This window comes from Cyclopterus lumpus, chromosome 22, assembly GCF_009769545.1.
Source record: "Cyclopterus lumpus isolate fCycLum1 chromosome 22, fCycLum1.pri, whole genome shotgun sequence".
Taxonomy (NCBI): Eukaryota; Metazoa; Chordata; class Actinopteri; order Perciformes; family Cyclopteridae; genus Cyclopterus; species Cyclopterus lumpus.
This window is the reverse complement of record NC_046987.1, coordinates 10701237-10761470: the sequence shown is the minus strand read 5'-3', so window position 1 is coordinate 10761470 and position 60234 is coordinate 10701237. Positions and strand designations below refer to the sequence as shown.

Sequence of the window (60234 nt, the reverse complement as noted above, 5' to 3'; positions counted from 1 at the left end):
GCCCTAAGGGATGGAATATTCTGCTTTTATATCCATAATTCCTTCAGTTTTGTCTCATCTAATGTCGCTATGTTCAGATGAGGTTCCAATGAGACTGAGATGAATCAAAGTGGGTCAAAGACAGAACTGTAAGGAGGAAGTGGAGCAGAAGTCTGACTGAGTGAATCCCCATCAGGAACTATGGTTGGAAGTGTGCCAGGGTGCACGCTGCTAAACAAATTTAAATATGATAAGCAAAGATTGTATTCAGAAACACACAGGGGGATCTGATTCGCCAACAAGAGTCCAAACACAGGTAACAACAACATAAAACTGCCGTTGAGTTTCAATTTGAGTTTTGTTATCTCCACCAGGAGATTACGCATTCGGTCATATGTGTATGCATGAGTGTGTGCGTCTGTCCTCAGCTAATCTTACATACTGGACCCACAAGCTTCATATTTTTGTGCTCATTTATACTCAACGACCTCTCGTAGTTGCAGTGATTCACACTTTTATTGACTGTTTTATATCGTCATTGACTGCTGACTCCTCACTACTCTTAACTGACCAGACAGATAACGAATTGCAATTGCATGTATGTATGAATGTATGTATGTATGTATATATGTATGTATATATAACTACAACGGATTGTGTCTTCTCATGTTGGTAGGAGGTGAGCAAGTTAGCTGTCAGCGGAGATCTGCACTTAATTGAGTACACTTTTCTAGTTTTTTCACTGTTACGTTGCTACAACTTTAGTTTCACTTAAGGAACGTATTAATGTCTTTGTTAAGGTCTGTTAAAGAGATACTTTGGCGATTTAATGTTGCTCTTCTATTGATCTAGGGGACTTGTGAGAGACAGATCCGTGAAAATTGAAGCAACACAGGTTGTGATATTTCATAATTCAATGGACTCAATGGAGTAAATGTCTTTTAAACTCCTCAGCCCTAGTTTGTCACACAGGCATCCCGTTGAAAATGTGACTTATCAAGCTGAGCGGAGACTTTTTTCTTCAACTTCCAAAACTCCACTCACTTCCATTGAATGGGGTGGAGGAAGATATCTCAGAGATGGATGTCACAAAACATTTTAATTTGGGTGAAAATACCCTTTAGATTAAATCTGTTCTCCACTGACAGGTAGATATATTATTAACACATTTTAGAGTTGACCTCAGATGTGTTCATTGTGCAAGGCTTGTTGTTTTCAGCAATAATCTTATGATCAAGATGTAACAAATGTTTATTAGGGAGACAAAAAAGTAGTGTTAAACTACAGCTGTGACATGTCAGCTGCATAAACTTTGCCACAGAGTAAGCTCTCCCTTTCCTTCTCCCGTAAGGAATTTGTAATGTGCCGTTGGTGATGTAATGCGGTTCATAATAAGCCCATTAAAGCCTTTCTCTGTGCTGATGGAAAACGCAGTGGCAATATGGACACCTCCGCTATTTATACCTCTCAAATCCTCATGCATATTCACACAGTGCAGAGACGGGGAAAGAGCAGGCAGACACCCTGACAAATAAGTGCCTGGATCTCATTTCTTTTGGGGCCTATAAGCTATTTCAGCACACTGGGGCCTCCTCCCCTCCTCACACTATGGCCACAGCCTCATCCATTCTCTGGGTCTGCCTGCTTTCATTTTCTCTCGGTCAACACGAGTGAGGGATGTGTGTGTGAGACGGTTTACTTGTGTATGTGCTTGTGTGTAGAGAGTGAACTGAAGACAGAAAATTAGGTAGAGAGAGAGAGAGAGAAGGATAGTAATACGTATAACGAGGCCTGGCTGTTTTAGGTGAGGCACAACTCACTCTACACTCATCCATCTTTCAAGTACACCAAGCTGTAGTCCTCAAGGGACTGTATCCCTTTTTGGTCACACTGAACATTGCTGACTATTAAAGCTTTTGTCTTGCACCAACCATTCTTCAAGCTGATTGTACCACATTGTTCTTGATATATTTTCATGATGAGTGTAACTTCATGAAAACACTGTTATACATAGTGTTTATACATGTCTAATAAGAGCTGTAATAATCATGATATTCCAACAGGGACTTTTACCCTGTGTGTCTTGCTCAATACGTTGAATGTGTTTTTAGTGACAAATGTGTTGGCGTCTAATGAGTGAAAAGCTGTTTGTTCACTACACTAATAGAAATGATCACCCTGGAGAGTGTTTGTTCCTAAAACAGTACTGTGGTGGCATGGGGTGTGGTTAGGCTCACCTGCAGGGGGGGGAGCGGGGGAATGGCTCAGGGAACAGGTGCCGGGAAGAGGCTTAATTAGCCTCAGCTGCTTTGGATCAGGGGTAATGTGTCTTGCCCCTATATCAGGTGTGTTGCGGAGGAAGCACGGGACCGGCAGAGCAGGATCAAAATAAAGAACATTGCCAAACGTCATACAACGTGTCCTCATTCCTTGCTGCTGGGGGGTGGAAACCAGGGGGTTGTGACAGGACGTGTTACAAGTACTAAATTAAAGGACCACTACAAGACATTCAGAGCATTAATACAGCAGCAAATAACTTTGATATGTGTGAAGATATAGGGGAGAAATGTCTACCTGAGCACAGCATGAAGTCGCTCACCCTTTGTGTGTGTTGTAATCAAAGCTTCTTCTTGCTTTGTTGACGAAGCCGGGCCGGCCCACGTTCATACATGTGATCGTGCCCCACTGGTGAGCTCACTGCTGCTCTGCACTAAGCTCATACAGCGGTCACAGCTGATACTGACACCCCGACCGACAGCCTCGGCACCTTCTGGTTCACCTTCAGGTAAACACTGTTAGCTCTGTCAGCAGGTTTGCCGTAGTTTGCACTGTTTGCGCTGTTAGCACCGTTACCTACAAGTCACCGGCTCAGACAATTCTCCCAATCTCGTATTATGCACCTTTAAGAGTGTGTTGAATGTTGATTTTGACAGTACTATGTCTTACAGACACCAGATAAGTGAGTGTATTTTCAAAGAATTTGAATAAGATTGACACAGATGTACTAGTTGTTTTAAGTCAATGTACAGAACTAATTTGACATACTTCTTTGAAAAATAAAATGTTTGATAATTGCAGCTAGATATTTCTACTCAAACTGACCTCATTGAGATGGATGCGTCACTATCTATTGATTGGTCCGGGCAAAGCAAACACAAATGTCCCTCCTCCCATCTAGAGAGGGACTAACACGATGGCAGGTTGAATAAAGAAAATGAAGCACATTGGCGGTTCAGTCTGATTATCGGGCGAGGTTTCAGAGACTTTGAGAATCTTTGCCAAAGTGCATTCAAGCTGTTCTGGCAGCTCGTGGGGGCCCAACACCTTCTCTAAACACTTAATGTTGTTTTTTCCTTTAATTTGTCACCCATCTGTAGTCACTGGCAGTCCCTGTGTGCTAACAGAGGGCCACCTCACAACGGTGCTACATCTCTTACTGCTGGACTGATAGTCTGGCTGACCACACTCAGCTATTGTCACATGAGCTGTAGTCTGAAGACACCGGTGCTCCCCCCCTCTGTCCCCCTACCCACACTCCTTAATCCTGCTTAATTTGAGTGCAAAGAAATTCACATGTGCCAGTAAGAACATTTACAGAGTACACTGCCTCCATTTTCCTCCCTAAAATAAAACAGAGCTTAAGCACTAAGCTTTATTGATCTTACAACTTGATAGCGTGATTAAGGGGTAAGATGGTGCCTCTAAAAAACACTTTTAGGTTTACAGGCCATGCTACACCGCTTTTAATTGGGAATCATTAGCATAGCTGCAGATTCTGCAGCCAGGACCCCTCTGTGCTTGATTCCTGTGTGTTAATGTGTGTTTGCAGTGTCATATACTTTTAGTGTAGGTAAAAAGCAGAGAACTCTGAGGTAAAGAGTTGCATGCCACTTTGGTTACCCCCCCCCAAAACAGTTTGAAGCCTCTTAAAAGTATAATTGCACTAACTCTGGCTGCCATCACCACCATTTACCAGTGAAGAAGTGGATCTTTGTGTGTGTTTATGTGTGTGTGTTAGGGAGAAAGGACACAAAGAGAGGGAGCCGTGGGCCAGAAAGATGCAGATTTGTCCCAATGGAGATTTGAACACCTCCATACTGTGGGTGGGCAGACTCATGGAGAGACACAGAGCTAAGGGGCTGCACGGCCACCCGGTAGGAGAAACTCTACACCCTGGCGATGGTAGGCATTAGTTCAGCACCAGCTCTTCGGCTCACACACTCACACACTAAAAAACCCAAAGGCTGCAGAAGTAGCAGCTTTGATCACTGAATCACTGGCAGTGACGACATAAACACATCTACCAGTTCCATTTAACCCACTTCCACTAAATCACAAACACTCAAATTCATTTCTCTCTCTCTCAACATCAAAGTATAACAGCACAAGGCTGTTTCCTCCAGTGAGTTTCCATCTCTATTTAAAAAAGACAAAGCGCCATTCAGTGTCTGTCTATAAATGTCATTTTGGAACTAAAATTTCATCTATTAGATATACTGACAAATCGAACAAAACCAAAAACCCACACCAAGAAGCCGAGCAAAAACTGTGCCATATTTTTCTAAGATTTTGTTCACATTAAGCAAAGGTTAAGAAAAATGAAACTTAAAATCCTCAGTTGACAATGGCACTTTCTCATTGTTTGCAATACTGAATGTAATGTCTCAGATCTCATTTGGCATCTTCCTCTGGCAGCCTCACTCGCTTTCCTTTTTGTATTTTCATTGTGGATTGTTGTTTACTGGCTTCAGCGTTTTATATCAGTGCCTCTCTTTCCTCAAAACACCTACTCATTTGAGGACTGATTCATTCCAGGCTAAGTCATATTCCCGGGGGATTAGAGACATCTAATTTGGTTGATATTTCTGTCATGCACACTGGATGTAGTATTCAAACAGTCTTCCCCTCCCCCTTTGCCACAAGCACAAAAACAAAATACACATCGAGTAGTTATTTCGCTTGCCAAGCTAAATATCTTATGTTTTTGAAAGAATCTCATGTTCACTGCTTTATTTGACATCTATGTTATGGTGTGATGGGCAGATAAGAGTTCAAGATAGGGACAGGAAGAGAAACAGTCTCAGCAACATGGAGATAAGTATTTCCAAAATGAAATCATGGCGGAGAGGCACATTGGAGCCAATAGTTCCAGAAAAGAGAGAGAAAGTGAAAGTCTGGACAAGGCCCTGAACTGCAACACACAGATTGAACCAGATGATTGCAATTTCTTTGTGCTGGAAGAATAGTCTTGATCAACTGGTGAAAATCGATAAAATAAAAAGGCATGTTGGGTCTCATAATATATGTGATCTTATTGTTTTACCCAAATATTCCCCAACCTTTTTTCAAATTTTTACTGCCATTTGTGCATCACCTTATATTATCTTGAGTAGGTAAACTAGCCATTTCAAAGCAATATACATTTGATAAATCACAAAGTTGTTTTATCCATGTGTTATTGAAAACATGTTAAATATTTTATAAACAAGACCAAATAAATGCATTTCGACTAACTCATTATTTGTTTTCATTTCCCCATCATCAGTTAAACAATATGCATTTAGGCGTAGTTAACAAGCCTTCGTTTATTCCCTCTCATCGGTTAAACAAACGCTTTCCATAATAGATTGAATATTATATGCTAAAATTGTCAGAACTATACACACTTTCAGGTTCCCTCATGTGGCTCAAAGGTGTACCGCAGGTAAAATGTTCAATAAAAGACTACATCTTCTGTGACCCACCTGTAGGTCCCGGCAGTCTTTGGAAATGACTTGTTTAACCATTAAATACCCATTAATACAGTGTTGGTGTGTGTTTTTTTTCCTTGCAATGATTTGGTATAAAGGGTTCAAAGACTTATTTCACCAATTCACCAATTTTAAAAGAATAGTTTACTAATTAGTAAATACACTTATTTAGAGTTATAGATAAGTAGATCGAAACCCCGCTCATGTCTGCATGCTAAACACAAAGCTACAGTCAGACACTGGCTAACCTAGCTTAGCTTATTGAATGGAAACAGTGGGAAAAAGGTTTGCCTGGCTCTGTCCAAAAGTAACCAAAGTAACCAAATCTCCCCACTACTACCTACAAGACTATAGTTACTGTGTCTCACCATTACTGTGTCTCACCAACCCCCCATACAATAACATGTCCTGTCGATATATCATGGTAAATGGGGAATTTTAGAGGTACTGGTTGGAAGATGTGGTTACTTTTAAAGCCATGCAGGCTAGCTGTTCTCCCTATGTTTCCAGTCTTTTTGCTAAGCTAGGCTAAACATCTGCTAACGATATCTTCATAGCATACAGATGGTGGTATCAATCTTCTCATTTAACACCCAGCAAGAAAGCGAATAAGAATATTTGAAAGAATGTTTAACTATACCGTTAAGGTTTCAGCATTGCGCATTATACGTTGATTCTTTTATGGCAGGAAATTATTTTTGACAATAAACAACAATCACCAAAAAGACAAAAGTTTAATGCTACATGTTAATACTTGTTAATACGGCAGTAAAGGCACTAAAAAGGTTCACTAATTTTTTGTTTGGGTGATGTGATGCCAGGTTATTTTACAACTGGTTAAGTTTATCGAACACATGTGGAACAAGAAACAATAATTTCCTTTTCCTCCTAATCTGTAAAGTTGCTGTTGCAGTACTGAGAAAGGTTTTATTGGAGTATGAGTACATTTTCTGGTTCAAACTTTGCAGCCCTTAGGGCGTTAAAACTAAAACAAACATTTAATGTATCAACAAATTCACTTTTCGTTCTGTCAATGGAGCAGCTCCAGGCTATGCATCAAATTAACAAAACAGCCATATTTTTCTCACTCAGAGGGAATTGTTTACTTTCACAATTCCCAGCAAACTCTCTGCAGGCACAGGAAAAAGTTTATGTAGAGTGTTCAGGTGTAAAGCACCCACCCTGCAGACAGTGACTTCTAGATTCCTGAAGCCACAAGTGTTGATCCAGTTTCTCCCCAGTGTGCCCTGGTTTCCAGAGAGTGGCGTGACAGTGATGGATAGCTGTAAGCTTGGTACCAATAAGAGCCTCCAAGTGGTCGATTTGGGGCCCAAGGCTCTAGTATATGGGCCCTCCAGGAGACCCACTAAATTAAATCCTCTGAGGCTGCCAGACTACTGTGACGCTTTCCCTGTGCCCCGCGCCCGTTCTCAACCACTGCCTCCAGCCAGCCTCACTTTTGTTCCCCAAGAACAAGTTTTTCCTCCTTAATTAATTCAACAAAAAGTAATTAAACCTTTGCGTTTGCCGACATGCCTCGTCTGCCCCCACCCTCACGACACACAAAGAAAAGGTAGGATGGAGAGAGGGGGCGCAAGAAATTAAGAACACTCAGTGCCAAATGACCGTCGGAAGCAAAACAATATTAGCCCCCTGAGTCAGTGGCAAGGACTCATAATAAAGGAATAACAAGACCAGGCATAGAGTTGAGATGAATGCTCTGCGGTGGTAGTGCAGGTTGTATTGTTCGGCAGGGAGGTGGAGGCTGCTGAGGTGGACGGCCCCATCCACACGGAGTCTGCTCTTAATTTGCTGAGTGATGTAAGTCCCCAGGGGTGCGTGTTGTTTGGCCCTGAGGGGTAATAATGTACTTGGCAGCTTCTCTTCATCTCCCCTGAATTCAGCACTTTATGTGAAAAAAAGAAAAAAAAAGCTGTTTCCTTAGTACTCAAACTGCTCTTATATATATTTTTTTCACGTTTTAAAAAAACATCAAAAGGTTTCTTTAGCGTCTCCAGTGTTACAGTTTTGGACTGAGACAAAAACTATTTGTTTTAGCTTAAGAACAGTAATTATCTAGAAATATAACTTTTGTTGATGGAAATGGATCAGAAATTACTTTGAAATAAAATGTATTCTCTTTTTTGTTTGTCTTTGGTATCTTTGGAATGATTATGTCACATTGGGCTTTAGGAATCTGTTATGTGCACTTTATTTCTGTTTTCTGACATTTTGAAGATTAAATAATTAATCAAGAAAGTAATCTGCAAATTAATCAAGAATGAAAATCATTGTTCAACCTTGTAAGACACTAAGACACATTGTATGAAGAGACTAAACAAACGAGACCATGATAGATTGTAGATAATATTGCTACATTGCTATATTGTTCTGTTGTTTTTTTATTTAAATAATTCATCATGATAATAACAACAAAAACAATAATAATTATAATAATGATAATAATCTCAATAAAATAACATATTTCAAAACATTTAATATTTTTACTCGAGACTCAAATTGATTATAGAAGTGAAACCGCCGAAAATACAATATAATATAATTAAATATAGTATATACTGTTCAATTAAATTAAATTCAGGTCATTTTGTACAGCCCAATATCACAAATTACAAATTTGCCTCAGAGGGCTTTACAATCCGTACACATACGACATCCCTGTCCCAGAACCTCACATCGGATCAGGAAAACCTCCCCAAAAATAACCTTTCACAGGGAAAAAAAGGGAAGAAACCTTCAGGAGAGCAACAGAGGAGGATCCCTCTCCCCGGATGGACAGATGCAATAGATGTCATGAGTACAGAATGAACAGCATTACAGAGTTAGCCGGCCTCTCGCGTCTGCAGGGCCAACGCAAGAGGCCGGCTCACCAGGCATCAGACACCGCCAGGTCCAATGGACCCTATGAGATGTGAAGTCACAACGACTCCGGGGAGGAAGCAGAGTTAGTAAGGTGCAATGGAGTGATGTAAATTCATCCTTAAGTAGAGAGAGAAGAGGAGATAGGTGCTCAGTGTATCCTATAACATCCCCCAGCAGCCTATAAGCCTATAGCAGCATATCAAGGGGCTGGACCAGGGCAAACCTGATTCAGCCCTAACTATAAGCACTATCAAACAGGAAAGTCTTAAGTTTATTCTTAAATGAGATGACTGTGTCTGCCCCCCGGACTGAAAGTGGAAGCTGGTTCCATAAAAGAGGAGCTTGATAACTGAAGGCTCTTGCTCCCATCCTACTTTTTAGGACTCTGGGAACCACGAGTAGCCCCACATTTAGTGAGCGCAGCTCTCTAGTGGGGCAATATGGTACTACAAGCTCCTTAAGATATGATGGTGCATCACCAATCAAGGCTTTGTAGGTGAGGAGAAGAATTTTAACTGTGATTCTTGATTTTACAGGGAGCCAGTGCAGAGCAGTTAATACTGGAGTAATGTGATATCTTTTCTTAGTTTTTGTGAGTACACGAGCTGCAGCATTCTGGATTAACTGGAGGGACTTAAGAGACTTATTAGAGCAGCCTGATAATAAGGAGTTACATTACATTACATTTTGTTGCAGTAATCCAGTCTAGAAGTAACAAACATGTGAACCAGCTTTTCTGCATCTTCTTGAGACAAGATGTGCCTGATTTTTTAAATGTTACGTAGATGAAAAAATGCAGTCCTTGAGATTTGCTTCACGTGGGAGTTAAAGTCCCTATCAAAGATAACGCCGAGATTCTTTACAGTGGTGTTGTATGCCAGGGCAATGCCATCTACAGAAACCACATCACCAGATAATCGATCTCTGAGGTGTTCTGGGCAGAGTAAAATAACTTCAGTTTTGTCTGCTTTTAGCTCGTTCATTTCGCTCGGCTTCTGCCAATCGGCTTGTAGCTCCTTCACTTCGAGCTAAACACTCAACAAAATCACGACTGTTTGCTGTGCTGGCTCCTCATTGGTGGAACGAGCTCCCCATTGACATCAGGACAGCAGAAAGTCTCTACATCTTCCGTCGCAAACTAAAAACACATCTTTTTCGACTATACCTTGAATAGGGAAGGTAGTAGCACTCTAGTAGCACTTCAATGTCCCTTACCGATAGCACTTTGTAGTTTGGCACTTTAGTAGCACTTAAATGGCTCTTACGGATAGTACTCTGTAGTTTAACGTTATTGAAGAAATTGTACTTGCTTGATTCTTGTTGTTCTGAGTTTGGACTCATGGTTTAATGCACTTATTGTAAGTCACTTTGGATAAAAGCGTCAGCTAAATGACATGTAATGTAATGTAATGTCTGAGTTTAACATCAGGAAGTTGCAGGTCATCCATGTTTTTATGTCTTTAAGACATGCTTGAAGTTTACCGAGCTGGTTGGTCTCCTCTGGTTTGATCGATTGATATAATTGAGTATCATCTGCATAACAATGAAAGTTTATGCAGTGTTTCCTGATAATATTGCCCAAAGGAAGCATATATAAGGTAAATAAAATTGGTCCAATCACAGCACCTCGTGGAACTCCGTGATTAACGTTGGTTGTCATTGAGGCTTCATCGTTTACAAATACAAATTGAGATCGATCGGATAGGATTTAAACCAACTTAGTTTGGTACCTGAAATGCTAATCGACTGATCCAGTCTCTCTAATAGGATGTCATGATCAATGGTGTCAAACGCAGCACTAAGGTCTAACAAAACAAGTACAGAGATGAGTCCTTTATCTGATGCAATTGAGAAGTCATTTGTAATTTTCACCAGTGCGGTGTTTTTTCAATCCTGACTGAAACTCCTCAAATAAACTATTATGATGTAGAAAGTCACACAACTGATTTGCGACTACTTTCTCAAGGATCTTAGAGAGGAAGGGAAGATTAGAGATTGGTCTGTAATTAGCCAACAGCTCTGGATCAAGAGTGGGCTTCTTCAGGAGAGGTTTAATTACAGCTACTTTGAAGGAATGTGGTACATGGCCTGTTAGCAAAGACACATTAACAATATCCAACAGAGAGGTGCCAATTAAAGGCAAGACGTCTTTAAGCAGCCTCGTTGGGATGGGGTCTAAGAGACAGGTAGACGGTTTAGAAGTAGAAACCGTTGAAGACAATTGGTCATGGTTGATGGGAGAAAAGCCATCCAAATATACACCAGGGCATACAGCCGTTTCCAAGGCCACTCCTCTTGAGGACAGATCGGCACTAGTTGAGGGCAAGAGATCATCAATCTTGCCTCTAATAGTTAGAATATTTTTTTTAAAAAGTCATTACTACTGAGGTCTATAGGAATACACGGCTCCACAGAGCTGGAACTCTCTGTCAGCCTGGCTACAGTGCTAAAGAGAAACCTGGGGTTGTTCTTATTTTTCTCTATTACTGATGAGTAATAGGCTGCTCTGGCATTACGGAGAGCCTTTTTTATATGTTTTAAGACTATCTCGCCAAACTAAGCTAAGATTCTTCCAGATTGGTGGAACGCCATATGCTTTCGAGCTTTCGTGAAGTTTGCTTTAGTTTGTGGGTCTGAGGGTTATACCAGGGAGCAAACCTCCTTTGCCTAACCGTCTTCTTCTTCAGAGGGGCTATCGAGTTTAGTGTCATTCTCACTGAGCCTGTAGCACTATCGACAAGATGATCAATCTGTGACGGACTAAAGTTAGCACAGGAGTCCTCGTCACATTGAGACGTGGTATTGAATCAAATGCAGAAGGAATCACTTCTTTAAATTTAGCTACAGCACTGTCAGTTAGACATCTGGTGTAGAAACTTTTGACTAACGGAGTACACTCCGGGAGTATAAACCCAAAAGTTATGAGGTAATGGTCTGACAGAAGAGGGTTCTGTGGGAAGACCTCCAAATGCTCAATGTCAATGCCATATGCAAGAACAAGGTCGAGGGTGTGGCCAAAGCAGTTGCATATGGTTTCTGTACTCTCTGACAGAAGCCAATCCAACTATGAGATAAATGCAGCACTAAGGCAATCATTATCAACATCCACATGAATATTAAAATCTCCTACAATAATAACCTTATCAGTTTTAAAGACTAAACTTGATAGAAACTCTGAAAATTCAGATAGAAATTCTGAATATGGTCCTGGTGTTGTAGTTTAATTTAAGTTTAGGATTTATTAATAGGCTTGAGTCAAAGATGGCTGCTACTCCACCTCCTTGGCCGGTGTCTCGAGGAATGTGACTTGGAGGAACTGATTCATTTAGGCTGACATATTCTTCATGACTCCAGGTTTCTGTAAGACAGAATAAATAAATGTGATTGTCTGATATTAAATCATTTACTAATACAGCTTTAGATGACAGAGATCTATTATTTAGGAGTCCACATTTAATTCACCTGTTTTGTTGCACTGTTGCAATAGTGTTGTTAACCTTTATGAGGTTATTTTGTATGACTCCTCTTCTGGTTACTTTTGATTTAATTAATTTAAGTGGCCATGGGAGAGACACAGTCTCTATAGAGTTACTAGTAGTAGTCGAAGAAGAAGCTCTTTCTACAAATAAAGGGCACAAACAATTATACACATTTTGTTCTGTCTAAATTCTGTAATTTTGTTTTTAATACTTTAAGTACATTTAGCTTAAAATGTTCTTTTGCCAAAGTAACATTTCAAATGCAGGGATTTGATTTGTTTTACATTGTGGCATTTATTTTTACTCAAGTAAAGAACCTGATTCTTTCATAACTGCATACGGTTTGTGTTTTTCAGCAGCCAGTGTGTGTACTAATCCACAGTATACATTAAGTTCTTTAGAGCCCTTTGGTAATTAACTCAGTTTCAAAAGACCACATGACCCATCGACTCTTGACTTGCATTCTCAGCATTTCAGCCCCATATGTAGCATGAGATCAGATGATTTACTGTTGCAAAGCTTTACACAAGATTTTTATTCTCGCTGGAGGTTATAAATGATTCATGCTCTGTGTACTGGGTGTGGTCTGGGGATGTCTTGATGGTTTGTCAAGTAAAGAGAAAAGTTGGTTAAGCCCATGTCTTTGAACTGTGATGTTGGGTCAGACAGCCAAGGCAGATATTTGCCCAGCAAATTGAACTGTGATGTTGGGTCAGACAGCCAAGGCAGATATTTGCCCAGAAAATATTTTAATCCCCAACTAATCACTTGCTGAGTCCAGTGGGTGGGGTTTGGGGTTGGGGGGGGCGGGTTGAGGGGGGCTTCTGCGGTGGCCTGGCACATTCTTCCTGTCAAGTGACGCCCTTTTTTCCAAGGGGATTGTGGGAAGCGTCAAACAGGGCGACCTCCGGAGTGAGTCGCTGCATGGCGGGAGGCGTTGACTCAGGCCCTGCAGAAAGGCCACGTGGGTGCGTGCATGGGGCACCCACATCCATGCTAGCACTTACAAATCCACCTAACCCCACCTGAACAATTGGCTGTAATCAACAAAGATTTGAGTCCATTTGTCATTGATCTAAATGTGAAATCTGAGATATCAATGAATATTGTGAGTGGCGTCTCTTTCATCTTCAGCATAAAGAATCTGCCCTCTAGAATCCACACTCTTTCTGCGCGTTGGATTACATTACCTTTGAATGAAAATGCTGTGCATGCACCGCTCACTCTAAACATTTTTTCCACTGATGCAGAGGAACACACTCTCTCTCGCTGTGGCACTCCAGAGTCCTCAGCCGTTCGGCGACTCTTGGCATTTGCTTATTATCAGAATATTCTTAATCATAGTGGAGACAGTGCCAGTGGAGAGAGCGAGTCGAGAGAGACACGTCAAAACATCTTCCACCGTAAAGGACCAGACAGCAAGCGTGATGGGCAAATTAGTCAGAGGCGCAGCCTAAATGGATGGTGAGGGCACAGGGGAGAGATAGGGAGTAAAAGTGTGTGTGGAAATCACCGAGGGAGCAGAAAACAGAAAGAGAGGAACCTTCTCCATTTCCATTCAGCATTGCCTCCTATTCCCGAAGCACTTCGCCAGATCACAACCCACTAACTGATAGAGAAATAAATTAAGGAAAGGCTGCTCAAAAAGATATGATTCTGAAGGAGATTTAAGGAGTGGAACTGATTGTGCATGTCTGATTTTCCTGCGCTTCAGAGTCCTCACCCGGGGGGCTTGGCTTTCAAAGCTGAGTGACTTGCACAGAGAAACACTCCATTAACAAAGTTCAGCTCTCCTCTGAGCCCCCCCCCCACCACCACAGAAGACCTCTCCCAAGCAGCACAGCTTTTTTTCCTAATAATGTTAGAGGGTACCCTGCCTTAATAAACAGGAATAATGTAAATAACAGCAAATAGCTGACTAAGGGAGCTCCAGGCCTGGTTAGAGTTTGAAAAGATAATTGCAGTTAATTACAACTTTTGTCGTATATTCCGAGTTTTGAACATTGTTTTTTTATCGTAATGATAAAACTGTACTCACCATGTTAGTTGTTGGGAACATCAACATCATGTTCATCATACTACGTAAGACACACAAGTTGTGAGATGATTAGGCGGGTGGTTGAAAATCCAATAATTTAGCAGTTATGGACATCTGTACAGATACTACTGACGTGACAAGTCCACATTAACAACAATTTGTTCATCAATGTTCTTATAAAATTCCGTTTTCAGTTTAATGCCACAGCAATCCCTGGCCTTAATTTGGAGGTTCTAATGAGTGCTCCTGAAATACTAATCCCCACACAATAAAACATGTGTAATTCTTCCTAATTGTTTACTCTTTGTTTGCCTAAAATTGTTGTCCGTATTGTGTTTTACTATTTCTTACTTCTGTTTGATCGTATTTAGACAGAGCCGGGCTAAACGGTTTCCCCCTGAATTCAGTCTTTATGCTAAGCTAAGCTAACTGGCTGCTGCACTAGCTTCTTCTACAAGTGTGCTTATGTATGTCAATGGTATTGAGCTTTCAGCAAAAAAGTTAAAAGGCATATCTCCCCAAATTTTGAAAATAAATTATCCGAACACTCGGAAAATAAGACCAATGGTGTCACTGCCTTCTCATTTAATTTAATTACATGTTTTGTTTTAGTCCTGTCCACTGTGTTAATGGTAAACAATGAATAAATGTACAGAATAGTGCTAAAGGGTTAACTTTAGCTGAGGTATTTCAGAGAGACAGAGGGGCCTTGAGCGGGCAGCATAGAGGAGAGCAGTAGCTTGGGTCCCGAGTCCCAGGATTAGAGTCATGGGACTAGGCAGAGGCAGGACCATTACCTCTGAGTGGAAGGGCTCAAACCCAGTGACTCCTTCTCAGATCTGATGGAGAGAAAAGACTCAAAAGAGAAAAGAGAGAAAGAAGTAGAGCGGGATAGAAGGGGGGCATCGTCTGAAAAGAGGATTGCACAAGTGCAGAGCAATTAGGTGTGGTGGGATGGGGAAGATGTGTTTTATGGTCAGAGGAGAGTCTCGTGATCACTTTGAAAGAGTGTGTTCATAATCTCTATGGAGGGGTTACTGTAGTGAGGAATGATTCTGGTAATGGAGTTCAATTTCTGGCTGAGGAGCCTGGATGGGGCATCGCCACTAAACTTCATTTAACTCAGTCCTTCTGAATCCATCTGACACGAGTCCTCTAAAAACCCGTTCATAAATCACTATATTATTCCAGTGGGGCTGTTATCATAGGAATGTTTTTGCAACTGTATCACTCAGCTCATGTATATGACTGTGCTCTTGACCATTAACCCCTGTAACTTGTCAATATGGCAATGGAAATATTTGATTTTTTTTTGCATGGGCAAGAAGAAGAAGAAGAAGAAGAAGAAGAAGAAGAGGAAACTAGGTGAGTGTGGATAATTGAGCAGTCTGCAGGCATGGAGCCCGGAGATAAGTGAACGAGTCAGAAATTGAGTGTGATGCTGAGGCGAGGGCCGGGCCCTTTATTTGATGGAGCAAAAAGGAAACAGGGGAAAAGGAGAGGAGGATGTCTCTGAGGAGGAGAGATAGACAGCAGCAGAGCGAGAGACTCAGAGACAGAGAAGGAGAAAGATATGGATGGCAGGCAGCATTACTGAGACTGAGGCTCCATGTGAACACAGGCCAAGTGTGTGTGTGTGTGTGTGTGACAGTATGTGCGGAAGAGAGAAGCACAGAGCAAGAGGGGGGAAGAGGAAGAGGGGAAGATTGAGATCTCTGCCTGCCTGGACTCCTGCTGACTCTCATAGAGGCATGATCACAGGCTCATCATGTCAGCTCTGTTTTGTGGAAATCCTCCTTCATCAAATGACAAATTTTGCTACACGTTTACCTTTATCAGATCCGAAGAAGAGAGGCAGAGGAGATGAGCGAGGGAAAGGTTTGTGTGTGTGTGTGTAAGTGCCTCTCTCTCTGTCGCCGCTACCGTCGAGGGGCCAATTACTTGCTCCTCCGAGACCACGCTGCCATCTCAGGCCTTTCATTCAGCCTCCCGTCCTCCTCCGTCTTGTCCTCGGAAACATCTGTCTCTGAATATGCAATGAGCGTGTCAAAGAGAGTACACCCACGTCCTGCACAAAGCTAATATTTGCTAACATCAAACCTGTCTGTTCTGCCTCTAGTGCCGTGTACGCGGTTGGAGCCAGTGTTGAACCTCTCCCCCTCCTGCTGTAAGATTACCAGCATTGTTACTGACACCAGACCTCGCTGCCCTCCTCTTCCTCCTCTCTGCCTCCCTGTTGGCCAACCTCCTCTTATCATCTAAATTTCTTCTTCTTCTTCTTCTTCTTCTTCTTCTTCTTCTTCTTCTTCTTCTTCTTCTTCTTTTAGTTTAATTAACTGGACTTGGGCCTCATCAGCCTTCTTAAATAAACATCAATATTGACCAAAGCGTTGCATGTCAGTTTAGGCTATCTGGGTCTTTATAAGGTTACAAGGTTTATTTATGTATTGTCATAGTACAACAGACTCGTTGGTAATTAGGACATTTACTTACCTGTTGGAAAATATTCTGTGATATTTATTGGCTTAACTATCTACATTGAGGAGCAGCTTAAGATCAAAAGAGAGATGGGAAGATTTGATTGTATCTCTGTTTTTTCTACTTAGAAGCATTTGAAGGAATACTATTCTAATCTCAATTATTTCTTTCCTCTGACTTACATATGACTGCAGTTATTTATCTTATTCTTTAGTTTATTTAATTCAAATTTAAATAACTAGCAGGAAGCTGATTTGTGCCCCCGCTCCAGGTTTGACTTTTAAAATCTAGTTTAAGCAACTTAAAAGGTCATTCTCACATCAGATTCAGAATAACAACCGAACATATACAAATTATATCTGATGTGCTGACATTTGTGCAAGAATGTGTCAAAGAGTATAAATATGCGTAGTGGATCCATTCAAAACGTATTCAGTGTTCGTATCTTGTTTTTGTTAATGCCACTTTTCTCTGTTTTATTCATGATAAAAAAAGACCATTGATACATAACAGATAATAAGAATACATGAATATTGGAGTTCGTTCAGCTTGGTTTCTGTATCATCATGTGTAAACAAACACCTCCTTCTTTCTCCATGTCACCCGTCACCCCCCCCCCCCCCCCCCCCTCCCCCACCCACCCGTTCTTAACCATTAAAAGAGTACTCTACTGATACGAGTGTGGTACTCCACGATGGACAGTTTAAAAACAAAAAAGACCAAAATCGATGCACCAGAACCAGAGATATCATCTTTTTTTATTCCATGTTGTGGCTATATCATTGAGATACTACATCAGAGATGAGGAGCCACATAGGTCTGGTAAATTCACTTCTTTTTAACTCCACACCCTTGTGTTTTTTCATTTAAAAACTTGTTGTCCTCGGCTCCAACCAACAAGGACACAAGTGACATCCCTTGAAGTAATTTATCAGAATGTGCGCAGCTCCGGCTGGACTACGAAAGACTTTATACAACTCTCTTCACTTATGCAGTAATTAATACTCCTCAACAGAAGCAGATTTTGATGTAGAGTACCCTTTTGATAAGATATCATATAATATATATAACATTTAAAGCCGCAAGGAAAATAAAGATTCTACTGCCCAGGACTCCAACACCTCTTGATTATGCCGATTGATCCTAACCACAGATGACTACATGCACCACAGATGACTACATGCACCACCCCACTGATAACGTCTTAGACAATAGGTTTTTATTTTTTATTAGGAACTGTAAGTGCCTTGACTCCCTTCCTGACTTTTAATTTGCTTTTGTGGAACCAAAACTTCATGAGCGAGATGGAAGAGAATAGCGAGCCAGAGAGGGGCTGTTTGGACAGAAGACATGCACTCTCTCTACACTGTCTCTGCTGACTGATGAAGATTAAAGGGACGGAGAGAGAAAGATTATAGAAGAGCAGAGATTGACTGCTAAAGAGAGAGAGAGAGAGAGAAAGGGTAAAAAAGGGAGGGAGGTAGAGAGAATGGATGATAGCAGGCTATGAGAGAGAGTGAGGGAGAGCATTTGCATAATGTCCTCCACCACAGTAAGTCCCTGAGGCTAGCCATGCTGGATAACAGAGGACCAATACTCTTAATTCAATCTCTTTATTTTTCTAATACTTCAGAAATTAATAATTCGTCCCCATTCCACCCCAGCCACCCCCACTCGTCCGCAAACCCCCGTGAGCGTCAAGCTGAGCTGCCTAAGTTTGTAACTTTAACCCAAGAAATTGATGTGAGCAGGCCTTCAGGCAGACCTGCTAATGAATGGATAGAGAGAGAAAGAAGAAAGTTAAAAGATGGTATTTTATAAAGTAATTTAAGAAAATCCTGTTAGCTGGATCCAGTACAAGAGTATAATTTCTCAAAATGGGAAAAAGAGGAGCTTTCGCGCCTCTCCCGCAGACTTAATAACAAAATTAAGGAGGTAAAAAGATAAAGAGTGGGAATCAATTAGGCCAAGTCTGGTAAACAGTGCTAAGAGGGTGGGATGGCCCATGGAGGTGGAGTGCGATGCTCAAGTACTCACATCCTCAGGCAGCCTAATTCCACGTCACCTCCCACACTGACACCGATGAGAACTGGGCTGGGCGAGGCCAGAGGGGGAGGAAACTCAGGACAGGTAGACACACACACCTGCCCTCATTGTCATGCTATATTTAGATTTCTTAAAAGAGAAGAAAGTATTGCAGAAACGCTACACATATTTAATTTGTCAATAATTGTGTACTTACATGTAATATTGTGCAACTTATACTAAAACAATCATCTTTCTCTGCATGATTTCCCCTGCGTTCTTCCTTGCTCAAATGTAGCCTTCATTCACTAGACTGGAGTACCGCTCTTTTTTCTCAGGTTCATGATGACACGATCATTCCCCGATGGCGGAGGCGTGGAGAGACACCCATCAAGTAGACAGCCTGTTAACCAGGCACTAAACACACTGGAGATAAGAGGAGATTATCAGGCTGTTATTGTTCCAAAGGGGAGTCCTCTGTCACAGAGACCTGGCCAGGCTCAGGTCAGTCAGAGAGGAAGGATGGATGGTGGTGGAGGTGCTGGTGCTTACTGGAGGGGAAGAGGCTCCCTCACTATCTCTTCCTTCTGTTGTAAAGCATAACCTTGGTAGCGTCGCCTCGGGGGCCAAAAATCAGATAATATAGATGAGGGTTATTTGACATTTGTTTTGAAAATGACACCATTGTTATTAGAAGAATGTAAGTGTGGAATGATGTGTGGATGTCAATATGTTCAAAGTGTGGGCTGTGCGTTTAATGCAATCTTTTGTTAAATCATAAGAAGTTAACCCATGCAGTTTTCTGTTTTTGTTTCACCTGAAGTAAGAGAGTAATATATAATAATATAGACTGATTTATCAGCTGGTTTTAACTCTTCAAAAGACGACAGATCAATATATATCTACAGGATATTTCTTTTATAACGCTGAATTAAATGTTCAAAACCATGACTTTAAGCATGTATGGCTGCACCATTTTATCAAATAGAAATATTGTAGACAACCTGTAGTCTTGTGAATCATTTCAATCACTTTTGGAGGTCTAGTAAATACTAATATATATATTTGATGTTTTTTAGTAATTACGAACACTTTGCATGTAGATGATGCAAACTGAAATGATACTATTTGAATTCTTAATCAAATAATATTCCCTAAAAAACATATTATATATTTTCTTTTTGTATATACAAGTAATGGTATAATTCCAAACTAATGTGTCAGTATTTGATACATTGTAATCAAATAACAGATAAAGTGGTGTAATTTTGCATTTATTTACTCATTATTTAAAATGACTTTATTTACTGTGGACATTAATTATATTAAGTCTTAAAGACAGGCTGTATTATAAAAGCAACATAAATTATCATGAAATATTAAAAAATCTAAAATTATATTTGGGTATTCAGATTAGTATATAATCTATTTATAGCATACAATTAATTAATCTTTCCTTATACATCTTTAACTTTAATTAGTTTCTTTACCTTACCCTGAAACATGACCCCTTTGACCTTTTATTCAGTGTTTCACTCCTGTTCCACTTTCTTAGTAGATGAGTGAGGATGAATGTCTCTGTGGGTATACCAAACCACTGAGCATTATTTGATTTAGACTCCCCTGGGTGTTATGACTGGGAAATAATTGTACGCATTTGTATTTGTTTCTTTTACACTGTGGTGTGCTCTGGGTAATTCTTAATACCTTCTAGAGATTATACGGTAACTCCCAAACTCCCATGATTATAATTAAGCCTGACTTGGTTATAAAATGAGCAAATAGCAATTTAGTTTTGCATCGTGTGAGGGAGCATCTCTGTGTGTTCCTCCGTGTTTTAACTGCGTCTCCATACGTCTTTGAATATTCTTGTGATTGTGCTTGAGAGTTTGAATATGCACATGCATTTTGTGTGTGTGACTGTGTGACAGGGAAAAGTGCTGCAGAGGAAAGGCATATGTACAGGGATGTTTGCTTGGGCATGGCGACTGCTATCATCTTCCTTCTGGCAAAAAAAAGAAGAAGGAAAAAAAAGCCACAAAAATTCCCTCATCCATTCTCTTTTCTCCTCCTTATTCTCTATCTTGCACTCTGTTCAGCTTTCCCCGTCTCTCTGTCTGTATCACTTACAAAGGCAGCCGTTTCCTCCAAAATGAGGCCACGTATGGAAGGTATGCAAATGAAATCATTGCTCGTGGATTAGAATGGGACACCATATACCCTAAATCATGATTGTCAATCATGGCTTGGGATTAAGGGATATGCGCTCACAGACCTAAAAAAGCAACATTTCCCCCCTCAGGCAGATCCCCATTGTGAGGAGCTCTGAGGAAGAGAGGGCTCCACAGGGGAGGAGAGCAACACTGGAGCACTAGTGCCCCCTTCTGTCTGATGTTCACTGCACCATTTCATCATCAAACACCAGCCAGTCTGAACCGAAATAGAGGCTGGCACACACGCTCCTATTCATTTACATTCAGTGTAGCCGCAGGCAAAAGCTTGATTAGACAAATGCACATGCTTTGGTGATGCAGTGTTTCATCTTCAGAGGAGGAGAGAGAGACCTCATTTGTTTCTCTGGCATTTGTGCAGGCTTGGTTCAACATCAGTGGGTTAGGAGGGCCATAGGCCTTACAAACAAACAGATGTTTGTTTGCCCTGTGAGTGAATGTGTTTAGCACCGAAGTCCCTTAACCATCAGAATCAATTTGTTCTTCACACTGTCACTGTGTGATTTTAATATGTTGCGTATACAGTATGCCTTTTTTTAATGTGCTTTTGTACATCTGCCAATTTGACAGCCAGTGGGTGTTTGTTGTATGATTTTAAGCATGCGGGCATGTATATTATATCAAGATAACAATAGAAATTGGCATTTTAGCAGTTTTAATTAAAATGTATATCGCCCAAAAATTATAATCATACACATTAGTAATAATAATAATAAAGAATAGTACAGATGTTTAATTTTAATACCAGCTTAATAAATAGACTTCATTTGTGGTAAATCAGGACTCCTAGTTACTATTTCGGAAACAGTGCAGCTCCTCACACGGAGACATGTTTAGTGGATTGTGTGTGCAGACCCTGGAGCCCTCAGCTAGAGTGCCAGTCTGTTCCTGTGGAGCAGTCAACCAGACAGACCCAGCCAAGAGAGAGCAAGGCACAGGCACCGGGCCAGGAAATAGCACTGGAAAACACTCCACTATGGCAGAGAATTCATAGTGTTCTTATTGGAGAGAGGGCGTGGGGGAGGGTGGAAAAAAAGGACACTAGTTTTGCATCATCAAAAGGACAGTTGTGTATGATTGCAGGAAGCAAGGGAGAGTTTCATTAAGCCCCATCAGACTGGACCTTGATAATGAGAAAAGTGAGCAAAGGAGGAGAGTTGGCACCATTCACATCCTGCACAGTGCAGCTCCCGGCTCCCCAAGACCGAAGGTGGCGCGGCACCTGTGCCATTTTGGCCCCGGCATCGTATGGGCAGGAGGTCAAGGCCAGGGCAACATCTGCATCACATCAGAGGGCCTGGCTGTGTGCCCACATCAGGAACGTCTGTCACAGAGAAATACTAAAGAATAGATTAAAAAAGGACAAAGTGCTTTCTATGTACCTAGTTTTCTCACTCACCATTCTCAACTAAGCCACACAGTATTATTTCCATGGTTCATATCTGATGTTGCATGATTTGTAATCCTAATCTATTGTGTTTGAAAATAGTACAAGAATTTAGCATGTGAATCCCTGATATGTTCTGTATGAGGGCAACACACTCTGCAGTTTGTCGAGTCACACATATCTGACTCATTTTAACAGGAGGATCCTTACCATCCCGTCTGTGTGCTACAGTTAAGACCACCTCAGTCATCGTTATGATGGCGGGTAAAACAAACCACCAAAATTGATACTAGCCGCCAGCAAACTAAAGAGAAAATCATCATGCATCATTAGGTGAAGATTTAGTTTAAACGTGTTTAGCAGGAATTAAGCAAAGCTCTTGTTGACATGGATTGACTGCTGTAATGCTTTATTGTCAGTGCTCCAGGAGGCAGAGGGAGGGCCGGCCTAGTTGGAGTAGTGCGAAGTGCCGAAAGCAAGGATTTATGGGATGTTGGAAAACCAGCCTGTTGTGCAGAAAGACAGGAAAGTATGGTTGATGATTTGGCAAAGGAGACAAAGGGAGAGAGATGCATGAAAAGGGAGAAACAAATAATGGTATCTATCTGTGGTCAGTGGAACAGAGGATTCAGTGGCAGAATATTTTAATTGTGTACTTTTAGTCACATGAGAAGGTTCTATTTAAATCTAAAGATCTGATTATGTGTGCTCTGAATGACAGATGTGTTTGGGGCTTTAATTGGTAACTTTCATTTTTTGTTTAAAATAAATGTACTACTACTACCTAAAGTCTTAACTTGAAGATTCTTGGCTAGAAATGACTGCACAGGTCCTTATTACTCTGTTATTAGGAAGGTTTCCTAGTATCTGAATGACTACAGGAAACATACTGGAGGTGCTTATTGAGTGCTATTGGCTTTTTGGAAGGATGTGGCTGTAAAACTAGTAGAAGTAGAATCAAAGGTGGAACATGAACAACTTGTCCATGGTCAGTTCAACCGCAGACACATTTCCCTCCCCTGTCCTGATGCCCCTTTGTTTGTATGTGTTGGCGTCTTTATGTGTCTGAATGTGTATGCAAGAGCTGCTCAAACCGAAGAGTAGGAGAGGACAGTCTTATCCAGCGCTCCAGTATTGACAGTATTACTAATCCCCTCCACCTGCTCAAACACCCACCCCCAAAAAACACATCCCCCCGCCTCTTCCATGTGCCTGTGCTGGGAGTCCCTGGGGCCAGGCTGCGCATCTGCCTTCGTCTCCACACCAGTTATCGTCCCTGGGCCGGCTCCGCTCCCCCAACCCTTCCTGCGTCGTGCACATTAATCGCCGCAAAAACAAATAGTTTTCAAATGTTTGGAAAAGACCCACTGTTTGCATCAGGGCCTAACAAAATAATTTTTACAAGCTATCCAGTTGTGATTAGGGCTGAGAGAATTGAATTTATGTGGCATTGATAATATTAATATTAGCCTAATTAATTATGTTGTTTGAACTTGCACAGCACTGTGTGTACATTCTACACAACACTAACCAGCCGGAGCTGGAACTGAGCTCTCAGGCGTCTCTATCGTCCCAGCTCTCCCCCAGTCCATGACTACTGCACACAATTCATCAACTCGTAGATATCTAATCCCCTCTGGTGCTGCTCACTTCCTGAAGTCTAAGAAAGAACTTTACTCTGGTGACAAGAATTTCCATGAATACTTGATGACTTCCATAGAAAGAAGGACTGTTTCATCTCACTTTGAAAGTGACATTTGTGAAGGGACTGGGAAAACTTTCTATTCACCACTCCCCATTTATTAAGGATGTTCAGAAGAGGGATGATAATAAAATGCAATTGTTTTTTTTTTAATGAGTCACTAAATAAGGTAAACAGCAGTACAGTGAGAGCAGCTTTGCGTCCCAGACAGTTCGAGGCATCAGGGACATCTGACTTCTTTTTTTAGTGCAGAAGGCAGTGACTGAGACCAAATAAGCCCTGTGTGAAGAAGTCCCCTCTAGTTTGTTTCCTTTAATCAACGGAGGTCAACATTTTAATGTCCCCTGACCCAGAAACATTGCAGATCAAGCCAACAATGTCTTTGGACTGTGTGCCCCGCTGGATGAGCAAGTGTTGATCTGTGCAATTACAGTGACACATACTCACTGACCCATCACACCAGTCATCTTAGCCTAAGAGGGGACCACCCAAACCTCCAGAGAGGTTCTCAGACCTGTTAATAGTTCAGATCACACTTTGCTGTGATGGCCTCTTGACCTCTACTTTGTGGTCAGAGGTCAAAGGTTAGAGAGGTGGTCATGTGTCTCTCTCTTAGCCAGACAGGGCTCTATATCTCATGCTTGGTGGGGCTGTCTCTGTCAGATCCCCTACACCTCATTACAAAGGGAAGCTGTTCCCAATACACGGTGCTACTGCAGCCTTGATGTCTGACGATACAGCGTGATTGTTGACAGTCTCCCTTTACAGCAGCTTTAGGGGTCTATTCCTGTGCACAACTGCAGCCACAGAATTTAAATATATATTTGGCACAATCAAAAGAAAAATAGTTTTACATGAGCACAGAAATCAATGTTGTCCATTTACTATAATATAGCAGAGATTTTAGCCATGTGGATTGGTGATGGATTAGTATTTAAAAACAAATGAAATATTAAGTCAATAGACATTTAGATTTCTTTAGCTTGACGAAATTAACAATGAAAAAAGGTGAAATGCACATTTCCCACATTCAAGGAGCAGTAGCCTTTTGTCTCCATGATGTACAAAGCAACCCCAGTGAAGTCTGTATGCTGGGGCAGGCCGATGCATTCTCTGAAGCAGGAATGGTTTCTCCAAGGTGCATCGCCTCATCAAAGCATGGACGGAGGGCAGCGAGGTGTTGTAATAGTCATTAACTGAAATGTCGGCCCAGTCTGGCTGAACGGTAGTCCATTCTGAGCTGGACGAAGGCGTGCAGAAGGTTTCGGTCCAGATTGGTGAGCTGCTCACCTGAGCAAACCTGCTTCAGGTTGTCAGGGGCAACAACCAGGAGGTTACAGAGGGCGTGGAGTGTGTCGAAGAGCTGCAGCACCAAAGGTACCTGGAGAACAGACAAGTACACTAATGTATTATATACCATGTTAAATATATACAGTAGTACCAAGTTTATTCTATGCAAACCTTTCATGACAAATGCTCTAAATTCAAATCAGTTTTAATTGTATTGTGACTGAAGATGCAAAACATGATGTAAACCTGTCAATGCACCCTGTGATATATAATATGCGCAGTGCCTGGAAACATGCCCCATCTCCACTCCTGCTAATTTACTTGTAATAGAGTGTCTATTGGGCTTATTTGCTCTTTAGAAAGTGTATCAACAAGAATGTTTATAACATATTAATCATTTAATGTAATTTATCATTTTAGTTATAACATTTAACAGTTCCAGGATCTCCTATGTGAGAATTTGCATCTTTTCTGTATATTATATAAAATAAATGATGATGTTTTGCCCTGTGAACAGTGTATCCTGGACCTATGCCCCCCTGCTCACCCTGAAACCCTTGGCGCATCGTCGGTATTCAGCCACGTCGCAGATGGCCAGCATGCCTCCCATCGAGCTGTAGCTGTACTGCTGTAGGTGCTCGTGGATGAGCCGGTGAAAACGAACGCCCAACTCAGTCAGCACTGTGTCCACGTTTTTCCCATCCATGGACTTCCGCACGTGCTCCACCTGCCGACTGACGTAGGCGCATACTTTAGAGCAAGCCTGTCGGGAGGAGACACACAGGGACACATGGAAAACATGCTGACAAATCACAAAAGGTCATTCAAAGAACAACTAAATAGACAGATAAGTGATTTGCAAATCCCATTTGCTGATTTGTTTTGCTTTGCATGCAAGCTCAGTGGTGGAAGCTGAGGCCTTGGATGTCTTACTGTAGTGTACTGGATCATGACGTTGTTCTCGTCCTCAGGCCTGAAATCAGTCTTTTTCTGCTCTGTTGCCAAGATGTGCTTCATTTGCCCCACCATGCAATTTATTGTTCTGCGTGTCGCAGAAAAAAAACTTAAGAAAATGTTTTGAAGTCCATTCAATGTTCTATGATGGATTTTGGTCACATTTGAAGCAGAGCAACTTATAAACATACTGACCTGTCGATTCCTGTGTCCAGTTTCACTTCCATCTGTTCAATCACCTCTTTCTTCTTTTGCAGGCACTCTGCCAACTTTGGAGATGAGCTGGAGACATAGATTTAAAAAAAGGAAAATCAGAAGTCTCCCTTTCATCTAAAAAGTATGTGTTGATTAACAGGCAGTGGCAAGAATAACCAAATACTGTGTAATATATAAGACTTTAACCAGGAACTGACCTTATAAGAGGCATGAGCTGGTCATTAAACTGCTTATCAAACAAGTGGAAAATAGAGTTCGCCTGTTGAACGACATCCAGGAAGTACAGGTTGGCATTCTTGGCATCTGATGAGGGAATCGCTGTAGATCAAAGAGAGAGCAAAGAAGTCCAGGAAAAAAAAACAATACGGTAAGTGAATGGATAAATCATTATGATTCACATAAAAGGCATTGTTGCCTGCTCTATATGAGTTCTAACTACAGAAATACAATGTAAATAAACATGTGCAGCAATCTACTGCTTCAGCATCAGACAATGAAGGCAAAGCAATCAAACTAAGGGGACATCAGCGTTGCATTTCTTTGATATAGAATATACACCGTATAAATTGAGCACCTCGGAGATGAATGAGCATGTTCAGTTACACTGGAGCTGTCTGAAATGACCAGCTACATCTGGTATTCAGCCACATATGGTATGAAAAGAAACTCGCTGTGCATCAAGTTAATATAGATATTTCTATTTTGTTGTTAACTACCATCACATTTTTGGGTTGTATCATTGAATTGCATCCATAGCAACAAGCACCATCTGGTTGATGACAAAGTAAAAGGTTATTAACAGTAGTAAGATCATGATACTTCACGAACAGTGTTTTATGTTATGATGTCCTCATCTTTCACAGACGATGAGGACATTTGCGTTCAGTAAAATCGGAATGTACAGATGGTTTTATACTCATCTAGAAAGGAGAGGCCTTTGTGGCCTGCTTCCCTTACATAATTCAGTCTCTGATTTACGACAGTGTGCCTGATTTGTGCTAAAGTGAGCAGTGCGGCACCAGTCTTCACCCACTGATTGTGGTTAGAATTAGCTGAATTTATGTACCTGAGAGGCCAATCTCTAGGGCGTAGTCAATGTGATCCACACACAAATGATCAACCAGCAGCAGAAAGATTGAGTAGGCGTTCTTGGGCAGGTCTGAAGGATCTGAAAGCTGTCACCCCAAAACAGAAAGAAAGGGAACACATTTAGCTATTTTCGCCCCGCAGGATTTTCTCAGATTTTTTTTAAATCTAGTAGCCTGACCCTGTTGCATCTCTCAAAGGCATGACGTGTCTCCTGCAGCAGGTTGACAACTAGCTCTGGGGACAGAAAGGTCTCCCCATGGGTGTCAATGATAGGTCCAAGGGGGAGGTTAGTACGCTGTCTGATCCGCTCCTTCAGTTCTTGGATACTGTAGAAAAACACAGATGGTGATTACTTTGTTACACCATTATTTCTTATAATTTTGTAAAACATATTCAAGTAATTAATCCTAACCCGTCTTTATGTGGGGGAAAAAAAAGTGAAACCCCAAAACTGACCTGCCGGTGCCAATTGGGCGTTTCTGGTGATTCTTGGAGTCGTAGTAACGCTGCAGAATCATGGCACCTCGAGTGCGAAGGTATTCCCTCTCCATGTCAATGTAGCTTTCAAGGTATGAGGAGAATATGCTCTTTATGAGCTTAGACAGGAAAGTGTGCTTGTCTGAGCCCAGGTTGAACTCATTCAGCTTAGTGGCCAATGCTGTGGTCCTGGAAAACGTGCAAAAGAAAGTGTGTAAAATTGAAACATTAGGTTACTGTGTAAACAGAAAGTGAATCCAAACAAGAGAACGAATACCTGGTGTAAAGGTCATTGAGGTTCTTGAGGTATTGTTCTACATCAGTGTGTCGTGTTTCATCCAGTTTTTCTCTAACGTGGGCCTGAAGACACAACGATGTTAAATATAACAGACAAGGCATGTTTAAATAAAACTTAAACAAGAAGAAGTAATAGAAATACCTGCAATTTGTTTTCAAAGATATTCTGAATGAGTTTGGCCATAACAGTCTCTGGGCTGCTGAAGACCTCGCCCACCTGCTTGTTGACTCTCTGGCAGAGGACTGCAGTGTCCTCAAACACATCATTCCTCAGGTAGGCCCCCTAGGCCGACAAACAAAGAGTTAACCAGGAGTCTTTGGATATTACTGGCATACAAAAAAAGTGGAATGTTATGTATAAAAGAACATTTTTCCACTCACTTCCTGACACTGCTTGATATAGACATCCACACAGTGTGCGTAGCCCTTCAACAAAAAGATCCAGAAGTTACTTTTCTGCAAGATTACACCACTGAAGTGCAGATTTGAAGCAACGTTCAGAGATGTAAAAAAAGTGCCAGTTACAACAGTACATACTGTTTGAAGGGAGTAACAATCCCAATTATCAAAGACTGATGTGGAAAATTCAAATGTAGACATCAAATATGATTCTTCCAGGTCACCTTGAAATGTAATAGAACCGCTGCCACCTCCCGCATACGTCCAATCTCACCCCTGCGCTGGGCAGCTGTGAACTCCTGGATTAACTGCCGCTCCAGGTCATGGTACTTACCTGGGTAGTAACGCAACAAATTATATTATCATTTGCAGATAACTTCTACTGTATTTGTAATGTGGACATGAATTATTCTTAAACTTACTTGCAATCTTTGCCTTGACATCTGCAAATCTGTCAGAGAAAAAGATAATGAATCTTTAAGGAAACAAATTATATCACACTATACATTGTCTAAATTCCTACAAGTTAATGTGTGTTTAATTTCTTGATACTGAATTTAAAACTATAATACTTGATGTCTTGTGCTGGCACTGTGGAAAATACTAATACTCCACCTTCCCCTTGTTTGACAGTGCTCTTGTCTAAAGCTGCCTCCAGGATGCCTGACTCACCTGTCGAATGGCAGCTCCTGGGCAATGAGATGCAGCTTCTGAATTATATCAGCAGCCTCCTTAATCTGAAGGAGAGCGAGCATATGAGTGAGAGAGAGAGAGAGAGAGAGAGAGAGAGAGAGAGAGAGAGAGAGAGTCAGGTGAGGCAGGAAGAGAGCACGACAAGACCGTGAGAGGTGGACATCCAGACAGAAAGCTGGCAGGCCGCCGGCGGTGTCTCCACTTGGGGGATCATCACTTTAGAGCTGCCCTTCTCCACCTCCCCATGTTAAACAGGGAGCTGATAACAGACAGGCTGCGCTCACCTGGGCATCGGCAGCAACAGCAGCAGTCCTGACTTAGCAGCACATCCAACTCTATATTGGCATGCCTTTTCTGAATGGGCTGTAATCCCACAGGAGTCTAAATCGCCTTCAATAATCTGTCCGGCCAGGGATATCTGTCTTAAAAAAGGGGGCCCTGTCGAGAGCCCCCCTCCCCCCGCCCCTCCTGACATACACACTGGCTGAAAAAGCCCCAGACCTACGAAAGGCCCGCCGTCCGCAACTCCTCTGTTCCCGCAGATGCCTGCCTCAGCTAACATCATTACTCTGCTCCCGTGAGGAGGATCCAGCCTTTCTGCTCGGCAAAGGTTTTCTAAGTATCTGTCCCCCAGCTAAGATTAGCTAAATCCCATGTAAGTAATGTAGCCGTCTCCCTGCAGTCAGGGTTTAGCAGCACTTGTCTCCACGCTGGCGGCCCAGCCCTCCCTTTCAGAAGGATTAGCAAAGCCATCCCCCTTCAGCTATTCACTTGCAGCTTTCCTCTTTCGCCCTCATCTGGAGGTATGCTCAGGAAAAAAGGAATCTGACCATATTTCTGCATGCCTCTCCGGAAAACTAGCTCCATCTCCAGCTCTCGTCTCTGGGATTGACCCCCAGATTCCCTGCTCTGCATCCACTGATGGTGTTACACTAACAGGAATTAATCTAAAGCATCCCAATCTTCCTACTGTCACTTAGAAAATTGCAAAATCAAACTAACATCAACATGGTCCCTGTGTAGGCAGGAACTAAGTAAAAGTGTGGAAGTTATCTTCCTGCATGCATGTTATCACCGCCCTTACATGTACCATAATGCCACAAGCTCTTCAATGCTGTAATGCGACACAAAGCTGAGGACCAACCAAATTCTAGCTCCCAGACAACCTTCTGTAAATGCAATTAGGGTTGACATGAGCATGTTGACATCCATGCTAGTCAATCATCCAGCTATTGTCAGACAGCAAATGACAGTTTATTAATCCAAATTAGCCCTGGGATCCAACTAAAGGGATAAACTTGACAAATTAATATGGATGGTTTACCTCATAATCCTGTTCATTCTCACCTCCAACTGTGCCCCAGTGGGGGTCCTCGTCAATGGAGACACACACCTCCACTAAAGTGAATGAAAGGCGTATGCAGAATACTCACCTTGTCGGGGTTATTGAAGACGTCACTGCGTAGGTCCCCATCCAAGAACTCGTTGAAGTAGGTCATTAGACGCTGAGCTTCCACGGCCCTCTGTCGAGGTGTATTCACCCCCTCCAGCTGGTCGCCAAGGTGGCAAACCTTTGTTGCCACATAGCTTATGTGTTCATCGAGCTCCTGGAAATGTTGAAAGGCCACCTGCATAGACAAAGAGCCGAGGGAATTTATAGAAAAGATAAAATCATACTGTAATTTGATAATTAAAACAAGAACCTAAAGCTCAAAGACATTGAGGTGCGTGTGATTGGCTGCTTGACCATACAACCCACCTGGTTGCTTCTTTGCAAATCTTGCACTTTGTGGGCAAATTCCTTGGCCTCACGATGACACTGATGCTCAAGCTTCTCCACTCGCCGTTGGATCTTCTCATCCAACTGCTTCAGCTCTTCTATGTGGTTCTCAAATTCTTCCAACAGCCTATCACAGAAGAAAGAAAGACTGTAGATCCAGAACTTCACACTGGTCTTATCAACATACACTAATGGCATTACTCTGGAGGAGTAATTGGGTACCACAAGGTTAAATCTGTCCCACTAAACGCAGTGGACGTTATAGTTAGTTACAGAATAGTGCCGGAGGCTTTTCTCCTGGGTCCCCAGGCTTAAGAAGCTCTGAAAACTAGCTACTTCGTCAGCTGCATTTTAAGTGCCATCAGGACTGCAGAGCAAATGTTCTAAGTCAGCACCACATTTCACAGACTAGGAAACATCCTAAAATGATGAGTGTATAATCTCTTGACTAATTCCCGCTGCACTGGCTACAGCTTAAAGACATCTCCCATCCCTTCCCAATAGACACTCATTCACTGGCTGGTGACTCACAGTATGGTGGCCTCCACAGATATGTTGTCTCTGACTCTTCTCTAAGAGCTTCTGAGGAGGTGGTGGCAACAGTTTTGTGGAGGAAGTAGATAAGGCAGGATGGATCCACAGTATAGTTAAATTGTTATGGCATTTTTGCTAGCGAGAAGTAACTCGGACATCAAGTGTAAACACAACAACACGCAGTGAAAATACCATGAAACCAAATCTTGGGGTAGATGTTTCCTGTTTTTCTCCAACCCAGCACATGAGAGACCAAGATGACAGCTTTAGTAATTGCAGGAGGACTAACTCAGTTTCACGCTCACAAGTATTTAGCAAGTTGATACTGGCGGCTGAAAATAAAGAAATCTTCATTTATTTTGGAAGAATTCTAAAATAATAATTCTAAAATGAATTCTAAAGTATCATATTTTTTTGCTCCCAGTCCCTTCAAAAGATGCAGAGAAATGCAGACATGGGCTGTCGTAAGAGCAAAAAAAAGCTTTTGGCAGGCTGTGAGAAAGTCACAATATCATCCGAATAGAGAAGGGCATTTTCTGGTTTACTAGCGGCACTTGACCTGATAAAGAGCACCATGTTGGAGACGGTCAGCTGTGTTACACGATCAGCAGACATGAGTGCAATCTTAAGACACTGACATAAATGTACATGGAAGAAAATAAAGAAAACAACTAAACTAACACGAGACAATAACAATGTAGGGAACACAGTGGCAGTGATATTCACCAAATTGTCACCCAAGTTGAGATGAACACACGGGGCACACTCTACTGACTTACAGACTCCTGTTCAGGGGAAGGAAGATGTGTTCAGTAAATGTGAGCGATGTGCACCTGCAGTACCTTTTGGGGTCAAATGCCTCAGCTCCTCCTTTGGAGCCTCCCCCAGGTGTCCTCCATGCCAACCTTTCGATGTACTCATCCGCATCAAAGGGCTCCTGAGGGGGAGAGGAAGTAGTGAGTGCACCCATCGCTGCCTCACACAATAACATCAGCAAAACACCAGCGAATGACCCGAAATGAAACAATAGACTCGACCAACACGTTAAGGTTGCATGCATAACGTGCAGCCTACTGTGACGTTTTACAGCATTTGTCTTCTTCCTCTACACACGAACTGTCACTAACATTGACCTCCCCCGGTTAGCTCAGAGGACTACACGTGTCCCTATTCTTACTATCGTACACCAGCAGTGAGGGAAGTTGTTATCCGTCTTTTCTTGAGTTGCCGTTAAAGACAGTTCGCGACCCACCGTGAGCTAGCCTGACAGCTAACACAGCTCTCCGGAGCAGCAGCAGTCATTTTACCTCGAACAGCTGAGCTGTTGTCGCCATGTTCCAGATGCAGCTGGCGGCGGAGTCAGATGCAATTCAGAGGAAGGCGTTCAGAGTCAACAATCCCGCCGACTTCCACATGGATTTACCGAGTGAGTACAGTTTCGCCCTTTGTTGACAGCTAGCGTTAGCTGGTTAGCAGTGCAGCTTCCTGTATGGGTGGAGAAGGGTGGGAATAAATGCCGGCCAGTGCGCATGCGCGGATACCGTGTGATTGGTGGTCATTGTCACATGAAACGGCAGCAGGAAGTGAGAAATGCTGCGTTGATCAAATTGTTAGGGAATATGTGAATTGAACAACTGCACGATAAGATGCGAGTGTCACAGGATAGGCTGTAAATAGAGGACGGAAGTGCAGCCGGACAAATGAGTGTGCGTGCGTTGTGGATTATTTCTCACGAGAAGGGAGACAATGTGTCAGTCCGCTTTACCAGGTAACGTCATGTGAGCTATAACGGCTCTCGTATTCCTGGTTACAACAGTGCTGAGTGTCGCTCTGTAATCTAGTATGATAATGTCTTGTGTCTTCCCCCCACAGGAGGTTTGCTACTGTGGAGCACCGTGCAAAGATCCTGGCAGGTTCCTCATACGTAGCAGTCCCAGAAGACTCCAGTGTGCTGCAGCTCCTGCTCACTGAGATGGGACTTTCAGACTCAGACAAGTGCTATGTCGCTCTCCGAGATGATTGCCTTCATCGTCAGCGATCACCAGCCCTGGAGCTGCGTGTGGACAGTCCTGGAAAGGGAATACTTTGGCCAGTGTTGGCCATCTCACACGGGCCTCTTACCCTAGTTTGCCTGCCTATCGTGGATGCCCCTGCTGAGCCACGGCCACCCCTTGCCAGCCTGCTGTCTGTCTCGCAGGGCCTAACACTCTTGGCAGGTCTGCAGACTTTTCTCCTCGGCTCTGGGGGAAAGCCTGATAACGAGGGGCTGGCCTCTCGCCTGGCCATGCTGCCATCTGTACTCTTACAGGTTTGTCCACTTGGCACACCCCTGGATGTGCCACTTTCGGGGGCACCTGCTACGTCCACAGTGCCTACTCCTGCTGGGAACCAGAAGCAGCCAGCCTGGAAGACGGGGCTCCACCGCGGTCGAGCTGTGGTGAACGTAGCACTGAAAGAAACAGTGCGCTCCATGCAGTATGGCAACCGGAGCAGACAGGACCTGTGGGATGTTTATGGCACTGTGACATGCAAAGTAAGAGCACAGTCTGAAGGAAAGCAAGTCATGTGATAACCGTTTTCACTTGTTTCACCCTCTTTTGTCTTTCTGTTAACAGTGTGAAGTGGAAGGCATGCTCCCAAATGTGACAATGACCCTCACACTGCCACCAAATGGTTCTCCACTACAGGACATCCTGGTCCATCCTTGTGTCACCTCACTGGATTCTTGTATCCTGACTGCCAGCAGTGTGGATAACTGTGATGGCTCAGCTTTCTCTGGACCATACAAGTTCCCCTTCTCTCCTCCTCTGGAGCCGTTCAGACTATGCAGCTACACATCTCAGGTATTAAACATACATACAAACATACTTCTCATCCCACACATTAGTGTTGGTGTCATAAGTGCATTCTACAATATTTCATTAGGTCCCTGTTCCCCCTATCCTCGGTTCGTATCAACTAAGGGAAGAAGAGAACCATCTACACATGTCAGTAAACCTCAAACTTCACGAGAGTGTGAAGAACAGCTTTGAGTACTGTGAGGCACACCTGCCATTCTTTAACAGGTAAGTAGCACACAATGATGTAATCTATCAGACCTGAGCACATGCCAGTGTGTGTTACCTGTAGAGCAAAGAGGTTTAATGCTTTACAATCAAGGCCATATTTGAAGGTAAATGATGCTATGATGAATACATGAACTTCGACCTCGGCAACATTCTGCTTTAAAATAAAATAGATTATTGATATAGAATTGGGATCATTATCAAATCTAATTAAATGTAGGTCAAATATTTGTAATGACTATTAATGCACATATTTACTAGCTATGCAGTCATGCTAATGGAAAATGTATTCCAGCTGGCAGTCAAATACAACCATCACTGGGATAATTGCTTTTTAAAATACTGCTAATAACATTGGAAACACCACAAGTGACATATCATTGATTATATCTTTTGCTCAGAAGATTTAGTTTAATTATTTAGAACTGTTTTATGGTGTCTCATCTGGGCCTTTTGTAATATAAAACAGAGCCATCCTGAATGCTTATTTAAACTGCACAGTTTTCTTTGCAAAACACCTGTACTGGTCTCACTAAATAACTCACCTTAGTTGAATTAATGAGTCATCCAACCGCCAAGTAATACCCCCAATAAACAAAGTAAACCGGAACACAAAGTCAACTCAACTCTATCATGTGGAATCATGAGATAAAATACTCATCTTGCACGCTTTGCAGAAATGTCCCAGAAAGGTTGCACTGCAAACCCTTTAAACCATCTTTAGCAGTAGACCATTGTCCAGCTATTTTCCAAAACGCTTAGAGTACACTGTCCCTGTTTGTTTTCTTGTAAAGCACAGAGGATAAAACACTCTGTTGTCTAAGGTGATTGAACCCAAGCACTTATATCAGTTTGTTTGCACTAACATCTGCATGTGGGCTCTGCGTCTTTGTGCAGGGATCAGATGGGTGTTGTGGATGTGAAGGTGAGCTCTGGACAAATGGATGTCTCAAAGGAGAAGAACCTCCTGGTCTGGGCCCTGGGTAGGCACTGTGCTGCTGAGCATCAATGTTAAACATATCACTTTAATGCAGCTCTATATTCGAAATTGATACTAATGAGTAGTTTTTCCCCCACTGACATTTAGGACAAAAGTTCCCTAAATCTCGAGAGGTCACAATGGAGGGCAAGATCAGCTTTTCTGGGGCGACACTAGGACCCACTGACCCCCTTTGCACAGAACTTACAGCCTATATCAAAGTAAGTTAATATGTGTAGTGATATTCAGAAGCCTGATTTTAAAGATCTTTGATTTATGATCCAGTTTGTTTATTTACACCGACAGCATATGTCGCACCCATTTTTAAACCGCTAATGGGATACGGTAAAATGGATAAGGAAATTATTAATATATAATCATTGGGTTGTGAAGTATTTAACACGCCCACCGTTCTGTTCATAGTTGTATTTCAAAGTGCCTGACATGACACTTTCTGGATGCTGTGTGGACCAGCATTCAGTGCAGGTGTATTCCTCTGCCAAACCACGGATTATAACATGTAAGACGACAATAGTTGTTTTTTTTAATCTAAATGTTTGCGTTATGCACATTTTCTGACACTAAAGAAATTGTCTGTCTGTTTTATTTTCAGCCCGAGAACTTCAATCCAAAGAGTACTTCATATGGAATTCAACTGGAACTGCGCCGGTATCCTCTGGGCAGATGATGTTGTAGCAAATGTCTGAAAACTGTTGAGCAAATACTGCACAGTGATCCAGTCTAGAAGTGTGACCCCATACAGCAAGTTACTATCCTGTTACTGCAGAGCTCACACATGATAGAACATGTTGTTAGCAGTCTAAATAATTAGTAAATATTAGTCTAATCATGTTATAATTGTTTGCTTTAATTTAACAACAATGTGCCAAATTTGACTGTCAGAAGTATTGATTTTGTTGATGGATGGATACTTAAAAAACAAAAACAATAACCTGTCCCTGTAGTCCAACTTCTTTTATCCCCCAACCTTCACCCTCCCTCACATATATCCCATTGCAGACACAAGGGCCACCCCTCGCTCTGACAGTCCCACTTCAGTGACTCTCTATCAGCCGGATAATTAGCAGCTGGGGCCTTGTCATCAGCTGTTGTGGGCCTGGAAGAGAGGGGCGGCTGGGCTGTGAAAGGCCCGGCTGCTCTGGCCAGTGTCTTGGCTACAAAAGACTCCTCTTTTAGAGCTGGCAGGAGTCCTTGCACCCTTCACCAATCACTCCCCCACCCCTTTTGACCCCATCCCCGCCCTGTCAACTAGTGGCTAGTTCAAACACTCAAGCTCTCCAGCCAGACTGTGATTGAGCGCTGACCTTCTGGCCCTCTGAGACTTAAAAGCAGCCGGCCCCATTCAGAGAGAAGGACCTGCCTAATTGGTGAAAAAGTCACAAGAATGGAAATGATTGGGTCGTCTCTAGGTGGTGTACATGCTTTAAATTAATTACTGTCGGACTTAAAGTATATTATTTTGATCTATATTGTGGTTACACAAGTGTCATTGTAGTATTATAATCAATATAAAGCTTATTCTGATTCTGATAATCAATATTAAATTACTGTACAAAGATATTATTTAACGAGGGGCATGTAGTTACAAATGTTTCTCACTGTTTACCTTTTTTAATTTTTTTACCTGAACTATGATGGGTTTCATACTAACTCAGTTATGTTTCTGTTGTGGAAGCTCCACCTCAGTGTATTAAGGTAAATGAACAACCAGCCAATGAAGGGTTAAATCAAAGAAGATTGTGGCCCACTATTCCACAGCAGCCAGACTCCTCTGAGTGCCCTCATTGTCTGCTGTTGGCCTCTTGTGCCCCTTACTGGTCCAAATGCTACATTCTCACGTGGATTTCCACTCAGAAGGCTGACCATGACCAATCCTCTGTCAATTGGAACCAATTGCTCACACGGCATCCTTCACCTTCTTTTTATGTGGCGGTACGGAGTGGCAGACACCGAGACCTCTCGGCTCTCGCCCTGCACGATGATTTGGCTTTAAGGCCCAGTGTGTATGGCTAGCGAACTGGAAGAGGAGATGTTTTTTTGAAGAGTTGGGCCACTCTAAATCTCTTCAGTTTCCAAATTTTGTGGTCAGTCTGGCTCCTCAAGTCTGCAGTCAGTGGCCTCTCACTGGCTGACTTTGCTTTGTTGATTGAATGGCTTACTAAGTAGATAGACTCGTTTTAATGTGTTGTTCTGCTCCAGTGCCTTCAGCTCATACCTCTGGGTCTTTAGCTCTACACAGTTTTTCAAAATCATTAATTATTTATTTATTTCATCATTGTTTACTCGTGTATACACACACATACAAAAAAGGGATTAACACTTTTGTAACACAGGCCAAAATACATGCATGAAAATGTAGCAGTGTGGATTGTCAGAGATCATGTTAATATATTGCAAATGTTGCATAGCCTTTAATGCCAAAATATTTAGATACCAAAACATTACCTACACTACAACTGGTATCGACTTAACTGTTGGACTTTACTTGTCCCTTAACCCAATATTGACACCCAGTGGTAGAGTACACCAAAATTCATGTTGGACCTTTTGATTTCTTTAATACACTTTAATGCTCATTTCATCTATTGAAATAGTTATACTCAACCACTGCCAGATACTCTTTGCTTGTTTAATTCTCCCCACGCCTCCTGTGTGATGAGATCCCAGCAATGTCCATCTAACACACTGTGCCTAAGGACCATGGCTTTTGTTGGCCATTGTGGCCCCAGGTGTTTGCTAGGAGTCCAGTTCTTCTCAGCCTCTCTAAGCCCGCAAAGAGCTGGCCTCAGGGAGATCGCTTGAAGAACGATGGTGCAATTAGCTGTTTCCTGTTTTCAGACTAATTATTGTTCAAGAGCCGCGCAGCTTCTCAAATAATGGGACAATCTTTTATTCTGAGGATTTTTTTCATTGCTAATTTCTATAGCAAATGCCCAATAATAGGGCAGACGCTTCAAAGCTGTTGAATCTCAACTCTTTGAACTAAATATCACATTTATTTTTGGATGTTTGCTATCAATATTTTAGTCTGGCCAAATGAGCTTCAGACTCACTGCCTCGACAGCAAGTGTTCCCACTGCTTTCACCCATAGAGGGCATCATACACTCAGACATGTAGGAAGTATCTGGAGCGCATCAAGAGGTTCATTCATATTCCGAGTTGGTTGACTAAGTGTTCTTTGTCCCATCTTGGTTTTACCCCTGTCTTCTTTTCTCAGTACTTCCCTTTCAGATTTCTTTGATAAGTCTTTTGTCTTTCCTTTCTGGGACCATGAGCTTTTTCTGTCTGGATCACGTCTTCACCACCATACAGCAGCTGGTTAAGCTGTCTCTCTTCAAAGAGTCGAGGCAGAGGTTTTGGGTCCCTAAGGTAGCTGGGGTCCAAACTTTCTCCTGTAGTCTCATCCCAGAAGATGTCCCTCTCTGTGGGCCTTCTCACAAGTTTCAGCCTCTGGATGCCGTCTGTATTTGTGTGCTGCAGGGTTAGGGATAAATGTCAGCGGGGCCTATTTCCTTGCAGAAGCCAGCTACTGATCTGACCAATGATGAGCTGGCAGTGACTTCATTTGACCACGGTGGCAACTCATGCACCTCACCTAGCAGCTACTGGATCAGCTCCTGGCTTGGCTGGCCATTAGAAGCTGGCAATGCAAATCCATAGTAATGCCAGTCGCCAACTGAATGTCATTGCTCTAAAGTAGTAAATATTTAAAAATGTCTTGTAGTGACAGAAGGGGAGATTAGGCGTTAGCAACCACAACTATTATCGAAGCCAATGGTTCCCAAACGGTGTTGTGGCAGCACACTTGTGCTGTGAGGCGCGTCCAGGTGTGCTGTGGAAGTTTGTGACATGCGCCTAGCACTCTACTCGCATCTCTGGCGTTTCCTCTGCCGCGTGCAGCATTGCATGCATCTTTCTCTTTGTCTCTTTGTCTTTGCCGCATGTCTTTGGCCTGCCCACTCCTGAGCTAAGTGTGCATCTTGTGTTTTTTATGACCTGTCTGGTTTTAATAGGTGTTGCTGCACTGATGTAATTTTACAAAGTTTCAAATACATTCTTCTATTATTGTTAATATTTCATCGTAATATCCTAATATATTTGTTTGTAAAATTTTAGTTAGCATTATTACATTAAAAAAACAAGGCTATTTTGCAGAATACATGTGTGACATGAAACTTTGCCTTTTGATTTTGGAAATCCACTGATTTAAGCTAAACCTGTTCTTGTCACACTTAAAACAGTTGACAAAAGAAAGATGACCATGTAAAAACAATAAGCATACTTGCTTTTGTGATATTACTTTTACATTTTATAATTACAGATATTATATTTATCTCATGAATCATGCTAATCTATTAATGGTGTTACTGGTACTATCTGCACTACTCTATTGACTCCAGGTGTCACATAAAGAACAATGCATATTGATCATAAACTGTACATAAAAAGTGGACGTAGTCATCCTGACGTCACCCATTTGTTTGTGGACGCCGTGTGTGTATATATATATATATATATATATATATATATATATATATATACACACACACACACACGGAAAGTATTCACAGCGCTTCACTTTTTCACATTTTGTTATGTTACAGCCTTATTCCAAAATTGATTGAATTCATTATTTTCCTCAACATTCTACACACAACAATGACAATTACAAAGTGAAAACTGTTTTTTGCAAATCTATTAAAAATAAAGAACGACTACATAACATGTACATAAGTATTCACAGCCTTTGCTCAATACTTTGTTGAAGCACCTTTGGCAGCCATTACAGCCTCAAGTCTTCTTGGGTATGATTCCACAAGCTCGGCACACCTATTTCTGGGCAGTTTCTCCCATTCTTCTTTGCAGAACCTCTCAAGTTCCATCAGGTTGGATGGGGAGCGTCGGTGCACAGCCATTTTCAGATCTCTCCAGAGATGTTCAATCGGGTTCAAGTCAGGGCTCTGGCTGGGCCACTCCAGGACATTCACAGAGTTGTCCCGAAGCCACTCCTTTGTTATCTTGGCTGTGTGCTTCGGGTCGTTGTCCTGTTGGAAGATGAACCGTCGCCCCAGTCTGAGGTCCAGAGCGCTCTGGAGCATGTTTTCATCCAGGATGTCTCTGTACATTGCTGCATTCATCTTTCCCTCAACCCTGACTAGTCTCCCAGTTCCTCCTGCTGAAAAACATCCCCACAGCATGATGCTGCCACCACCATGCTTCACTGTAGGGATGGTATTGGCCAGGTGATGAGCAGTGCCTGGTTTCCTCCAGACATAACGCTTGGCATTCAGGCCAAAGAGTTCAATCTTTGTTTCATCAGACCAGAGAATTTTGTTTATCATGGTCTGAGAGTCCTTCAGGTGCCTTTTTGCAAACTCCAGGCGAGCTGTCATGTGCTTTTTACTGAAGAGTGGCTTCCGTCTGGCCACTCTACCAAACAGGCCTGATTTGTGGAGTGCTGCATGGTTGTCCTTCTGGAAGGTTCTCCTCTCTTCATTGAACAACACTGGAGCTCTGTCAGAGTGACCATCGGGTTCCTGGTCACCTCCCTGACTAAGGCCCTTCTCCCCCGATCGCTCAGTCTGGCTGGGTGTCCAACTCTAGGAAGAGTCCTGGTGGTTCCAAACTTCTTCCATTTCCGGATGATGGAGGCCACTGTGCTCATTGGGACTTTCAATGCTGCAGACATTTTTATGTACCCATCGCCAGATCTGTGCCTCAATACAATTCTGTCTCGGAGGTCTACAGATAATTCCTTGGACTTCATGGCTTGGTTTATGCTCTGATATGCACTGTCAACTGTGGTACCTTATATAGACAGGTGTGTTCCTTTCTAAATTATGTCCAATCAACTGAATTTAGCACAAGTGGACTCCAATCAAGTTGTAGAAACATTTCAAGGATGATCAGTGGAAACAGGATGCACCTGAGCTAAATGTTGAGTGTCATGGCAAAGGCTGTGAATACCTATGTACATGTTATGTTTTCGTTCTTTATCTTTAATAGATTTGCAAACATTTGCAAAAAACAGTTTTCACTTTGCCATTATGGGTTGTTGTGTGTAGAATGTTGAGGAAAATAATTAATTTAATCCATTTTGGAATAAGGCTGTAACATAACAAAATGTGGAAAAAGTGAAGCGTTGTGAATACTTTCCGGATGCACTTCTGTGATTAACAGCGATTTTATTAAAAACTAGTGTATTGCACGCTTTTATTTTAAAGTTATGTTATCGGAACAATATAACAGGCACTCTGGGAGTAACAGCAAGTTAACATACAGTATATAAATCAGTTTTCTTTATTTTCTGAAAAGGTACCAGAAGAAGCATTTGTCTTTTATCAGGGAACAGCATTACAGTGTATGTTCAGTAGTTGGGGTCCCTGTTAGTTTGAGCTAAAGTGGTCTAGCACAAAAGAAAGTACACAGTTGTAATTTACTGTACAGGGGACTTTTTAGTCTGTAAAGCCTCTGGATTTCCTTTGGAGAATCTCAGTGATGCAGGTTACATGCAGTTACATGCAGTTAAACAATGACAACATTAACTTTTTGTATCCATTCCTTTGTCAATGTTCAATTTGCAGCACTTGCTGGACTGTGTTTGAAGTGGCCCACAACTGTTCTGCAGATACTGTGACAGAGCGCAGGACCAGAGAACCGTGAGCCTCCTGCAGGAGGTGCGCGTGACGCAGGGCACGTGTTCACGCGGCAGAAGTCTCACAGCAGCATCATATTTCATGCACTATCCGTGCTAAGTATAGCCAGAGCAGCAACGTTAGCTGGCTTCATCAAGAATATAGCCTCGGCTGGTATCTCAGTATAATCTTAAATTTGTAAGGATTAAAGCTATATGACATAAATGACATTGGAATCAGTAGACTACAGTCATATATATGTTGTGTATCAAGCTTGTTTGTTAGATTAACAATGCATAGTCTTACCATTAACCCTATGTCTTCGGAGGTGAACTCGCCGATGAGCCTGTTGAGTGACATCTGTCTGGGCCTCCAGGAATCCTCCCTAGAGAGACCACAATAAACCAGTGGTGGGAAATCCATTCGCACAATTTAAGTACAATTTTCACTTTTGTTTGCATGCTATACAACTTTTTACTTCTACTTTTACATTTCAGAGGGAAATATGTTTATTCATTATCGCTCTACTATTTTTTTGTTTTACTCCACTACATTTATTTGACAGGTGTAGTTTTTTTATTTTTCATACTTAGAGAACTAAGTAAAATGATGCATTGTTACAGATTAAACCATGACTAAAACGTGTTAGCTTCTGTCCCCTTACAAACAAACTGCTGCGTACCATGACGTTTGAGATCAGTTGTTAGCAGTCGCACAAAATATTTTGATGTACTTTTACTTTAGTAGGATTTTGAAAGTGGGACAAAACAATCTTTACGTTGTTGTATTGGTACTTTTACTTCGCTAAAGGATCTGACTGCATATGCCTCCACCGCAAGAAGCACGCATCACAATACATGCTTTATGTGTTTTGCAGGATTTAGTTAATATGTTTCCTATGAACAGACGTAATTTCAAAGCAAACCATTCTATAGTGAGGAGACTATACTTTTGTTTGTGTCTGACTGTGTATCTAATAGTGGGGTTTTCTGTTCCCTGTACCCTGAGAATAGATCCCATTGAGGGCTGGTCATGGCTGTAGAACACCCTAATTTCCACTCCACCAACACTTTAATCAGATCCACTGGGACTGGAAGAGCCCACACACACAGCTCACAGCTGTCTCCCTCTCTCTTGCTCTCTTTCCTCCCTCTTTCTCTCCCATTATCTCTCGCAAGCACGGCTGCACACTTTAATTTTGCCTCAATGTAAAAATGCATGATCTGAATTATTTATGTTATAGATGCACTTCAGCTCTTCCGTACTGTGTCATGATGCTTTACCTGAATCATTGTGCCGATTGTAGAAGACAGGTGGACACCCCCATCTCTGTGGTCCCTGCCCTACAACAAACATCAAATTCCTTATTAGGTTTTGTGATGGCATGGGGTCGGTGACGCTGCGATATGTTTCTTTCTTTTCTGTTATTACCACGGCAATTTGATTGGCAGTGCATGTGTGGCCAATTTGAAAGGCCAGTGGTTGCAGTGTCTGAGGAGAGATAATGATGGTATGTCTGTGTAAAAATCACAACCAGTCAGGAACAATAACGCAGAGTTATGTCTGCCAGAGTCCCAGCGCAGGATTGAACAGATTAGAAACCTCTCATATGAATCGGGCCACAAGAATAGCCTGTTATAGTTCCTAAAACTATATTAGGCAGCTGATTTTGCCGCGCTAACCTGGGGTCTTTGCGGTGGATGGGAGTGAATGATGCTTGAAATGTTACTTTGCTTTGGTGGGATGTTTCCTGCAAAGCGTTGGTCTAACAGCACACACATGCCAACACTGTTATATAGTATTGCAACAAAGAATGGTCTGTAAAAAATTATAAAAGCCTGAATGTGAATTTAACATTAGAGCCAGGAGACGTACTGACCTGAGAGTGTCGAAAGGGTTATTTCTTGTCTCAGTGAAGGTAAGATTGTCTTCTTCTGTCCCAAAAATCCTGCTTGCTGCTCCACAGTGACCGGCAGAGCAGGGAGGGTCCATTGTGGTTCGAGTTGTGCCCCCTCTTCTTGCAGGCTATTACATGGAGCTACTTTACGCAGCCGGGGTCTGGAGCCTGTGGAGCCCATTGTCTCACACCCTGTCCCAATGCTGTCAAACTGAAATACTAAATTCAACTTTGAGATATGAAAAAGTTAGTTTATCTTTCTACAAGTTTAGTGAAAATGTACACTCACTAATCCCACCTTTTTAATGTCTTCTCATCAGACAAGTAGGTTCTGTCTTTGTAGGTCCACTGGTTGTAGTGACCTTTCCCCCGAAGTTGTGGATTCCCTTTGTATGTTTGGCCTCCCCTTAAAGAATATCACGTACAATTCAATTACAGAAAGACTTCATGTTTAAAATCAACTCTCCAACGCTCCCTATTTCTTCCAGCTGTGTCTCTGCTGCTGGCGAGCTTACTGTTTGTCTTGAAGCATCTCTGTCTGGTGCCAAAGTACATATGAAACTCTTTAGGTAGTGGTTAAAAAGTGGCGTCATTGTAATGAGCTAGGTTTCTATGGCAACTATCCCCACAGGTTACTTTGTAAATCAAAAGTTAATGCTTGAAAGAACCTGTTATTTCCCTGCACCCTTTCCATATTGGAAAGCCCAGAGGGGCGAGGAGAGAGAGACAGGTTCTTCGGGAAATTGTTTCTGACAGAAAAATGTGACTTCATGAGTAACATTGAGGCAAACGCTGTTACAAAGACGGGTCATTAGGCTGCATGTCAGGTGCCCAGGTCTTATCATCCCTTTATATACAATACTTTACTTTATATCACTGCTTATATCACCTATAGGCTCCAGCGCCCCCGCGACCCTAATGAGGATAAGCGGTATTGAAAATGGATGGATGGATGGATGCATAAATATCTTGTTTGTTTATCCAGTTGCCATTTTATTAGGTACTTCATTATTCAAATTTAGAAAGTTCAAAGTTAGAATGTCCTCAGAATATATAGTCCAGTACAATATCTTCAATGATAATTACCTCAATATTAAAAAGTAATTTCAGCTTTAGCTGCTTTAGCATACCATACTCTACTTTAGCTGCTGAGAGGATAACATTTGATATTGTTATCTTTCTGTCAAACTCTGTTTCCAATATGCAGTTATTTTATTTTCATAGCCACAGGATGAATTTCTCAGCAATCAAATCGACAAACGGAGTGAAGTGAGCTGACGTTGGCCATTTGCATTCAACACAAAAGCTGCGTTAATTTAGGCTATATCCTTTGCTATGTTAATTTAATTTAGATTTAATTAATGTTAAATCAAAGGTCCGAGGTACAATGTGATCCCATATTGATGTGTTGTAAACATCTATGTAGGCTAAGGGCCGAGTCTGTACCATTTATAATGGACCTAATGTTATTTCAAGTAAAACAGTTTGTCATGTTGCTTTTCTCGCCCTAGGGAGGGCAAACCTGCTTATAATGCAAGCTGTTGAAAATAAGAGCTACTGATGACCCACTTTGATAAAATAACTGAGGGACTGATACTCCTTGCTGATGCAAGTTATGTGTTTTTTAGGTTCTACTATAAACACAATTTCATTTTAAAATGTGTTACCATTTTTCATGTTCTACAGATGTCTGCCACTGCAGTCGACGTTGAGCATGCCCTGACCCATACGTAAGCCATTCTGTCTGTTTCTTTTCTCAAAAGGATAACATTGTTTCTCAACATATAATTATTCTCTCATACTTAGTAAACACAGATATGTATTAAGATTATTGTCATAAAGCATTGTGAATACTTATGAGTGCTTATAACTATGACTATACAGGCAGATTATTAAGCAAAATAGGTATGTTTGTAATGCATTATAGACATGGGCTGGAAACTAACTTCAGGGTATATGGACGAGGACACACATATTAAGAACCTGTTTTGCACCAGGAATTGTGTTTTTATTAATGTTTTGGCTAAATGCAATCACTTTAAAATAGTCAGTTACTTAATGTGTTTGATACTTCATTGGCTTTAATACAAGTTAAATATTGTAAGGCCATTTCTTGTCTATGCTAGCAATTTTCAGGGGTTTTAATTTAGAAATATATCATTTTAAAATCATTAGCTTCTAGCAGTTATACTGTCAACACATTCTACAGTACTCCAATACATTTTATAGTATTAAACTGTCCATGGAGATTACAGTAGAAACCATGTAGACTAATAATTGAATGCTGGAAGCTGGAGCTGCCAGTAGTTTATTGTAATTTAACAGGGAAATGTGTTACAGTATCTACCGTTAATCTAACTCACTTTCAGGCAACACTTCATGAAATATAGCATGAATATAGGACAAACAGGGTAATGTTACACACAACACGTTACACTGGCTAACTTAACAAACTTAATGTAAAATGAAATGCATGGTATAAAACGTCACATTACCAACAGAACTTACATAATCAGTACTAAAGGAACATAATCAGACCAAAAAGCTAGCATAGCCACGAGGGCAAACACACAGCAAGCCAACTGACGAACTAGCTTGCGTGCTAATACCTGCGCTCATATAAGCAGCTAGTTCAAGGCTAATCATTCAAGATCCTCGGTCTAAACTCCGAAGTGATGATTTGTTTGTATCATTGACACTACCCCGACAAGTTCATTGGCACGCCTCAGTGTCTATCAAAATACCTTTATTCAATAAAAGCAGATGAGGGGGAGAGAACATTGACACGAGACTCACCAGCTGCGAATGCATTCGAACTGAAGCGTGTGCCCAGCGGAGTAACACCGTGTGACGCCCCCAGGGAAATAAATGCACATAGTAGAAAACCTATGTGAAACCCCACCGATATGATAGGAACCGAATTACAGTTAGGACGTTCCCCATAATAAGAAATAAAGATAAAATGATCTTAGCTACATCTGCACTGTCTCCATCCACACTGTCAGTCAGTTTGATGAAAATGTCTTCCATATCAACATCTTCGGATTGAAATAGTTCAATCAACGTTGCCTTGATTGTCAGACATTTTCTCTCTTCTCTCCCCAGTCGTCATATCGTTGTTATTATTATGACTTTATTATTTCATCCGTTCTGTGCCCAAGATTACAACCCATAAAAAGCAGTTTTCCACTAAAATGTGGAGGAGTCCAATATTGCCTGCTGAAAAAGTGTGTGTGTGTGAGTTGGGGGAGACATGTTCCCTGTGACCAGTCTGCAAATTACGCCCTGCATTATCATCATCCAGCAGACCATCATGAAATTAAGATTTGAACATTACACATTAATCTGCTTCTTCTACAGTAGCTCATTTATTGTAATATGTTAAAATGCCACTGCAGTTGCTAAGATGAAAGTGTCACCTCAGCAAATGCTTCATTAGAGGTTTCAACTCACTGACTGCACTCCAGCAACCATGACAGCACTGTAGTGTTGGACTCTTGGGATTGTGCATGCTTGTGTGTACGTGTGTGTGTTTGATGTGTGTGTGACAAAGAGGGATGTTGAAAGACTGAGACATGATTCTACTGACGCCTCATAATCTCAGTAGCACTATTTGAACTAAAATATAAATGCTCCATCTTATGAGACACAGAAAGTAATTTTGACAAGTGCCTATATGCTTTACAGGTACAACATGTCCCATGGGCCTTTTTACATTTACAGACGGATGACTACGCAATATTACCACAGATTGTGTGAATATGTGAAAGAGGATAAATAAAAGCAGACACAATCATTCTCAATCTTCTTCAGTTTACAGTGCATGGTTGTGTGTGTGTGTCAGTAAGTGACAGCTAAGTGCAGCACAGAAAAGCATTGCATAATTTATTATGATGGGGAGACGTCATTGCTGCTAAATCAATGCAATGCACTTAACAGATTACTAATATGGTATGAACTTCACTGCTTAGTTCTGCTAAAAATATCTGATGGTACGAGGTATATGCTAGCGGGGCCATAGGCAGGATTTTTGAAATACTGAGGCCATGAGTCCAAGTCAACTCTGACAACACAGATAACAAACAACATAATTAAGATTATAATAGTTCTATTTACAAAAGTAAATTATTATAAAAACGTGTGTTTGTGAAGCTTTAAAAGCATCATTGCAATTGTATGCCAAATTACTCAGAAATCTAAAGATGTTCCATATATTGTTAGAAAACTCAGGAGTTGGCCACATTCATGTGGTCATTAAGTAAACAAGTAATACACTGCTAATGTGAGTTTTTAGTCTTTTATTATAAAAACAAAAGAGCCTGTACATTACGCATAGTATAATTGCCATTCTTTAATATAATACTAATCAATAGGACTTAAAATAATACTCTTATTAATACAGCTCTAAATAAATATAATAAATACATATAAGATTGAGCCAAATTGGCCCTGCCAATATTTATATTCACAGAATACAGTCCACAGAGCAGGTCAGGGGAGGCCAGTCAGCTCTTGCTTTGGGTACGTGCGAGGAACAGGACTGAGTGTGGCAAGTATTTTAAGAAAGTAAGTAATACTTTCCACCCATTCAATTAGCAAAATCCATGAATGTTGTCCTTTTCCCCTCTCGTAGTGAAGTGCTGGAGACAGAGGTGCATCTCCAGAGTCTCCCTGATAGAGAGTCCATGTGGGCCAAACATCCCACCACACCCCTGGGTGGGCAATGGAGGAACATAAGCAGACAGGGCTTTAAGATTGGTTAACAGAGGCTAGCAGAGCTCAGCCATGTCATGCCATGGGAATGGAGACAGTGCCGTTTGCTCGACTGCGGCTTCGAGTGTTGACGCTGGACTCTGTTAGCTCCTCGGCGTGTTCCTCTGACTTCTTGTCTGCAATGGTGGCCAGGAAACGCAGAGTGACAGAGTCCCACTCTTCTGGCAGCAGCAGCAGCAAGAAGCCCAGGCAGATGATGCAGGTGGCTGCCAGGCGCACCACACTGAAGATCACCTCATGTTTCAAAACATCTACGGCTACGAAAGACAGGAACAAAAGAGAGGGCCGAAGAACAGGACAGGGTGGGGGAGAAAAAACAAACAAATTGAGATTAATTACAGAAAGTAAGATAAACCACAAGACACTGCGGCTGTAGGGGATGAGGAGCAAATGCGGCTTATAATCAGCACAAGCCGTCCACTTTATCCTCTGCGGTCTGGAGCCCTGGGACAAGTTGCCGTAACCCACTGACCTTCATACGGTCCATCGTGGTTAAAGAAAAGAACTCGTCTGCATGCATTTAGTGTCGCCTTTGCAACCTGATCCTCCCTCAGCGAGAGAATAGTTGCAGGTTCTGTTGAAGCACATTGACGATTGGGTTTCCAGGACGAGAGAGGCAGACCTGCTGTGTAATCTGTTTGCCACAGAGGCCCAAAGTGCTGACCTCTCAACACAAAACGACAGCACATTTACACATTTACTCTCATTTTCCCAATCATATTCATTTCCACCAAAAATAAACAAGAAATAATAAATCAGTAAATTGGAGGCCTTGAGCCACGTTAAGAAACCGTACCTGCATTGCCCGGAACACTGAGTAGTGTCCCTATGGAGATGAGAATGGGGTACGTCAGCACCACACCAACATGGACCAAGATGTTGAACACTGTAAAAGACACCAAAGAGGTTGAAGACATTGGAGTACATTTAGATTCGTACTGAAACAACTGGTCAATTAGTTGATAGAACACATATTTTCAGCAAAAAAAGCCAAATAGTCACTAATTCCCAGCTTCTCAAATGTGAAGATTTTCTTTTTTAGTCCTCTATGTTAGTAAACTGAAGATCCTCTATTTGTGGACTGTAGGTCAGAAAAGCCATATGTCCACCAGGGCGCATTTTTCAATATTTAATGTTAGACCAAACCACAGGATACCAATATGGAGGTTTTTAAATCCTAATACTTTCAGTTGTGAGTCTATTTAGTTTGAATCATGCACATGATTGCACACACAATACGTTACAGTGAGAAAAACTAAAAGTATCAATAAAAATAGCTATTGGATCCCCAAAATTTTATAGAAACACAGTCTTCTCTCTACATGGATGTTTATGGACTCTCACCCAGCCACAGTCCTGCCAGTCCACACAGGTATCCCCAGGGCAGTGAGGACAGTGAGCCCCAGTGCTCTACTTTGGTAAAGTAGAGGATGAGGGGCACACAGGAGATGAAGATGAGATTGAAGAAGCCCATGGTGGAAAGGAAGTGAGCCACTTCTCCAATGTTGGCACTGCCTAAGAACATCTTGAACAGCACCTGGATGATGAGACAACTGTTAATTTACACCGGTGACTTTACTTAAAGTCAGTGCAAAGGCAACAAGTGATTCAAACTGTAAGGTGATCTAACCTTGTAGAGAGCTGATGTGGAGGCGGACCCCACAGCCAATGCTACGCCCACAAAGGAATCACCATGAAAACCGTCAGCATAAGCCATCATCACAATACCTGTGATGGCCATGATGGCTGCCACAATCTGTAGATAGAGATTCAGAGCCATCGCTAGCATTGATACTCCTTAGGAATAAGAAAAGCAATTATTTACATATCATTATCATCGTTGGTGTTTCATACAGACCCGAACACCCATGAAACGGTCCTTCAGAACAATCCAGGAAAGGAGAAAGACGAAAGCCTTGTGGCAGCAGTAGAGGGCAGAGACGTCAGTGGCGGTCAGTTTCTTCAAGGCCATGAGGTACAGGTAGTTGGTCAGAGTCCAAAGGATTGAGAAGGGCGCTGTTCTCTTCACGAAAAGCTTGAGAGTCATCCCATCCTCCCCAAAGAGCTTGCTGCACTCCCTGTTTGAGGGAACAAATGCAGAGGTGTAAGCAAAGTGAGCTTTAATGGTAAACTGGTAACTGGCTTCATGTTCTAAGTTAACAAAGGGATTACTACTTTATTTTGCTAAACATGAACACAACAAGATGACTATTTCTCTTTATTTTGGTTATGAACTTCACCGACACATCTGTTAATCGTCTGTCTTTCTGCAATCGCTCTTTTACGTAGCAGTAACAATAACGGTGGCAAGCACACGTACTGCAAAAGCTTCCTGTAAAAGGTTCTCAGGAATCTATTTGGGCAGATTGTAAATGTTTTCTGAATTTTAGGATAATTTGGTTTGCTGTTTACCTGAATTTCTGGATGGGCGTCTGCTTCTCCCGCGTGGTAACCACAAGTCCAGAATAGTAGATGGGGAAGAAGAGGATGTTCCAGTTGCTGCTGAACCAGGAGATAAAGAAGGGACAGGAGAACGACTGGAAGGTCAGCTTAACCACCTGAGTGGTACCCACCCAGGAGGAGGAGACACACAGCACCAGCAGCAGACCACCCAGCACCTTCAGAGCTGTGTTGGTACATATCTGGTAAGACTGGCTCTCTTCGCTGGTCTCGCTGCCTGGTGTCTCTGCATGAGACTCTGTTCCATCCTCTTCTGATGGGAGACAATAACAGAGAAAAGACAGAAAGTGCATTGCAGCATCTTTACTTCAAAGGCGAGGTTCACATTTATGGTTTTGAGTGAAATATCTCAATATGTCGATATCTCTCATGAATTTAGCATTCAGTTCCAAGCCCAATACTGCCGTGGATGTGCATAAGTACAGCCTCACAACCTTGTTCCTAAATCATTTATGTTAGCCTACCATTGCATATTCTGTATGCTTTGTATTCCTGTACAGACAGCGTGTGTCTCCCTGGCTGAGGTCCAGCCTATAAGCATCTATTGATCAACTGCCTTTGTGATCACTATCACAGTTTGCATGTCTTGCTCTAAAGGCGCTGATGCATAAGGCAAGGCTTTGTTACAATTGTGTTGGGTTAGCATTGTGGCTGTGCATGTCATAAATAGCTTTGACACCTCATGAAGCAGCACGTACTGTAGGCCTACACGCATTGTAGGCAGGTGTGCACAGAAACCTGATGCCCAGAAAGCAAGAGCAAACCTAACCACATGACATTCCACAAGAAAGTCATGTCAACCTTGGCAGCCACTGTTTGCACTGTTGGTACATTCATGCTATGGAAATGTTGCCTTTGAGACACATTGGAACATGGAAACAAGAATTTGATGGAGTAACTGGGAATAAGGTACGGTCTCAACAGACAATTAACACCAACATGACATGAATATAGATAAATAAATGGGATTTTATTCTAATCTAATTTAATGCCAGTAACGCAGGGCTGATCTGCAGTGCCTTAATGGACTGCGGGACTGAATGGCTTCCTCCAGTGTGCTGTATAATATGTGAAGTGCTGTGTGTGTGTGTGAGCATTTCCGGGGAGAGCTCAGATCCATTCTTTAACTTTCGACAGTGTGATCAATTTTCACCGGGGAAGGAATAAAAGATGACATGTGCTGGATGTTTGCTGCCTGTGCTCTCTTTGCTAGCTCAGCACATGAAGCTCTGCCATTTCCACCATGGCCACAGACACTAGAGCCCTGCGAGCACTGGAACGTGTACCCGTAGTATCTCCTCTCTAAAGTAGCATCTCAGGGATGCTCATTATTGCATCTGATAGTCCTTTGTTTGTTAACTGCCATCAAGGCCTCAGCAGGAAGCCAAGCAAAGGGAGTACAAGTCGTGTCACTGACAGCTTTAATGAAAGTAGATTGCACCCACATCTAAATAAGTATTTTGTTATCCAGAAGAAACCTAAAGTCTGTGTGTCCACCCGTGACATAAGTTGATAAGTGTATTTTCTAGAACCACTTCCTTCATTCACAACAGTCTTGCCACACTTACTTTATAAGCTTAATGAAGGAATGAGATCATCGCTGACCCCAGTAAAAGTAATAAAGCTAAGTCCTGTCTGTAACTGTTATATTTAATTTTTTGCTCCTTTTATTTCTATTTCCATCTATATTTAGAGGGAACTTTTTTTTGGTTGAAAATTAATACAAAGTCACAGAGTTGAGTCGTTGGACGATGATAGTGGGTAGAAAGAGGAAAAAAAAAAACTATGTTTTTGTGAGATTTTGGAAAATTCTCTTTTTGTCTCAAAAAGTTATTCAAATTAACCCATATGAAAAGTTTAGAAGTGCAATGTGTATCATAAAAGTTGATCATCATTTTGTTAATGTAAAATCTTACTCAGTAACCAGTAACTATGTCCATCATAGTGGCATAACAAGTACAATATTAGATTAAGTTAAATATTAGAGTAGAAGTAGAAGTAGCACATGTGCAGTGCTTGGGTTGATAGGCTAATTAGTCACGGTGTCGGTGCAGCACTTGCCTTAAGTCTGGCCACACTGCAGAACTTCAAAGAGACAAAAATAACCTTTAAACTATAAGTCACAATGAAACCCTTAGCATCCCAAAAGTATAAAACTAATGATGACCCACCACTGTCAATGAGTCACACTCACATTTTATTTTAATTAGTTTTACTTTTTTAGTCGAGTTCAATTGATTACAGACTGTGACTATCACCTCAGAAAACTCTCAGATAAAAATGTCCACCTTGCGTTAAATCCCAGTTGGGAGCAGATTTACAGTATTTGGTGAAAGCAAACTGTTCAACACCGATACAGTTTATTTTCTGAAAGGGATCATCGAGGGATTTAGTCTAATTACATTCTGCCACAGCAAGAATTCTTAATCAATCTAATGCACCTGGTTCACTTGAAAACAGATCTGATATTTCTGCTAGAGAAGCATCTTTTTTATTCTTTTTTTCCTTTATGTCTGCCTCTCTTCTTCCACCAAGCAAGATGGTTCGTGTTTCATAGCACCGACAAAACCTAAAGCTTTTAGTGTTGGATACGGGCTCTTCTGTCCTGAGGTAAAAGCCACTACGGGCTGATCTGGTGCCAAGATGCAGTAATATTATAACTCTATTATTCCCCTGCCTCATAAAAGCAGCTCTCGTGGACAAATTTGTATTCTCACAACAGGCAGCGTTATTGCTGATTAATATTGCTGCTAAAAAGTTGCAAAGGAAAGAAATAATGCCTTTCAGCCCAGTATCACAGTGGGATGCTTCAAAAGAAAAAGTACAATGTTAGGTTCATTTCAGTCATTTCAAAGAAAGTGTACTCAAATGAAAGATTAGTAGTCTTGAACTACTATTATTATTACTATTTATTAATTGTCCGAAAAGATTTGGTGCATAATTATGAGCTATGAGATGTATCCTTCATATAAAAAAATGATGATGATAATGATTCAGAATCCAAAAAGCTTTTGTGAAAAAGTCATCACACCAAAATATGATTAAATGCCTAAACATTCAAATAGAATAAAACCAACATTAGAGTCAGAATATCTGCTTAAAGTATGTGACTACATTTGAGTTTAAGATGCAAGTTATTTTGCACCTTTGTCAAACAAGCAAACATAGCATTTATACTTTTAAAGGCTATATTATAGGCTGTATTGCTATTGCTAACTAATACTATACTTAACTCTTGAAAATGTGGGGAAAAAAGTTCATATTCATACATAGAATAGTTGACAATCTACTTATGGCTCGAAGAAAAAAGAAAAACGCCATACTATTTCATTAGAGAAATCACTGCTGCATAGGATCACTCACTACTGGCACCCATTAACAGAGCTTATTTACTCTGTGTGACGCAGCACGCTGCTTGAACCTAACATTCAGTGTTTTATCTCCACCACTGACACTGCGTGCCAGTGACATTGATGAATGGACCCCTGCCAAACCCAATATGAAGCTCACAGTCACGTCTGCAGCGTTATGCAGGCTTACAGCAATAAGTCGTTATCTAAGTTAGGTCTGAAGATGTGACATGGTTATGATGATACTGATTAGAGGTCTCACTCTATAATATCTAATATCCTTAATAAATATGTGGAGGGATTTAGGTGAGGTTCAAGGCTTTTAGGGGTGCTCAGTTAGATGAAGAAAGGACAGGTGAACAAAATAAACAGATGTGAAAGCAGCTGACTTGGGCTTGTTTGGTTTTATTTCTGTGCTGGGCAGCTAAAAACATATGAGGCTGTTACATCTATATGCCTCCTGTCAACACATTAACTGCGAGCTGAAAACTGAAATAAAACACATGTGTTTTGTACACCATTTAGAGGTCTAAAGGTCCAGTATAATTCAGCAGCTGGTCTTTAGATTTAATTTCTGATATCACATAAATGTAGCAACCACTGACTGAAGAAGAACACCTTTGCATAGGGTTACCTATACAGCTGTCAAAAAACTCATATCTGAGCTAACGATGCAATTAACTAAGTTCATGCTAACACACACATGAAATCATACACGTGAAAATATGCATAGTTTAGTATAAACGGTGTCCTGAGCCTCTCTGGATCTTTCAGTTTACCTTCAGAGATGGGGCAGGTCAGGACCTGAGTGCTGTACGAGCTGAGAGGAGCCACTCGGGCTGAGTGTTTCTTCATCCTCCACTGGGGGCCCAACACGCTGTCCTTCCTTGGGAAGTGTGTGTATGTGTGTGTGTGAGTGTAAGTATGCCCGGCTGCTGCACGCTCAGCAGCTCCTCCTGCTAGCTCCGTGCATCCTCAGACTCCTAACTCCTCAGTTTCCTCTTCTTCACGCTCTTGATGGCCCCCCTCCTCCCAGATCTGTGTCAAACTCTTCTGTCTCTTCTTCCCAGAGCACTAGTCCTGACTCTGTTCCTCTCCAGCACAGCGATCTCACTGTAACTGGTGCTGTGACTCTCTCTCTCTGTCTGTCTGGATAGTGAAACAGCTCAGTAAAGATATAGCTCAGTGGAGGTGCAGTTAAGTGGAAACTCTACTGTTGCCCTGTCATGCCGGGATCCAGCGCTGCCACTGTCTCCAAGGGAGACTGAGCTTCAAGTGTGTGTGGCATGGCGCAATCACTCCCCTCATCTCTTTCTGTCCTCCCCCTCCTTTTTTTCTCTCTGTCTCACTCACTTTTCCCCTCCTCTTCTTTCGCTCCACAAATCAGCAGCTTTGTTTGGAAGGTAACCAAGCAGCCCAGGCTAATTATGCTGCGTTAGCTGCTGTCCCCTTCTTTTTTCCCTCCTCCTCCCCTCCCCTCTCTACCTGACCACGGCTCTTCTCCCTCCTCCCGTCCCTGTCTCTCTCCATATACTCTTGTCTCCTGTCTTCCAATGACTCTCTACCTCTTCTTTGCACATCTCCTGCTCTTCACTGCTCCTTGAGGGTCAGATTATTAGTAGAGCCCTCTCCTGTTAACCACTGCAACATGAATCAGTTGAGCCATGTAAAAGACAACCATCACATACATGTCAAATCTGTCAATCCCAGTGCTGTAAGGGGTAAAGGAGCCTCTGCCCACATGGTACTCACACTGATATTACACATTTACACATCACTACTATGTTATGCTATATATATTTCCAACTTCCAGACGGCATAAAGGAGATCAAACTTACTTTTCATTATGTTTGTATTATAACATTAAATCAAGATTGGATCCTGTGGATCTTAATCAATCTAGTTATCTGTTTCTGACACTATGATTACCTCTCATGGTAACAACAAGAAGCAGCTGAACACATTCTCTGTTTGTCATTCCTCTCACTCTGATCATTTGTGCAATATCCTTCCATTGAAGATATTACTTAAATATTACTTAAATACTGTTCTTAAGTTACATTTGTACAACCCATAGCTGTACAGCCTTAGTTTAAAAAGGTAAATATTGTACGACGGTATTAATTTCACCAAATCTCATGGCTGGGCTTGAGAAGTTTGTATGTGCAAAAGGTCCATTAAGCTTGGACTATTTGATGAATTACTAGGCTTTAAACTATAGCCAAAAATAGTTAGACATACCAGAATTTCAATCACCTGCTACATTAAAGCCCTGCTCCCTATGTCAATAATTTTGAAATGTACTGCTGCTTGGAGAGAGCTTTGGCTCAAACCACCCAGCTCGAGTGAAGAGGCACTGATCTGCCTGAATAAATGCTATTCTCATCACTTTAACCCATCATACTTACTGTGAGCTCTTTTGACTCTTACCTTTTGTTTAAGTAGAAAGATCTGAGTGGGACATTTACTGTTAACGCAGTGTTTTTACATCAAATATATACATTATGATGATAATACTTCAAAAAGAGATTTCAATAGGTTTTTCCATCACCGTTGTACAGTCAAAGAAAACCCTCTCATCAGCAAAAGGTGTGGACCTGAGGAGGGTCAGTCTGGGCCACGTGAGTCTCCATCGGGACTGTGGTCGGAGTTTCCATCTCAAGTAAAGCCCGACGGCCATTGTATCTCCAACTGTGGTTTATCTGCCTGAAGATTTACTGGACCTAAATACTGCTTGGGCCTTTACATAAACAATATATCAGTGTCCAGTGTATGCACTCCGACACATGAGGCCCTGCAGCCTGGAACATGATCTTAATATAACCTATGCTATGATATGCTTACCCTCTCACCAGTAAAATCAATACTAGCCAAGCCAGTAGCGCTATGACCTGAAATAGAGAACGCACAAATGAACATGCGCTGTGTTAAATGTCTATATGGGGTTGTTAAGAATACCAAATGAGTGCTATTTTACTGTCCCTTTTGCTCCAGGCTTTCTGTCATTATATCAGTATCACCATGAGCCTCTCCCTTCCTGTCTCTCCAAAGCTCATCAGCCAAATGTCTGGCACTTCCATAGAGAGCATAGCAGATCAGAGTACTTCTCTGTGTATTCCTCAGGCGGTGCGAGACAGCACCGTTTTTAGAGAGTGCTATATGGAAAACAAGGCAGGGCCACGTCCCAGTGTATAGAATTCAAAATTGAGGAGACGCTTTGAAAAAACAACAACACTCTGTTGTCATTTTGGGAAAATGCCACGGCATAAGCAGGGTTATTTCCCATGGTCAGTGAGTGTGACAGAATGAGTGCAATACTAATGCATTAAGAGTTGTTGTGAGGATGAGGCTTGATTAGCATTGAAACAAATGTTTGGTCAGGGGTAAGCAGGGGATGAGCTGGGGGTATGTATCCCCTGAGACAAGGAGGGTTAAACTTAAAAATAGCCCTGCTGATGATGAGTGGAGCCAACAGCTAGACAGGGAAGGGACAGGAAAAAAGGTCCAGTCAGCAGAGCCCGGGATGCTAATCGCTATCAGATTAAGAGAAATACCTGGAGCACGTGTTCTACAGGAGACCACAGTTCAATTCCAAATTAACTCAAAATGCTTGTTCGCTCTCTATTGTGTACTTTTCTATTGTTTTTAGGAATAGGTACCTTTAGCTTAACATGTCTCAAGTTCATTGCCAGCTCACAAGTTCACTTGTATGTTTTCTTTGTATTCTTTCACGTCAGGAGCTGATAATACCAGAAGATTATATTCCAATGTTCTGCCTCTTCATTGATTTATGGCCCGAAAGCTTTGTGTCAAACAAAAAGTGTGCCCTCCTTGGTTTAACACTATGACAGGACCAGAAACTACTTCCAAATGACCATTAAGTTGAATTAAATCCTCTGTAAAACTGTTTCAACAAAACCCCAACATCACAACCTTCTATAACCTAGCTAGGTGTAAACAATAAACAGGAAACTGAGTGTATGTAACACAATGGTGTTGTTGCATCACAGATCAAAGCACAAATGTACCCAAACCTCTCTCATCTCCATAGCAACAGGGCACCTTGCATGTATTGATGCACTTTCCCAATTCAGGCTCTTTTGTCATTTAGATTCACCAATGCTCCTCAGTTTATGGCACGGGGTCCTTTGTCTTTAGTCCGTCGATTTTACTCTCAGTGACATCTCAGTGAGGACTCGGTGCAAAGGAGAGGAGGACGAGGGAGGAGAGACAGAGGCGTGAATGCTATCTGCAGCTGACGTTAGCTGTAGTGGAGACTGGACAGACCCAGAAGCAAGTCCTGACTGAGTTTTCACTCAGTGGACCTCATATTATCCACGCAACTCAATATCAATGAGGACATCTAGTGGTCAATATGGGGGATTGCACATTGCAACAAACACCAGATTTGGACATGTTTTACATATATCAACATAATTATCCTGCACACCCACATGACGGGAAGAGGCTCAGCTTAAGCTCTTGATATTATTTTTTACCTTTATGGGACTCTAAATAGAATCCAACAGTATTGTATTGATCTACGATCAAAGAAGAGAAACAATTAACTGTATACAACCATAACCATAAAGTATGGTTCCAAGGATAATTTATTGTCATTATGCAACACAGGGTTGCACAATGAAATGCAGTTGTAGCCTATTTGCTAGGCAAGAAAGGCACAACAACCAACAAAACAAAAACAGCAATGCTTCATGGACATTTTTTTTTAACTTGCATCAATTAGAAATCAGGTAAAAACTTATCAATTACCTTTGACTATGTTTTAGCTGAAAACATTGTTGATGTAAACTAAGTTGATCTCCATAGTCCCAGCAGAGTCTTGTGCCCTCCTGCTGTCCGCTTTTCAAGTGCAGCTTATAGTGCTGTATGTCAGATACACATTTTTTTTATGGCCCAGGCAACATTTTTCATTCAATTCTTTGAGCACCAATCGTGTAATTCTGTTTACCTCCTTTGACATGAGATGGCAGCAGAAATCTCATGAAAACACATCTCAAAACAGGTGCAAAAAAAAATCAAATATCTATCTAAATGGCTATATGTGGATATATATAGTTGCGTGTCGAAGTGTCCTTGAGCAAGACACTGAACCCCCAGTTGCTCCCAAGGGCGCTTCACGGCAGCCCACTGCTCCTTAAGGATGGGTTAAATGCAGAGAAGAATTTCCTAAATGTGTACATAAAGTGTACATTATTATTATTATTATTATTATTATATATTTGTCAGTGATTAAAACTCGAAACATAGCATAGATTTAAAATCACACTGTGCGATTTAATCAATAAAAACTATATATTAATTTGACTTTTGCAAACAAAATGAGCCGTTTGAGCATATTGATCTTTTCA

The 60234-nt window shown here is 41.7% G+C and overlaps 3 protein-coding genes across 4 annotated transcripts; 1 reads left to right on the top strand and 2 right to left on the bottom strand.

The window, feature by feature from the left end:
* Positions 1-24001: 24001 nt before the first annotated feature.
* On the bottom strand, positions 24002-33202 carry exoc5 (exocyst complex component 5). Its single transcript, XM_034563199.1, has 18 exons — positions 32989-33202; positions 32524-32618; positions 31127-31274; positions 30801-30995; positions 29347-29411; positions 29097-29125; positions 28899-29008; positions 28657-28701; positions 28418-28558; positions 28256-28338; positions 27958-28167; positions 27680-27827; positions 27479-27587; positions 26610-26730; positions 26392-26478; positions 26176-26284; positions 25790-26005; positions 24002-25333 (listed from the first exon to the last, which is right to left on the bottom strand). The coding sequence occupies exons 1-18, from the start codon at positions 33013-33015 to the stop codon at positions 25145-25147; spliced, it is 2127 nt and encodes a 708-aa protein (XP_034419090.1). The 5' UTR covers positions 33016-33202; the 3' UTR covers positions 24002-25144.
* Positions 33203-33229: 27 nt separating this feature from the next.
* On the top strand, positions 33230-40225 carry ap5m1 (adaptor related protein complex 5 subunit mu 1). Of its 2 annotated transcripts, XM_034563200.1 has the most exons (8): positions 33230-33449; positions 33554-34214; positions 34297-34524; positions 34607-34746; positions 35644-35729; positions 35834-35946; positions 36149-36245; positions 36339-40225. In XM_034563200.1, exons 1-8 carry the CDS (start codon positions 33382-33384, stop codon positions 36419-36421), a joined length of 1476 nt encoding a protein of 491 aa, XP_034419091.1. In that variant the 5' UTR covers positions 33230-33381; the 3' UTR covers positions 36422-40225. The 2 variants fall into 2 exon arrangements, with proteins under 2 accessions (XP_034419091.1, XP_034419092.1); XM_034563201.1 differs by lacking the exon at positions 36149-36245.
* An 8449-nt stretch (positions 40226-48674) lies between these two features.
* Positions 48675-55779, bottom strand: slc35f4 (solute carrier family 35 member F4). Its single transcript, XM_034563667.1, has 7 exons — positions 55642-55779; positions 51465-51765; positions 50911-51130; positions 50683-50808; positions 50397-50589; positions 49849-49938; positions 48675-49309 (listed from the first exon to the last, which is right to left on the bottom strand). Exons 1-7 carry the CDS (start codon positions 55715-55717, stop codon positions 49068-49070), a joined length of 1248 nt encoding a protein of 415 aa, XP_034419558.1. The 5' UTR covers positions 55718-55779; the 3' UTR covers positions 48675-49067.
* Between the last annotated feature and the right edge of the window lie 4455 nt (positions 55780-60234).

What these genes read in the sequence shown, in the direction of transcription:
- ap5m1 (XM_034563200.1), top strand. Translation starts at nt 33,382, where the DNA reads ATGAGTGTGCGTGCGTTGTGGATTATTTCTCACGAGAAGGGAGACAAT. An exon ending in ATGGCACTGTGACATGCAAA is followed by an intron (nt 34,215 to 34,296) that starts GTAAGAGCACAG and finishes TTCTGTTAACAG; the next exon opens with TGTGAAGTGGAAGGCATGCT. An exon ending in AACTTACAGCCTATATCAAA is followed by an intron (nt 35,947 to 36,148) that starts GTAAGTTAATAT and finishes TTCTGTTCATAG; the next exon opens with TTGTATTTCAAAGTGCCTGA.
- slc35f4 (XM_034563667.1), bottom strand. Translation starts at nt 55,717, where the DNA reads ATGAAGAAACACTCAGCCCGAGTGGCTCCTCTCAGCTCGTACAGCACT. An exon ending in GACCTGCCCCATCTCTGAAG is followed by an intron (nt 51,766 to 55,641) that starts GTAAACTGAAAG and finishes GTCTCCCATCAG; the next exon opens with AAGAGGATGGAACAGAGTCT. An exon ending in CCACATCAGCTCTCTACAAG is followed by an intron (nt 50,590 to 50,682) that starts GTTAGATCACCT and finishes CTCATCATCCAG; the next exon opens with GTGCTGTTCAAGATGTTCTT.
- exoc5 (XM_034563199.1), bottom strand. Translation starts at nt 33,015, where the DNA reads ATGGCGACAACAGCTCAGCTGTTCGAG. An exon ending in CGCCCAATTGGCACCGGCAG is followed by an intron (nt 27,828 to 27,957) that starts GTCAGTTTTGGG and finishes GTTTTTCTACAG; the next exon opens with TATCCAAGAACTGAAGGAGC. An exon ending in TCATGATCCAGTACACTACA is followed by an intron (nt 26,006 to 26,175) that starts GTAAGACATCCA and finishes TCCTCCCGACAG; the next exon opens with GCTTGCTCTAAAGTATGCGC.